Below are 70277 nucleotides of genomic sequence, written 5' to 3'. Positions count from 1 at the left end.
GGAATTCCCTGGCCATCCAGTGGCTGACTCCACCCTTCCAATGAAGGGGGTATGGGTTCGATCTCTGGTCAGGGAAATAAGATCCTGCATGTCACAAGGCATGGCCAAACAAACAGACCACAAAACAAAACAAAACAAAAAGCAAGACAAAAAAAACACTTGTGCAAGGAGGGAGTAGTGGTTGGTTACATTCTAATGTCACAACCAAGATTTGTTAAGAGAGGAAACAGCCAGGAGGTATCTGCATCATCTCAGGCCTCTCAGCTGGATTGACAGGGAAGGCACTGGTGGAGATTTGATGCTCCAGGGAGCCCTTGGCTGGTTCCATCTGCCCAGATTCTCTGTGACCCTCCAAACCCAGGCAGCCTGCAAGGTCTCACATCCCAAGTTGATAGCTTCATACTTATGGGTATTCTCTATCAGGGCCTGGGGGGAATGTCAGATAACACACATAAAACATTTAGCCTCAGGATTGGCTCCTGGTCTTTAAGTACACATGCTACAAATATTTTAGGGAGTTCTTTTGGTCATACACACTTCAGAAAGAATCAGTCAAGCTCTTCCCAAAGCAACAGATAAATGAGAGTAAGTTCTCAAGCTAGCCTAAGCAGAAAAGGGAAATTTAGCATAAGGAAATACAGAACTCAAAGACAGAAATACAGCCAGAGGTGTGTATGACCTCTTGAGGTATAAGAGGGATAAGAAAGTCTCCAGGATCAGGCCATCTCCTCTCTACTGGGCTTCTCTCTCCAGAACTACTTCCCCACTTCGTCTTTCAAGTGGTTAGTGAAACACATCCAAACACTTCCAAGCAGTGGGCATTGTCGTGAGCTACAAACATGGCTCTGGTAGTGGAGGATGGGGAGGGAGGAGGACAATTCCAAGGCAAGTGAAAGTGAAAATGTTAGTCACTCAGTCGTGTCCGACTCTTTGTAACCCCATGGACTGTAGTCCGCCGGGCTCCTCTGTCTGTGGAATCCTTCAGGCAGAAATACTGGAGTGGGGTGCCATTCCCTTCTCCAGGGGCTCTTTCTGACCCAGGGATTGAACCCAGGCCTCCTGCATTGCAGGCAGATTCTTTACTGTCTGAACCACCACGGGAGAGAATGGGGAGGGAGAAGGAAGGACAATTCCCAGGCAAGAAGGTACCTCAATAAATTGAGGTCCATTTCCTGCTGGGAGTGACAGCATAAAGCTGTGAGCACAAGGGAAAGCAGCTGTGGTTTGCAAAAAGATTGCCGTACAGTCATCCCTCAGTAACCAGGGGAGTTCCAGGACCTTTCCCAGATACCAAAATTCAAGGATGCTCAAGTCCTCTATATACAACTTCTGTATAACTTATGCATATTCTTTGAATACTTAAAATCATATCTAGATTACTTATAACACATAATACAGTGTAAATACTAGGGAAATAGCTGTAAACACGATGTGAATGTTCTGTAAATAGTTATAGAAGCATGGCAAATTCAAATTTTGCTTTTTGGAACTTTCTGGAAGTTTTTTTCCCTGAATTTTTCTATCCAGGATTGGTTCAGCTGCAGAAACCCACATATAGAGAGGGCTGACTCTACTCAAAAGTCATATCTCAGTTCTACCCTTTATGGCTTTGGGTCCTGGGGCAGATTGGTCAACCTCTGCTTCCAAGTGTGATCTTGCAGAAATGTAAGGATTCATTTAACACGTGCTTAGTACAGCAGGTGCCCTAGAGTAGGCACCCAGGACATTTAAGGAAAGAATGATGGAGAAAAAAGTCAGTCTTTCACTAAAGACTTGTCCTGACCACTAGGCTTAATCTTTAGGTTTGGCAATCTGGAAATTAAACATACAGTTGAAATTAAATCCTGTGGGAGGCTAAACACTAGAATTACCAAACAAGAAAATTGTTCTAATTCTATAAGAATTATTATTTCTTATGTTCAACCTTAAAAAAAAAATACCATTATCCCGTTTTACTTGTTTCAAAGTCTGAAATCTTGTTTATCTCATTTCGTAGTTTGTCTTCTCCACCAGAATGTGAACCCAGGAGATCAGTGTCCTCATGTGTTTTACATCTGTCTTCTCAGGGCACAGGCTGGAACCTGACACTTAGAAAGTACTGGAGAAATGTTAATCTTATTGGAGTGTGTGGTTCATGGTGGCTGTGATGCCATAGTGATCTGGTTGACAAAATAGGGCCCAGGTGGAATTGGACATGGGAACATTAAAAATCAGTGCAGTTTTGGGACATTTGTAAGTTGGGACAGAACACATCCTCATCAAAACTTTGAAATTACAATTTATATGCACATATATAGAAACATGGGCTTCCCTGGTAGCTCAGCTAGTAAAGAATCCATTTGCAATGCAGGAGACCTGAGTTCGATCCCTGGGTTGGGAAGATCCCCTGGAGGAGGGCATGGCAACCCACTCCAGTATTCTTGCCTGGACAACCCCCATGGACAGAGGAGCCTGGTGGGCTACAGTCTGTGGGGTCACCGCAAAGAGTCAGACACGACTGAGCAACTAAGTACAACACATGTGGAAACATACTATTAGGTCATGTGATCAGTGTTGGATTTGAACTATGGTTAATCTGGAATAGATCAGGCTCAGAATATTGTGGCTAAACCACCGTTGACTCTATCTTATTGCTTTCTCTTATCCGGATTGGTTTTTTCCTACTCAAGATATATAAACCCAGATTCATTGCTATCAATGAATCATCTGTATCCATCAGCTCTTGCTGCATAACAAACAGCCCAAACCCAGTGACTTAAAATAACAACCATTTATTATCACCAGGTATTACTATGGGAGTGGGCTGATCCAGATTCAGTTTGGCTGAGAGACTCTGCTTCAAGTTGAGTGTTCAACAGGACTTAGCTCCTCACCAGGGGTTGGGCCCAGGTCTGAGCCCCAAGACAAAAGCGCAGTAGCTACTCCAAGGGAATTCTCTCCATCTCTATGGTATAAAAGGTCTAGGTCCACTGTCCGAGCTCATTTCAAGCTCCTGCTGGCAACATGTCTGCTACCATCTCACTGGTCTAAGCAAATCAGATTAGCTAAGCCTGAAGTCAAAGGACAGCCACAGACACTCACCAACCACAGCAAGTCCAGCACCAAGCTTCACATCAGTGGGGTGGGAAGGGAATTATTCCCAAGGATGGCTGACTTATTTTTAATAACAATTCAATCTGTCACATCCTCAAATCAGGCTTTCCTCTTATGTTCTCTCAAGTAGTGTATTTCCCCCATCTAAGGTATATATGCATTTATATTTAACATTTCTGAAATCGGGATATGAAGGACAATTAGCACGTACACTTTTTTCCAGCTGTGCTGGGTCTTCATGGCAGTGCTTGAGCTTCCATAGTTCCAGCGCTTGGGCTTAGTTGCCCTGCAGCACCTGGGATCTTAGTTCCCTGACCAGGGATCAAACTTATGCCCCCTGCCCTGGAAAGCAGATTATTAACTGCTGGACCACTAGCGAAGTGTGTGTACTTTTTGATTAGCTATTTCTTGCTTTTTCTTTTGCCTAAAAAGCTGTTATTAAATTGATGGTGCATTTCAAGACTGACACTGTCTTAGAATGGTGGAAATTCAGCGATTTATGATCAACTTCCTGGACATTGGAATCTCAAGTGTGTTCAGCTTCTCCCTCTCCCTGACTCTGGTGCTGAATTGGTTACCACGTCCTGTGGCTCTGGCTCCTCAGTGAATCTCAAGTCCAGGCCCTCTCTTCCCTCCCCATGATCATGTTCCTGGACCTAATATCCTCTTCCCTCAACTGGAGCCATAACCTTCTGCCTGGTCTCCCAGACGCTAGACTCTCCCTGCTCCCACCCACCCGCACGCAGAGGGTTGATGTATCTCTGTGAATTTCAGCTCTGATCCAATAGTGCCTTTGCTCCAACACCCTCTCTGGCTCCCCACTGCCACAAGAATATCCCACTCCCTAGCCTGGCATTTAGGGTCTCATGACTTGGACCCAACCTGGCTTCACAGTTAACTCTCACTCCCACTGCCCCCTGCCTCACAGACTATGCCCCACTCATAGCAGGTGGGTCAGCCCCACGCCGCAGGTGCAAGTCTCTGGGTCCGGCACAAGCTGTTCCCTCTACCAGGAATACCCTCTCCTCCCCTCCCATCCACGCTTGTCGAAATCATCTCCATCTTAAAGTTGTTGTAGTTGTTTAGGTGCTCAGTTGTGTCTGACTCTTTTGGCGACCCCATGGACTCTAGCTTGCCAGGCTCCTCTGTCCATGGGATTTCCCAGGCAAGAATACTGGAGTGGGTAGCTATTCCCTTCTCCAGGGGATCTTCCTGACCCAGGGATCAAGCTCATGTCTCCTGCTTCAGCAGGTGGATTCTTTACCACTGAGCCACCAGGATGCCCTGGGTCAGTCCCACCCTGCAGATGCAAGTCTCTGGGTCTCCACACAAGCTGTTCCCTCTAAATGGAATACCCTCTCCTCCCCTCCCACCCATGCTTGCTGAAATCCATCTCCATCTTAAAGACCTGGATTCAATGCCATCGGCCTCCCCTCCCAACAACCATGAGACTTTCCAAGACAGAGGTTCCTTCCCGTCCAGCCCCGTGCCCTCTCTTCAGAACTCACCTCCACTTCCTCAGATCTCACCTGGAGCTTTCCCTCTATCTCTGTGCTTGCAATGATCCAGTTCCAACTTGACTTGAAGCTTTTTGTGGTCCCTGTCTGCTTCCTGCCCTAGATGGTAAGCTTCCCAAGCCAGAGATCACATCTGTCAAGCTTGCACCCTGGGTGTTGACATATAGCAGTTGCTTGATACATGTTTGCCAAACTAAATTCATTTTTCAGCTTTCTAATTGCCCCCATGTTGCAGAAAAAGCACACACACAGGGAGTGTCAGCATGCAGACCACACAGGTCACAGGGGCCTGCATACTTCAGATGATCAGTTTATCTGATCAATCATTATAGCCCTTTCAGAGTTTTAGAAAATGCTCACATCTTTCAGAGAGAAACCTTCAGAGCTATCGTTGCTTTTGGACCTCCTATTTAGGAGAAAATTGGGGCAAACTCGTGTCCTGGGATGACTTCCTTCAGCTTGGTGTTCCTGAAAGAACCAGCCTCATGGAAGGTCAGTTATGAACTGCAAGTGTGAGAATGTGCCCCTCTTTCAATTCTATCTAATCTACAGGAGTTTTTCAGGGAAGTGAGAAAAGGACATGACAAAATAACAACACTTTTGAGCTGGATCCATCTAGTGTAACCCTTCACTTTACAGATGAGGACACAAGGACAATTGAGTTCTAGAGCGGTGACATGGCTCAGTCAAACCACACAGGTGCCCGTGACAACCAGGACTGACTCAAATCCAGGCTTCAAGCCCTTCCCCTCGGTTGTCTACTGAATGTTTGTGCCCCCTAGCCCCCAACACCCCTGCCCCCACCCCCACCCTGAATTCATACGTCAAAGCCCTAACCTCAGATGTGATGGATTTGGTGGGTAGGGCCTCTGGGAGGTGATGAGGTCATGAGGAAGGAGCCCTCTTGAATGGAAGCAGTGCCCTTATGAGATATGGAGAACGTCTGTCCTTCTGCCACGTGAGCATATGGGGAGAAGGTGGGCATCAGAAAGCAAGAGGAGGGTCTTGCTAGAGCCCTGATCTCAGACTTCCAGCCTCCAGAAGTGTGAGCTATTAGGGCAGCAGATGACAATGTTTTCAAGGCAGTCTGAATCAAGATACCCTGTCACCTCCCTCCTGCCCTCTGTCTACCCCACAACCTTTAATCAGCTACCACTTACTGAGCATGGACTAGGCAGACAGACCACACTGACCACTGCTCATTTCAGCTTCATGACTGCCCTGAGAAGTGGGCAGGGTCATTACTGTAGCTCAGATGAGGAGATGGAAACTTAGGGGTAAATAACTTGCCAAAATTCACACAGGCCATGAGTCACCGATTTGGGATCTAAAGCACAGTCTGTCCAATTCTAAACTAATTATTCGATGCTTCAGTTGAATCCCTATTCCCCGCTCAAGCCCGTAATAACCTACAACAAGAGGAGAGAGCTTTCTTTCATGACCTCTTGGGAGTTCTTTGAACCCCATGTGAAGACCTCGGTTCAGTCTGACCTGACTCTCAGCTTTTGAGGGCCTCATACCAACTTCTAACAGATAGATCTGAACTGAGTTTTCAGGGAAGGGAAAGGCTGGGCAGATTGGATGAGAAAGAGGAATGCAAGTTGCTCTTTTTTTTTCCACCAATATTTTGGCTTTATTTTCTGAAAAGGAATAATAAATATGTCTGATCATAGAGTCATGAGGAAGGTGTGGGAGGTGAGATGGGAAAGGGATCTTCAAAGTGCAGCACATACATAAGATTTGGTTAGCAAGGGACATATGTATACCTGTGGCTGATTCATGTTGATGTATGGCAGAGGCCAGCACAATATTATAAAGCAATTATCCTCCAATTAAAAAAAAAAAGACTTGGCTGGGATGGCGGGTGGTTCTTGGTTCACAGGTTCTCCTGTGGGACCCTTAGCTCTGACCCTACCCAGAGCCTCCCTTTCTTACTGCTATGGACTGAACTGTGTCCCCCCTGATCCCAGCAAATTCATGTGTGGAAGCCCAATCCCCATTACAATCATATTTGGAGATTGTATTGGTGCTTTGGAGAGGAGAGTAGGTCATGAGGCTGGAGCCCTCAAAAAGGGATTAGTGCCCTTAGAAGATGAGATGTGAAGGACCTCCCTGGTGGCCCAGTGGCTGAGACTCCGAGCTCCCAATGCAGGGGGCCTGGGTTCCATCCCAGGTCAGGGAACCAAGAGTGTGCAAGCCACAACAAAAGATCTTACGGGCGGCAACTAAGACCCCACACAGCCAAATAGATAAATAAACAAATAAATATTAAACAAGATGAGACATGAGACCCCTCTCTGCCACATGAGGATATATGTGGCAAGGAGGCAGCTGTCTGCAAATCAGGAAACATGTCCTCATCAGACACCAAATCGGCCAGCGCCTTGATACTGGACTTCCCAGCTTTCCATCCCTCCCTCCTCTGACAAATCCTTCAACTTATTCAAGTGACCTTTCCAGAACTTAAATCTGGTCAGATCCTCTTGCTTCCTGTTGAAAAGTTTTCCACTGATTTTCGATTGTTCTGTGCCACCTGCATGTGGCAGAAAAGAACTGGTGGTTCAGGGAGAATGGGTCATTCCTCAGGCATGGAAATAAGGAACACAGACTCAAAGGACGTCTGAGCTGGAAGGGAGGCGGCCAGGATAGCAGTCCTATGTGGACCGTGCGGACGGTCAACGGGCTCAGCTCCGGTGACTCCGCTGAAGGCTGAGAGGGCGAGGCTCCCCCCGCCCCAGTGTGTGAAGAGAGTGTCTCACGCACAGCAGACAGAGCCCCAAGTCCCTGTGTCCCTCGCTCCTTGCCCAGCCACCAGCAGAATCAGGAATTGAGTGGGAAGAAGTGAGGGAGCCCCAGGTCACAGGATCAGGTCCAAGGGACTCACAAGACAAGAGGCTTTGGAAAGCCTGTACCTGTGCCTGGTGGCTGGGAGGTGGACTTTTAAACAACACCTTGATTGAGATACCATTCATGTGTCACATGATCCATTCATCTAAAGTATATAGTTCAAGAGGATTTTGTATAGTCAAAGAATTGGGCAACCATCGTCACATCAATTTTAGACCATTTTCATCATGCCCCACAGAAACTGTGTACTCATTAGCAGTCATTCCCCATTTGCCCTCAATCCCCTAGCCCTAGGCAACCACTTTTTCACTTACTGTCTCTGTGAAGTTGCTGATTGTGCCAACATTTCATATAAATGTAACCACACAATATGTGTTCTTCTTATGTCTGGCTTCTTGCCCTTAGCATAATGCTTTCAAAGGTTCATCCGTATTGTAGCATATATCAGTATTTCCTTTCATCGATGAATAATATTCCAGTGTGTGCATATATCCCATTTTCTCTATTCATTTCTGGAATGTGGATTTTTTAGGATACAAATCCCTTTGGAACTTGATGAATCCAACACTGATGGGATTTTCTTCTCAGAGAAGGGCTAACCACTCTAAGGACATTGCATGTCATTTTATACAATCAAGGACAGCATAGCTATGACCCATTTCCGAGGGCTGGGCATTTTCTCAGAGTCACAGTCATTGACCCCTTCTTTAGCTGAATTCCAGGCAGCACTGGAACACACGGGAAAGAACTTTCCAGGAAAGAGGGCCAGAGCACATGGAGCCTGGGGCAGCGTCCTCAGGCCAACTGCAGGCTTTTGTCTAAAGTGTTACCCTCAGGACCAACGCAAATCCTGGCTAGGTTAACTGTGGGGAGCCCTCATGCCTGGGGGCTCTGAAATCTTGTCTAGAAGCCTTAAACAGTCACTCCCATTCCACAGATAAGCAGGTGGACTATCCCAGGAAACTGTTTCAAAAAGAAGGATCCTATGGAAGGAAGCAGAATTTTCTGAGATTATGAAAATACCCACCTCCCCAAGAACTCACTACTTGCTGACCTGTATGTGTGCATGTGTATGTATGTGCTGTGGATGCATGGATGCTGGGGTTAGGGAGCAGGCGCCCTTGTGAGCATCCTTTGCCAGGCCTCATTCTTTCAGGTGAAAGTCGGGTGTTAGTCATTGCATTTGCAGGCTCCCTCTGCCCTGTGCTGCAGAGGCCCTGTTCTGCACAGTCTACGTGCCTTGGATTAGCCCGTGAGGACTCTTCAGGGGACCTATTGCTAGGGCTCCTTTAGGCTTTGTTAAAGTGTTAGTCGCTCAGTAGTGTCTGGACTCTTTGAGACCCCATGGACTGTAGCCCACCAGGCCCCTCTGTCCTTGGAATTCCCCAGGCAAGAATACTGGAGTGGGTAGCCATTCCCTTCTCCAGGGGATCTTCCTGACCCAGGGATCGAACCTGAGTCTCCCGCATGGCAGGCGGATTATTTACCATCTGAGCCACTAGGAAAGCCCAGGTTTTCTAACATGCATTGTCAAAAGACTTCAGGTTCTCAATAAACCCTTAAAAAAAAAAAAAAAAAAAAAAAAAAAAAACCTGCTTTGGGGTATGAACAGGCTATCTGAAGGACCCTAATCAGCTAGGCAAATCATCTGCAATGGAACCTGAATTCATTCATCCACTCAAGCATTCAGGCATTATTAAGAGGCTACTGAGCATCACTGGTTGACCAGTTGTGTGCTGAGTCCCGGGAAGAGGAATGAGACAGCCCCACCGCCCTCCGCCCTTCCAGCAGTTCACATCTACCCTGAAGACAGGGTGGGGGCCTAAGGGGTCAGTTAAAAGCAGGAACATGAAATCTGCCCTAAAACAGGGTCAGGGAAGAAGAGAGGCAGGGGGAGAGACAGGAGAGAGCATTTGCTATGGTGGCCAGGTAAAGATCCGCAGAGCTCCGCAAGTGTTTCACACTCTGCTTGTCTCGGAATTCAGGGGAAAAAAAAGTGCTTTTTTTGTTCGCAAGCCAAGACCGGGAAGAGTAAGCTCGCGAGTGTTTTTAAACGCTGTGTGCCAGGACTGTGGTTTCTCACCGGGAGCCAGCAGGTTTGGTTTAGAGGACGTCCCATAGAGGGCGCCGTTTGCCTGACTTTGAATGGAGTTGCGGGCACAAGTAAACAGGCTCGACGCCGCTCGCCAGAGGGCGAGTGAAGGTCTCTCTGTTCCCGTCTGGGACCCTATATCCACGAGCTTTCCGGAAGAGCCAGGGGAAAAAATTTTTTTTAAAAAAATCTGTTCTCCTGGCTGTTGAAATTCAGCATTCCTGAAATTTAGCAGATGGGCTGGGGGTGCTGACGCCCGAGCATCTCATCTCCCTGATCAAGACGCACACACACGAGCCAGCGCACCTGCGCGCCCCTGGGAGGGAAGACGCCGCGAGAGCTTGGGACCAGAGTGAGGTTCCGGCAGCGGCGCCGCAGGGCGCAGGGTCTGCTGTTCCGGCGGACTCTTCTCCAGCCTGCCTGCACCCCTTCCCATCTGGGTCTAGTCCCCCGTTGCAATTAGCCAAGAGCTCACTTTCCCAGCCAAAACTTTTCGGCGAAGTCTGCGGAACGCTTCTTTCTTCCCCGGCAATGAGCAGCTTTCCCGCTCGCTTCAGCTTAAAGAGCTCTCCTTGAGTCAGAACTTTGGCCAAGTTCTGCACGCTTCTGCCTGAGACTGGAGCGCTCCCTCAACGCGCGCGCGCGCAGAGACACGCAGGGGCCACTCCATCATAGTCTGCCGCGTGGCCGGTCGGTGTGGGCGGCGCCCTCTGAACTGGTTTAGACATAGGCGCCTCCAGTTATTTCTGCAGTTGGGGAGGAAATGACTTCTGGGTGTCCAAGCACTGGTTGGGTGACCTTGGCCCGGTCTCCTCTCCAGGAGCCTTTTTCTATCTATAAAACCTGAATGTTCAAGTCTTAGGGCTGTAACTGGTTCCAAAGTCAGATTTTTGGATGGAATGGCGTTTTATATTTCAGCAAAGCCCTGTGCAAACTCGAGGAAGTGATGATGATAATGAGTATAATAATTGTTTATGGAAGCACCATTTACAATGATTCCTGGTTCCCAAAGCAAATCAATACAGGGTTCACTACTGCAGGTGAATATTTGCTGAAAGAAACATTAAATGCGCCCTTTGAGATTTGTTGGGGAAAGGTGGGAAGCGCGGGATCGGAAAATAAAACGTGCGTACTTCTCAACTGGGTAACTAAAGCAGTCGCTCCAGCCAATGCAGGGCGGCCTTGAGTTAGGTGAGGGCTAGATCTAACGAAAATAAAAAAGACGATAGTAGGAGAAGGGGCTACCAGAAGACCTCGGGTGTATGGAAGCTCACAGTGCGGGGAAGGGAGTGACAGCCACTTTCCCACCTTTCTCTGACCAGGGACTCCGCAAGCAATTCTGGTTTATTTGATGCTTAGAGTCTTAAATGCCTGCCTTCCAGCTTTCTTGTGCAATTTGGAGAGTTGATTTTAAAGTCCATGGGGCAGAGTAACCTTCCGTGCAGCTCAGAAGTCCAGCAGGGTTCTCCAGGGACTTGACGGCAGTCGGGACGTGCTGCGGTGCTGTGCCAAGCCCGCCGCAGAGGAAGGTGCGCCGTTGCGCCGACAGATCGCACTGCCTCCACTGAAGCGTTAGGCGGCTCCAAACGCTGGCGGGAGAGGCTTCCCGGGAGAAAGTGCGTTTTCGGGGCAACGGGCTCAGAGTGGATCGTCAACGTTTGAGACCCAGCGGCCAGACGAGAGGAATGTCCTGCAGAGCGTAGCCGTCGGTGCCCATCGCCCCACCGAGTGACGCGCGGGCGTCAGCCTGTTTTTCGCGCACACCCGGTGCGTAGAGACGCACAACCGCTCCTGCTCTCGGGGGAAGGCTCTCTCCTCGGTTTCCCAAGGCCAAAGGCCAAGGCCACGCGGATTCCTGAGACCGCGGACGCGGTGCAAGGACTTTTAGTCCAGGCCCCTTCCTGTCGACGAGACGGTGGGTGGGGAACCTAAATCTCCTCTTCTTGGCTGCGCCTTTGGCATGCTTTAGGGAAAATGCTGGACCCCCAAAGCGTAGGCAAGTGCTGAGTTCACCGCAGATCGGAGGTCGCGTCCAGCCTCCTGGGCTGGCGCTGCTTGGCTCTCCAGCTGCGTGGGGGCGGCGGGCCCCTGCCAAGCCCCTGGGGGGCGGAGAAGAGGCAGCTGCGAGCGCGGATAACCCCGAGGTGACCCGGGCGGGCCCGGCCCGCCCCTTCCCCCTCCCGCAGGCCAGGCGGCTGGAAGCTGGTCCCCGAGCTGCAGGGGGGAGAGGGAGGCGCGGGCTCCGGGCGCCGCGGCTGTCAGTGCGCTCCGACCCGGGGCGCCGCCGGCTCCGCGTCCCTCGCTCGCCTCCTGCGCTCGTCGGAGCGCTCCGAGTGCCTCTTTAGCAGGAGCCAATATCCTTTTGTGCTAATAGGCTTGTCCTCATTTGCTGCCTAATTGGACTATATAAAGCCAATAACAGGCGGGCTCTTATAGCCCGAAGCCAAAGCGCCAAAATCCGAGGCTAAGCGAGGAGGGGGCGGTGGCGCAGGCGGCTGCGGGGCCCGGGCTCGGGCTGCGCCTTCGCCTGCCTAATCCCATTTGCCATTGTACGCGCCCAATCGCCGTATACTCCCCGCATTTAACTTGGATGACATTTTGATTTCATCATTAGCATCCGGCGCCGGATTGACGCAGCCCCAAGCCGGGGACTGGTCTTGCCGCCTCCTCCCCGGGAGCCGCCGCCGCCGCCGAGCCGCCTCGCTCCCTCTGTGCCGCGGCAGGGCCGCTCCCCGCCCCTCGGCACCCCTCCCCCATGCGAGCCCGCCCCGGCCGGGCCCTCACCCCGCCCTCCTGCCGCTGGATTTGCGCCCGGGGCGGCCCCCGACTTTGCGCCCCGTAGTTGAGTTCCGTTTATGGTCTGATTTCCGGCGCCCGTCCGCTCTCCCAGCCGCCCGCCTGTCCCGCTCCCTCCCTCCCGGGGACTCGGAGGAGAGGGGACCATGCCGGAGCCCGGGCCGGACGCCCCCGGCACCGCTAGCGCGCAGCCCCCACCGCCGCCGCCCCCGCCTCCCGCGCCCAAGGAGTCCCCGTTCTCCATCAAGAACCTACTCAACGGAGACCACCATCGGCCGCCCCCTAAGCCGCAGCCGCCCCCACGGACGCTCTTCGCTCCGGCCTCAGCCGCCGCCGCCGCGGCAGCCGCCGCGGCCGCTGCGGCCAAGGGAGCCTTGGAGGGAGCCGCGGGCTTCGCGCTCTCGCAGGTGGGCGACCTGGCTTTCCCCCGCTTTGAGATCCCGGCGCAGAGGTTTGCCCTGCCCGCGCACTACCTGGAGCGCTCCCCGGCCTGGTGGTACCCCTACACCCTGACCCCCGCCGGCGGCCACCTCCCGCGACCTGAAGGTACCGACCTATCTTTGAACTTTCGTTGTCTTTCCCCACGAGCCTTTCCGCACTGCGTCCCATCGCAGCCCCGGGACCACCACCCTCCCCCGCCCCATCCTCCCCGACCTGCAACCCACAAACGCGCTTGTTTGGCCAACTTCCTCCGTCCCCTAACTTGGAGCTCCTGCCCGTGCGCTCTGTTGCGCTGCCCGGGAATCCAATCCCACTTGGTGAGGAAAGAAGTGAAGTTGGATCCCGGGCATGGCGCTTCCCGGGAAAAAGGGATCTCGGGCACGAATGGGGAGGTGGCGTCAGGTGGCTGGGACAAGGGGAACTTGGCCTGGATGAAGGGAGTGACCCGGGGGGGGGGTGCCTAAGCTGGAGGCGAATCTGCCTGCGGGCCCCTGGTGGGAGAACTGAGGAAAAGAAAGAAACCGGCCCTGCCGCCTTGTCGCTCCAGCCTGTCCCCGGGAGAAGGTCGGATGTCGGGGCGCGGCGCCTCTCTTCTGGCCCAGCCGGGAAGGAGGCTCGCGGGAATGGTGAGGCCTCGAGGCCTGGGGCCCGGAAGCCGTTGCGGTGTGAGCCTGCGGCCCCCCAGGCGCCAGGCCTCGCTGAAGGTCGTGTCCGTGTGCGTGTGTGTGTCTGTGCGTCCGTCTGTCTGTCTCTCCCCAGCCTCGGAGAAGGCCCTGCTGCGAGACTCCTCCCCCGCCTCGGGTACCGACCGCGACTCCCCCGAGCCGCTGCTGAAGGCCGACCCCGACCACAAGGAGCTGGACTCCAAGAGCACGGACGAGATCATTCTGGAGGAGAGCGATTCGGAGGAAGGCAAGAAGGAGGGCGAGGCGGCGCCGGGCGCGGCCGGGGCAAGCGTGGGGGCGGCGGCGGCGGCGGCGACGCCCGGCACTGAGGACTGGAAGAAGGGCGCAGAGAGCCCGGAGAAGAAGCCCGCGTGCCGCAAGAAGAAGACGCGCACGGTCTTCTCGCGCAGCCAGGTCTTCCAGCTCGAGTCCACCTTTGACATGAAGCGCTACCTGAGCAGCTCGGAGCGCGCCGGCCTGGCCGCGTCCCTGCACCTCACCGAGACGCAGGTCAAGATCTGGTTCCAGAATCGCCGCAACAAGTGGAAGCGGCAGCTGGCGGCCGAGCTGGAGGCGGCCAACCTGAGCCACGCCGCGGCGCAGCGCATCGTGCGCGTGCCCATCCTCTACCACGAGAACTCGGCCGCCGAGGGCGCAGCGGCCGCGGCCGCGGGGGCCCCGGTGCCGGTCAGCCAGCCGCTGCTCACCTTCCCGCACCCCGTGTACTACTCGCACCCGGTGGTCTCGTCCGTGCCGCTGCTCCGGCCCGTCTGAGGCCCGAGAGGGGAGGAGGAGGGAGCGCCCGGCCCCCTTCCCAAACCCCGGAGGAGACTGGGCCGGGCAGAGGGCGCCGAGACGTCCAGCGGCCTTCGGGAGCCGGGGCTCCGGCGCGCGGCCCCGGCCTCCCCTCCCCCAGTCGGTAGCGTTTTTTTTTTTTGTAAGTATTTGCAATGCATTTTCGTGCAATTCACCCCTAATGGATTTGAGGCGCTTCCCCTCTTACTTTTGGTTTCGGTTTATATTAAGAGAAAGCAAGAGACAACATTTCCAGGTCAAATATTTCGGCTGGAAGCTTTTGTAAAATGTGCGATCCTCTCACCCCCCACCCCACTCCCAGATTCTCATTGCGCTGTGACTTTTTGGGTTTATTTTTATACAAGGAAAGTAAACGCAAAGCCTGAACCCCCAGTTTATTCATTTTCTAAAGAACTATTTTCAGAAGTCGAGGGAGAGAGAGAGAGAATTCACATTGTACTTTTATTCTGGATCTCTGGGTGTGGCTGTTCCCCTTTACTCCCAATCAATTATTCCCCAATTTTCAGAATCTGAGCAGCTTCTCATAAGAACCCAGACTCAGGCCACTTTTCTCTCTCCTCTCTCCGGCAGAGGTCTGTCGCAGTTCACCTCTTCATTGGTCCCTTTTTGTGATGGATGAATTCTCTAAGTGTTTAAAGGGAAAGGACAAGATAGCCCACAATCGGACTTCTGATTTTTGAAACACCTCCACATCTGGCCTGGTGTGAATGATCTTATTTATTAGTAGCCTCTGTTTGGGAAATTTCATTTGTTGGTAAATTATTATTAATATTCCTATTGTTACTTTGTTCCCTGTTTTGAGAGAGTGATTTCAATATTAAAAAACAAACAAACCTATTTTTTATCCTCTCCCCCTATCTTTTTGTTCTGCAGTAACTGTTGTACTTTTGACCTGTGCAATATTGTACAAAATTTCCTGAGAGCCCTGCTTCTTCCTCTGCGGAGAGAAGCTGACGTTTTCAATGTCTAATCCCAGTCAATCGTTTATGAGGAGGAAATTAAGGAGAAAAGGGGGAAGGAAGGAAACAAGGATAGGTAGGGATGCTCAAAGAAGTAAGATAGGCATACTGGAGCGCTTTAAGTGAAGGACAATCAATTTAGGAGAATTTTAACTTATTTGATAAATGTACAGATTTCTTGTAAAGTTCACCCTCAACTCCTCAGGGCTCCTGGCTCTGCCGCCCAATCTTTTTCCTTTCTGTCGGCTACACCTGTTGTTCCGCGGTAGTTTGTCCCTGCCACCCTTCACCCTCCCCCCTGCCCGGATTCAGGCCCTTTTTAAGAAAAAAGGGGGGGGGGGAATCACAAAATATTGTTACACTTCATGTTGTCGTGAAATGGAATTAATTAAAAAGAAAAGCGAAGCATTTCCTGTGGCCAGAGTGTGTAACTTTGGACGGTTTCCCCCAGAGCAGGTGTCTCCAAACTCTTTTCTGCCTCGCTCTCTGGCTGCCTCTGCAGACTGGCCGAGTCCGACCTCGACGTACACCCCTCTAATCGGGGGGCGGCGGAGACAGAGGCGGCTTTGTTCAGAGACCAGAGCTGCGCTCTCCGCCCCCCCGGTGCCGTCTGCCTCTTGAAACGCCGGTGCGAGCAAGGGAAGAATGCGAGGCGGAAGGGGTGAGGACCTAGTCTTATCTAGTTCGAGAAATCGAGCGCAGCGACAGCAGCGAGCTGAGACCTCTGGTTATTTCCGATCGCAGGGCAGCCGCCTCGAATTCCGTTCCCAGGCCGCGGGGTCCTTTAGGAGCCGCGAGCTTCTGGGCAGAACATCCCTGGGCATCGTGGGCCCGAGTGGAGTTGGCTCCGGCTTCCTCCGGGATGCGGGCTGGGGAGGGAAGAAGGGGGTGAACTTGGAGCTTAGCCGGGGGAGCCAGAGGCCGATCGCGACGCCCTCCTGGGCGCGGCCAGGCCGCGAGAGGGCGACCCTAGGGAGGCGAGCCAGCCCTAGAGACCGCGGCTCGCGACTCCGGTATAGAGAGGCCTCCCCAGGCCTGGAGGCACTGTGGCTCCCGGGGCGGTTCGGATGTGGACACGGCCATGGTCTGTCCAGTGCCGGGGAGCAGAGGCCACCCGACTGCGGCGGCGGCGGCGACCGAGAGGACTGTCTCCTCGTGGCCAGATCCTTTTCTGTGCACCGCGCCAACGCCTCGCGGGCGCACGCTTTCTTTGGGTCCCCCACCCCGATCTCGGCCGCTACGGGGAAGCGCAGCGCTGGCGGTTCCCGGGCTCTCGCCGGGCCCCGGCCTCTACGCTCCGCGTAGACCGCCTGCCGAACCCCGCGCTCCCGGAGCCGCTCGCGAGCGCGGGTCCTGAGGGCGGAGGCAGGGGCTCGCTCCGGAGCCTCTCGCCTGTGCGGCGCGGCAGCCTGCCTTAGGGCTTGGGGTCCGCACGCCCGGCTCCTGGCTGGGCGCGTTTGAAGCTGGGGAGCCAAGAAGGGGGAGATGAGGAACCCGGAGACGGCGAAGACTCGGGCGAGCACACCAAGGGCGCGGCCGCTGGGGAGCGCCTGCACGCGCCCCCATGCCTTCTCCCAGAGCTTTACAGTTGCTCAAGCCCAGTCCACAGGATTGATTATACTGTGGCTGAAACGTAGAGTATCGTTTTCTATTGACGGGAAACTGCCTCCAAATAAACTGGCATGCGTATTTATGGCAAGATTTAGCCTGGACCTCAGTGGAAGACAGATCTGCCTTTATTTCCCTCTGGTTTGGGATAAAAACGAGGGCATGTGTCACAAGTGAAAAATAAACAGAAATTCAGGGGCCAAATATGTTATTCCATGTGTTACCTGCAAACACAGTGATGCCTTTTACTGTTGGCAATACTAACTGCGGGACAGGCCAATAACAGCTCATTAAAAATAATGTTGCAATAGCAAACACATTCTTAGATTTTACAGCCAGAACACGATGTTATCAACCGCCAAAATACTTCTTTATTTGTGTTTGGATTCTAGAAAACGGTTCTTGACTGACCCGGTCTTTACAAAGTCGAGAAATAGCTGGTTCTCCACCGGCACAGTTGATTCTTTGTCCTGGCCTCCCTTTCCCTCCCTTTGAGGACCCCCCCTCCGTTGCCCTAGGCAGGGGAGTCCCAGGAGCCAAGGTGCATGCCCTGGGGGAGGAACGTGGCTGGACTGTGGCCCGGGACTGGCCGAGATGTGAGCCTAGAAGCCTGCCCAGGCAGAAAACCTCCAACTCGCTACTTTTGGGTGGGGGGGTCTCAGTATTTCTCAGGACGCAAGAGACAGCACGGAGGCTGCTCCCTGAGCATGAAGCATTCTAGGCTCTACTGCAAGCCTGTGTAGAGGCCAAGACAGCACTTGGTGAGACTGAACTGGCCTGGGGTCATCTGCCCCCTGCCCCCCACCCCCAGACAGAATGCTTCTGTAGGTGCTGCCTCGGGAAATTGCCAGGAGCTGCCAGAACCGCTCAGCAGAAGGGGTTATGTGGGGGCGAGTGAGGGTACCTCCAGCTCAACTCCTCCAAGACTTCTGTCCTGGGAAGCCAGAGCTGCTGGTATGCCCTAACCTAGGACACTGAGCCAACACCCCTTACTATCCCTTTGGATGGTGGAATCCAGCCTTCTCTCTGATCCTAACTTCAGATCCTTCCCCCCATGGGAACCCCCAATTAAGTCAGTGCAATGGCATCAGCCTCCTGGCTTAATAGTTTCTGCACCATCCAAACACACACACACAAACAACATACAGGATACACTCACACTCATAGGTGATTTAAAACACTCACCCCACCCCACCCCACTTTAGTTAGAGCTCCTGACAGACCCCATATGCAGGGGTTCCCAGGAAGCAACCTGTATATGTGTTGAGCATCACATCTGCATTATGATCCCACAGCATCACAACAGCAGACTCAGTCAGGCACATGTTGTTCTGGGTGCCTGGGCAGCTGGTTTTCTCTGATGGCCCCAGGCTAAGGCAAGCTGGGAAGAGCCTTGGGGAGAAGATTGGGTAGGGAGCGAGGTGGCGCTGAAACCTCTGCTGCACGAAGCTTGAAATCTTCCGAGCAGAGATGCCTCCTGTTCCCTCCTCACCAGCCACCTGGGACAAACTGTGGACGCCGCCAACATCCCACTGCAGACCCCCATATGCTTATAGGCCAGGACCTCACTCGGAGCCGGGGGTCCCACTGTGTCCGGCTCTGAGCACCGGCGAGCATCTCGGAGCCCTGGGAGACTAGTGAGCAAGCTCTCGAGCTGTTTCTGTTGGCAACACAGATGTATTTCTTTTATTTGGTAGTAAATAGAGCAGGTGTGTGTACATCAAATAAGGCCAAGACAGATATAAACTGCCCCCGCCCCCGCCACTGGACGCTCATTCTGAACCAGGACGTCCCTTGGCAGGCCCTGGCACGCCAGAAGCCCAGAGCGCGCGCTGGAGGGTAGAGCGGGGAGAAAGAGGAGGAGGCACGCAGGTCGGTGGGATTTGCTTTCTCTTCTGCAAGCGCACGCTGGGGCAGCCTGGGCCCGGGCGAGGGGAGTGGGGGTCAGAGCAGCGGTGGCCCTGAGGGCTCCGCAACTTTCGACCCTCGGGGGCTTTGACGAGAGCTGGTGTTGTTGAGCTGCCTGGGCCTGGGCCAAGCGTTCCTGCTTCTACCGCGCGGGGTACCTGAACTTCCCTGGAGAGGCCCTGCGGGGGCTGGAGACTTATCTGAGAACCGCCCTGCCCGCCTCCCGGGCCCCATGTCGCCCCACCCCTCGCGCTTGTCCACGCCCCGGGCCCTGAGACCCATTCCGGAGGTTTCTTCCCCTTAGCGATCCGAGCGTGGACCGCCAAGCGGCCAAAGACCTTGCTAGTGGTCACGGCGGCGGGGTCGGAGTGTAAAAGCCGTGAGTCCCTTGGAAACCCTCACTTGGGGGTCCAAAGCACAGCTGGGGAAGCCCCTGGAATGTCGCCCTCCAGGGCACTTGCACCTGGCCGGGCAGAGGCACTTCTCCGCCCCTCCTCCCGGCTTCCCGCCCATTCTCTGCTCGCCCACCCCCGCCCAGCCTGCTGCCAGTCTCTGCCTTTTGGGTGCGAGCGATCCGTTCGCCTGGGCGCGCGCATCTCGCAGTGTGCACGGCCACGTGGGCAGTGCGCCTGTCTGGGCGCGCGGGACGAATGGTGACCTTCGGCCTACGAACATTTGGGAGGGTGCTGTAGGCGAATGGCGGAAGAGAGAAGAGGGCCACAAAGATAACCGCAGTGCTGTACTCTGGAGCCCCGCCTGGAGCCCCGGACCCGGATCTTGAGATCTGGGATGCGCCAGTTCCCGAACCTGGCGCCTGTTGCGGAAGTACCCTGGAGGTTTATTGGGGGTTGGGGGGAGCGCTTTCTAGGTAATCCGGTCTCAGACAGCAGCGCAGCGGGTGTCCACTTTTCCGCTAGGGATCTTTCCCCACCCTTCTGCCTCCAGGATCCCGTTGCACTTCCACCGTGTGTCCGGGCAGTTTCGGAGACCAGCGACAAGAGATAGTTGGAGGCAGCGGGCCTTCTCAGTTTCCAGGAGATGCCCACTTGTTGTACTCGCCCAGCTCCCTTCCTTGGCTGCTGCTCCAGGCGATGCCTCTTCGCAGCGAAAACTGCCCCCCAAATCTCTGTCGCCGGATTCCTAAAGGATCCCTTCCGGTTGCAGTGGACCGAGAGGAAAAAGAGTTGAGGGAGAGGTGAGAGCGAAGAGAGCGAGAACGCGCCGAGAGCGCGTGGCTCCCATCATTTAGACTGGAACTGCGAGGTGGAGTCACCTGGCGTGCCTCACCCGAGCGCTAAAGTCTTAAAGAAAAAGAAAGAATCCCCTTCTCTCGTGAGCTTCGCCGCCCTCGCCCCCCTTGGTGATGGAGTGCACGCATCAGATTTTCATCAAAGTTCTATTAAGTGAAACATAGGTTGCAGGGCACCCTTTGATTGAAACAGTTTAAATTTTAATTGTGTTTTTAATTTGACATATAGTTGCAGAAAGGAATGACACTGCGTCGCCAAGGGGCGGTCGATTTTCTTAATTTCTCCCGGAGGAATTGATGAGTCTATCAGGCCACTAGATTGGAAACCCATTAAAGCTCTCTGGTTAGGCTGTTAATTGGAACTTGATGGATGTGGGGAGGGGGGTGTTGGGACTCGGCTATGCTGATCCAATCTTCATGACTTTCTGTTTTCCAATAAATTACACAATTCATTTTCCAGCCGCAGATTACATAAATTGTACACCTCTGGGGCTCTCTTTTTCAAATAGGGAGCCCTTTTCCCCAAAAGCCTATTGCAAGATGTCATTTGCACCAAAGAACGAACAGCAGAGGCCCTTGAATGAAAATCGAAACATAATCAACGTTTATACTTAGAAAATTTATTGAGATCATTTTCTCTGGTATTTCCTTATTTTAAAGTTTCGACGCGCCATATATCATAATCCACTCGCACAAAGGAGGGGGGGGGCAGACTGTGTTTAATATTTATCGAAGCTTGATTCCAAGATCAAACTTGTTTATGACTTCATCTGTCATTTCGGAGGGAGCCTTCTTCCACTATTACCCGGCTCAGCCAGCCTATTTCCCGACTGCCGCAGAGCAGAGAGGATCAATTTTTATTAGGCTTCTCGGCAAGTTTGCTCTGGGCCGCTTTAATATTGAGCAGCAGCATAATCTCGAGACCTAAACTTTAAGCGTCCTTTCAGTCTCGGAAAGTTTATCATTCCTTGGAACTCGGTTATGCCTAATTCCCAGGAAACGGGAAGGGGAGGGGGGAGCGATCCCAAGGATGACGAGGGGCCTGACTCCCGGGGTAGCGATGTTAATCTGGTTGAACTAAGGAGGGGCGGAGCTACCCCAAGACTAGGAGGGTGGGGCGGGAGGTGGGACCGAGTGGAAGGATTACCACGCTCTAGGGCAGAGAGACAGGGTGTCTGTGGGTGGTTGTTCCTGAAGCTGAAGGTTCCTGGCCGTGTGATTTGCAGCTGCGCTCAGCCCAGGAGAGGGCGTCTGGGTCTCTGCCTTCGCCATGAATTCTCGGGGATCCCCCGCCCCAAGTGCTAAGAGAGGGCGGGGAGATCCTGTCCTGGGCCTCTGGCCCCTGCAGTGGGACTGCTGTCCGTAACCGAGGGGTAGCGGGAGACCCCGCCCGTGACCAGTTGAAAGGAGAGGAGGCGTGGAGGACCCGTTTGCCCGGTCTCCCCCCAAAGCCTCTCTGCTGCAGCCTTCCCGCCTTCGGCCTGCGCCACCACCACCATCATTTCCCGGGCTCGGGGCAGTGTGTCTGGCGCTGCAGCGCACGTTTGCGGACGAATGCTTGCCACGGCGGAAGCGTCATGCCGACGCAAGCCTGAGGTTTACGGTGTTCGCGTCCGAAGAGGTGCCTGGGCGGAGGAGGAGGAGGCTGCGCAGGAGCGCGCGCCTGTGCAGACCAGACCGTCGAAGCGATCGCGAGGAGCGTAGCGAGCAGGCGGAGAACCTGGCCAGAAGGCTCCTTCTGGCTTCCCTCCCAAATTAGCCCGCGGAAGCGGGTGGTGGCGGCGGCTGTGGGTCGCGAGGCTGCACGGTTTCTTAAGAGTCCTCAAACCAGTCTGCACGCCCGCCCCCGACCCCCCGAAGCTTGCCGGGTCTGGGAGTTGCTTCTCCGAGGCTCATCCCAGAGGCCCCGCCTCTGCCACACCTGGCCACTGCCTTGGCAGAGGCCAGCTCCACCCAAACACCCGTCCGGGCGGGCTTGAGATAGCCGGGGTCCTCACAGTCTACCCCGCAGCCACTCCCAAGCTCAGCATCAATGCTTGCCCCAGCCCCTCGCCCCTTCCCCAGGGCCGCGTACAGGCAGTGGGACAACCTCGGGCTTCCATCTTGCTTACTCTACTTGGGCTGGTCACTTTTTTTTCTCCTGGGCCTCAGTTTCCCCGCCTGTACACTGGGGCTAAGGATCGGCACCACAGGTTTGCTCTGAGGATTCAAGTGAAGAATGACCAGATGCGCTCTGGATAGTCCAGGTTGCCGGCGTCGAGTATTTGCTAGCTCAGAAGGGTTCAACGAAAGCCCTCCTTCTACCCCCAAGGATGTTTCTTCCCCAGGCTCCCGCTCGCCGCGTCGGCCTATTTCCCGCGGGGTGGGCGCAGCCCGGCCGGGAGACCCACGCGGAGAGGTCGCACGCTGGTGTGAGTCGGCTGATGGTTTCCAGGATGCTCCCTTCTACCCCGCAACCGTGCGGGGGCGCGCGGGCCGGGCTGTGACGTGGCCCGGGAGCTCGCGCCGCGGCCGCGCAGAGGAGGACGCGCAAATTGTATTTCAGCACCGGGTCCTTCCGGGTTAATGAGCTGACACCATGATTAAAGCTGACCATTTGTAATGTGTCTCGACCCCGCCGCCGAGCCCTGAAGAGGTTAATGCGGTGACGGAGGCCGGCACCTGCCCCTCGCCGGCCTCCCTCCCGGGCCGTGGCGCACAGCCTCCGGCCCCCGCCCCCTCGCCTGCCCCTGCCCCCGCTGCGCCGCCGACTCCTAATCAATTAGCCCATTAACGAGCCCTTGGAGGAGTTAAGTAGGAAGAGGTTCTGCTACGGGTAGGGCTGCAGTCGGTAACTCACCGCGGCTAATGATATTATAAGCGTTTTACTCAATAACCCGGGCGCGGCGCGGGCGAGGAGGAACTGCACCGTCATGGGGGCAGCGTCTGGACATTTGTGGGGACTGATTCAGAGTCTCCCCTCTCCCTTGGCTGCATTTGGGGGGGGGCACCGTAGGGTCAGGGCTCCTGGGATCATTTGGGCGAGCCGTACCGGAGGCTGCAGACCCCGGGCTGAGGTCGCCTGAGCGCCTTGGAGTCTTGCCTCACCTTGGGTTCCTCAAGGCTTGTGTAGACAACTATGCCCCCGAAACGTTTTGCCTGCGTCGCATGGGTTCCGCCTCTGGTACCAGTTGATCTGGGAATTAAAAAAGCAGGAGTCAGGGCTTTGAGGGGGGCGTGCAAACACCTTAGGGAACTACGGGTAACTAAGCGCCTACCGCAAGCTGTGCTCAGAATTAGGCACTTTGACCTCATTTAGCTTCTTCGAGGCGATCGTTGCTTTCCCCTAATTTAAAAAATGAGAAAACCAAGGCTCAGAAAGTAAGAATCCTGTTCAAGGTCACCTCCCCATTTGAATACCCTTTGCCTAATCCTAAAACTATAGTCCTCACCTCTTTCTCCCCTTTCCTGGGGCAAATCGCTATTTTTGCAGCAATTCCCTGACCTCCAATATTTACCTAAAAACGAGAGTCAGGGAAGACATTGCCGAGCTTTGGGCTGTTTACAGAGGTTTACAGGGTACCTTTCATTCCTACCTAGGCCATTCTCAAAACAGGTGAAGGGAAGGGGATATTAATGGGGCCGTATCACCTATGAAGCCAGTGAGGCTCTGATTGGGACTTCGACTTGTCCAAGTTCACCTAGCGTGTAAATGGTGGTGCTGGGACTTGAACCTGGATCTCCCGAAACAAGATCTAGGGCCTCCCCACCCCCCATAACGATTATGCAGTCCTGCTGGGCCTGTGACAAGGTTGGGGTCTGTAGGGAGGAAGGGCCAAAGTTGTCTGCTCCCAGGCCTCCTAGTTAAGCTGCTAGGAAGAGCATCAGTTCCCATGTGCACGCTCCTAAATCCCACGACCCTCAGCCTCCCCCCGCGGGGCGCAGAGGCCTGTCAGCCCTACCTGCCTTCCCAGCAGAGAAGGGATGAGGGTCATGGGGAGATGGGGAGGGTCATGGCGAGCCTGTGAGCCCCTTTGAGGGTGCGAGGACCTGTCGCCTAAAGGAGGCGTGGGGCCACTCCTGTTCTGAGCCCCGGGCTGCCCCTGTCTCTTGAGAGAGCCGGGGTCTGAGCCATCAGAGATGCCACAGAGGCTAGGAACCTGGCTGTCATCCATCCTGCTTTCGGTCCAGGCTGGTTGGACACAGCAGATGCCCGCTGGACTCTTCGCGAGCTCGTGGGAGGACAGCGGCTGTGAGAGCCGGGCCTGTGCTTTTTGAAATTTTCCGGGGCCGCTCGGCGGCGCTGCGATTGGCCGCGTCCGAGTAACCTCTATGCAAATGAGGCCGCGCCACCACCGCGCCGCCGGGGACCCGGCGAGCTGGCGGGCAAGGAAGGGGCATTCGCGCCGGGGCTGGGCGGGCGCACCTGAAGCCGGGCGGGCAGGGACCCCTGCGCAGCTGTCGGGTGCCCCCGTTTCCCCAGCGCAGAGGGGACGCCTCGCCAGCTTCGCCGCCCCCTCCCCCAGCTCCCCTCCCCGCCCCTCCCCCCCCCCGCCTGCCTGCCTGCACCACCTTCCACCCAGATCATCTCTAAAGGGAGTTCTTGGTTTCCTCCGATTTCTTATGAACCCAGGATGGGCAGCAAGGAAGATGCGGGCAAAGGGTGTCCGGCGGCCGGCGGCGTCTCCAGCTTCACCATTCAGTCCATCCTGGGCGGGGGCCCCTCGGAGGCGCCGAGAGAGCCGGCCGCCTGGCCGGCCAGGAAGCGCAGCCTGTCCGTGTCCTCGGAGGAGGAGGAGCCGGACGACGGCTGGAAGGCACCCGCCTGCTTCTGCCCAGACCCGCACGGCCCCAAGGAGCCCGGCTCCAAGCACCACCCCCCCATCCCCTTTCCTTGCCTGGGTAAGGATCGCAAGCCGCCGGGTCGGCCTGGAGCAAGCTCTAGGGGAGGGAAACTGTACCGGGGCTCTCGCGTCGGGCCCCCCGCCCCCGGCCAGAGCCGCGGCCGCTCGGGGTCCGGGGCCGAGGGTGGGGACGGGGAGAGGCGAGCTCCTCGCTGACTCCTCCGCCCCGCGGGCGCTCGGGAAGAAACCTGGAACACGGATGCCGCGCGGCGCGGTTTGGGGGAAGGTTGGGTTGAAGGGAGTGTTTGTGGGTTTGGCACAGGGCCGGCCGCTCTCAAGGCTCTGCCCGCAATATCCCCTTTGCACATCGGATACTTTCTGCACACGAGGTCTGGAACTCGGATCTGAGCGGTCCGTCCGTCCGTCTCTACCGCAGTCGCCTTCTGCTTCCTTTTCTTCTCTCTCTTCCCCTCTCTCGACCTCTGCCTCTCTTTCTCCCCTCCTCCTCCTCGGAATGATTAGCACTCCAAGATGATTGACAATGGTGCCTTTCAGAGATGGTTCCTCTTTACAACATCTGACCAAGGGGAGCCCCGTGTCAGTCCTTGGCGTGATTTCCGAAGAAACGGCCTGTGAAACGATGCCACCCTATAAAGCTCAGGGAACTCTTCCAGCTCAGTTACTACAAGGCAAAATCATCTTTTACAAAGATGCTAATGTTCCCCCCTCCAGACTTCCTCCCCCTGTTGCCACAGGTCCTTTCAGGAAGCTGGGAGCACAGAGATCCCAGGCTCCAAGTAGCTGGGTCCCTCTCCTGTTGCTTTTCAAAAGCCGGGTGCCGCTTTCTGGGTTTCAGCGAGAGGGCTAGAAGAGTAGGAGCTGAGATCCAGGAAGATGGGAACCAAGGCTGCAGGCGCCAGCCAAGCCCCTGGTCCTAGCAGGAGCTGGGGGTCCCTGAGGCGCCCCAACTCCATGGCCCTCTTGTCTGTTCTCACTCCCCAGGTACCCCCAAGGGCAGCGGAGGCGCGGGGCCGGCGAGCTCGGAGCGCAAGCCTTTCCTTTCTTCTTCGCACCCGGACTTTAAGGAAGAGAAAGACAGGCTCTTGGCCGCGGGCTCACCGTCGCCGGGGCCCGAGCGGCCGCGGGACAGCGGCGGCGCCGAGCGGCAGGCGGGCGCGGCCAAGAAGAAGACGCGCACGGTCTTCTCGCGGAGCCAGGTGTACCAGCTCGAGTCCACCTTCGACATGAAGCGCTACCTGAGCAGTTCGGAGCGCGCCTGCCTCGCCTCCAGCCTGCAGCTCACCGAGACCCAGGTCAAGACTTGGTTCCAGAACCGCCGCAACAAGTGGAAGCGGCAGCTCTCTGCCGAACTGGAGGCGGCCAACATGGCGCACGCGTCGGCGCAGACTCTGGTGGGCATGCCGCTGGTGTTCCGGGACAGCTCGCTGCTGCGCGTGCCGGTGCCGCGCTCGCTCGCCTTCCCCGCGCCGCTCTACTACCCGGGCAGCAACCTCTCGGCCTTACCTCTCTACAACCTCTACAACAAGCTCGACTACTGAGAGCGGCCCGCCGGCCCCGCGCCGCGCGCCCTCCCGCCCGCTCCCCGCCAGGCGGGCGCGGGCTGCCCCCACCCCCCCACTCCGGAGCAGGCGGCGCGTTCCCAGAAATATTACTAAATACACCATGTGTATTCATTATCTCTTATTTATGGCTTCTGCCCTACTTTGGTTTGATTGTTTCTGGTATTTATCGGCATCCCTCCAGCCAGATCATTTGCTCTCTACCCGCCCCCCCAAACAAACCAATACATTTTGAAAACCATTTTGGAGGCGACATTCTAGGGTGGTGGTCGGACAGGGAGTTTCGGTCAGATTGACATTGGCCGGTAGGCCAAAAAAAAAAAAAAATCAGGAAAAAACCCCCACCAAACCAGATACATTCTTCTCCCCGTATATATACCTGTATATATGCACACGCACACACGGCCGGCCAAGCCAGTCCTTGGGGGCTTTGAACAATGATCTCAATGCCTCTTTCCATTTCCCTTGTCCCGAGAATGGATAGGGGCGAAAGGGGGATAAATTTCAGATCTGTAAATATTTTTAAAAAGAAAAAATAAAACATTTTAAGCATCGTTGCTAACTTTGGTGCAATTGATTGGCCGGCGTGCTAACGCGCAGGTTTTTGTCGCTTTTCCACGGACAGTGCAGGAGTGCGTCAGAGGAGGTCTGGCTCGCCCCACCTGGAAGGTGGGGCGGAGGTCAGAGGTTAAAGGTCGGGCGCCGCCGAGATGGCACGTGGTTGGAGGCGCACCCCATTCCACTAGCCTGTGCCCTAGTCTCCGCGCGGTCGGAGACTCAGCCCGGCCGGGATCCAGCTCCCGGGGCGCCGAGAGGGATAGATGCGGGACTGCAGTTGCCAAAGCAGTTGCCTCCTGGAACGAGCTTCTTTCTAGTCCTGGGAGCGGCTTGGTGTTGGCGGCAGCACGGGGCCGTGCGACGTGGTCCAGTCAGTGACAGGAGCCTCCTCTCCGAGGGCACAGGGCAGGTGGGGCGGCCCTGCCTCGATCAGCTGTCCAGCCCGGTTTGCTCGTCCCCCAACCTGGCGCGACAAGACTTACAGCCGCTCGCAGTTCCCAAGCCGGTGGCAGGGTTGCGCGCCCGGCGCGGCGCAGGAACACAGCACAGAGAGGCGGCCCTTCGGCCGAGGAGGGATGAGGCCCGAGACCGGGCAAAGAAAGCTCAGAAGGCAAAGGCTCCGCCCCACACTTTTTGTTGTTGTTCGTGGTTTTGCATGGAGCGTGGCTAAGTGGCCCGGTGTCGGGCAGGCACGTGGCAGCTGGCACTGAATGGAACCTTGATGCGCTGTCTGCGCGCCCACGGACTTCAGCGCCCCAACACCTGCCGCCGCACCCTGGCTTGGGAGGGCGCGGCATCAAGAGGACAGAGGCGCGCGAGTGTCATGCAAATCCCAGGCTTGCAGTGTGAGACCGCAGCCACCTGTTCCTTGTACAACGTCGGAAAAAAAAAAAAGAAATAGCCTGAGCTTTCAGGAGGCTGACGGTTCAGTGTCACGTGAGGCGAGCTCCCGGGTTTTCCGGCCCGAGCTACTCCTTAGCCGCTGCTAAGGTGCTGGGAGTCAGCAGCGCGGAGGCCTGATCTCATCCTCTAGAAGGAAAACCTCGACTTGATGGACCGGTCTCTTGGAGTCAAGAGACATGGAAATTATCTGCAGTTTGTGAAAGTATGCAGGATATCTGTAATCCGTCCTTGTGATCCACAGTATCATGTCTAAAATACCTGAAGCTTTATTCATATTTGAGGTTTCTATTTTTTCTTCTCACGTTAAATTTCATGAAATTTACAAACTATTTCAAGATGACACCTGAAGGATGCTACCCAAGAACCCATGTGCCAAAGTTGTTAGGTCAATTGCATTTATTTCATTCCAGCTGAGTTCAATAAATATTTACTGTATCCTAGTAAATAGGGCTGGGAACTATGCTAGATATCCTCCAGTCAGAGAGAGAAAACTAACACTGCATCTTTCTTCTGATACTTTTGGTACACATACTTCAATGATAACCGGCTTTAAAATTTTCTTTTCCTCTCAAGTTGCTCTTTGAATATTCTATGCAAAATTAAGGCAAATAGCCTTCAAGGAACTACTTGTAAAGAAATGTTTCATCCATATCATTTTGGTCAGCACTTCCATAGATTGTTTTTTAAAGAGATGATGGTTTTAACAGCATTATCACTATATCTTTCTTGGGCTTACTTCTTTTATAGGAAGTGGTTTTGTGTAGACAGTTAATGGCAAAGTAGTTTTTGCCCTTAGGATTTTAGGGATGACCCATTTCGTTTGTCATATAGTGGGAACTTCACTTTTTTACTAATCCAGAAATTAGGAGTCAAAGGTGATCCAACAGTGTGATTAGTTTCTAGGAATTCCTCTTTCTTATAGGTAACTAAGTACACACACACACAGACACTCACACATGCACACACAGCTTTGCATTTGGATTTAAGATGTTGTTCAAGACTCCATTGTGGCCAGATTTCCGATCTCAAGACTATCAATTCATTTGAATAATCAGCAAAATCATCAGCCTCCTTTCAGCCTCTAAACTGGATTTAAAAGATTGACGTTTCTTAAAACTCAAATCGAGTCCGGCTGCAACTGCCTGTCCAGAGGGACCTGAATCATACACACACTGGATAATGAAATACACTTAGATTTTATTAGTGGATAATTCATGCTCAGAATCTTGAGCACTAGTAGAATTAAATAAACAACTGGGAGAGGGAACCAAATAAAATTATTTGGAGATAAAATTATTTAGCCAAAATTAGAATGGAGGTAAGGCACTGCACTTTAAAATTCTTAACCGAGCCATCAAGTTGTTGAAAGAGGAGAGAGAGAAAACCAAGTATAAGGACTGGTGAGGATGCTGGGAAAGACTGAACGCGGGAGGAGAAGGGGACGTCAGAGGATAAGATGGTTGGATGGCATCACCAACTCAGTGGACATGAGTTTGAGCAAGCTCTGGGAGTTGGTGATGGACAGGGAAGCCTGTCCTGCTGCAGTCCATGGGGTTGCAAAGAGTTGGACACGATTTGAGCAGCTGAACTGAGAGAGGGGAAGAATCTGTACTTTTGGCAGGAATATCATCAATACACTGGGCAGAAGAGTGGTGGTTATATGTTTACTGTATCACGATTCATAAAAAGAAGTGCACCTGAGTCAGTGTATATGAATGCATAAGGACCTACAGCACCTTTTCTCTATTAAGTTGCCTTAGAAATTAAACACTTTAACCTCAACAATTTTCTCCTACTTCATACAAGATTGTATAATAAAGTAAGATTTTTTCCCGCACAACACAAAAGGCAGTGAAAAAGATGGTATAGCATGGATTGAATTGAAAAATTTTAGCATGCTTTTGATATTCAATACTAGCTGAGTCACAGATTCTAGTTATTAAGTATTGCTTTTCTTTCATGGAGATCAAAGTATTTCTCCTTACAGAAGCAACCTTCTTGATTCTCCTATTTCTGGAGGATTCTAGAAACAGAAAATAGAGCAAACAGAGCCTATAAGTCTAGGGTGTTGTTGGGGTGTGAGAGAGTGGAATAGAGAGAAGCTTGTAGCTGTCATTTTAAGGTCTTACTTGGACATATGTCTGTAAGAGGCTTTTGAGCTTTAACACACTTAAGAGTAATTATCTGTTTCCCAGTCTGTCCAACCTTCTGGAAAAACAGTTCCTCCAGAGCAAGAACTGATCCGATTAATGTTTTCCCTCAGCCTTCTCACTAGGCCTGGCACGAACTGGGTGCTCAATAAATGTCTGCAGAAAGATGGAATGAAGAGATAAAGCAGAGTATAAATAAGGATGAGTTTCTCTGAAGTCAGAAGATCTTCGACAATAGGAAATGTGACCGCCTGCCTCATAGGTGGAAAGTCCAGGAAAATGAGAAAAAAGTGGGGCAAAACATTCGTTAGAGCAAATATTTTCTTCTCCACTCTAATTTTGGTTAACTTTCCTGGATATGCACGTCCAGTGGAAGGGAGACTAATTCAGTCCTATAAAAATACAGACCAAAATGGGGTTCTTGTGTCCGAGACATGGGGAAGGCTCCAAGAGTCAAATGGAAAGGGCATTTTTCCCGCCTACTATTTAGAAGACAGGACAAGCGTTGGCCACAGGACTACATTTCCCAGCATGCCCCATAAGAACAGGAGCGGGCGTGAGCTCCGCCTTGGCGCGATGCTCTTTGGGAGTTGTAGTTTTCACGCGTCCAGCACCGGCGGGGCGCCTGAGCCTGGTGGCGGAAAGCAGTCACGTGATCGGAAAGGCTGCCGTTTGCCTTTGTGCCGGAACAGGTTGACTGGGTCGCCCGAGCCCGGGGCCTCGGGACGGACCAATCGACTGCCTTAGAAGGAGACGTTGGCGTTTGAAATCAGCCAATGACAGTCTTTGTCTGGAGCTTTGTCTCCGCCTACTTTGCCCGACGCGCGAGAGCGGCGAGGGAAGCGAGGCGGCGGCGAGCGGCGGCGGGCGCGGCGGCTGAGTTGCTTCTGGAGGGATCCCGAGGTAGCCGGGCGAGGTGGCCGGGCGCAGGCACGGGCTCTCCGGGGATGCTCCCGGGGTTCCCGAGCCGGCGGAGCAGTCCGCTGGGAACCGGGTTTACTTCCACGGCTTTTCTATTTATTTTAGGAGTACACGGGGCTGTAGGCCCCGGGGGCGGGGGCGGGGGCGGGGAGGGGCCGGCGTGCAGAAGCCCCGCGGCTGGGGAGAGTGTGAACCTGGCGGGCGAGGCTGGAGTCAGGGGTATGGCGGCGCGGGCCCGGCCGGCAGGGAAGCTCAGGAGGAGCGGCGGGGAAGGGGGCGATGAGGCCCGACCGGCGAGGGCGCGGCGGCCCCGCGCAGGCGCAGAGGCCGCGTCGCCGGCCTTTCCCTCGGTCCCGCCCCCCAGGGACACCCCCTATCTACTCCCCGGCCCTTCTGCGAGTCGAGCCCCGCGACCCCGGCCCCTTGGGGGACCCTCCCCCACCCCCACCTGCTGCCTGGCCCTACTGCGAGTCAAGCCTCGCGACCCCGGCCCCTTGGGGAGACTCTCACCAGGCGCTTGTTCCCTAGATGACCGGTTCTAACGAGTTCAAGCTGAACCAGCCCCCCGAGGATGGCATCTCCTCTGTGAAGTTCAGCCCCAACACGTCGCAGTTCCTGCTAGTCTCCTCTTGGGACACGTCCGTGCGCCTCTACGATGTGCCGGCCAACTCCATGCGACTCAAGTACCAGCACACCGGCGCCGTCCTGGACTGCGCCTTCTACGTAGGTGTTCTCCGTTTCCGCTCCTGCATCCTTTTGAGTTTTCTGGTGTCCCTCGTGATCAGCGTCCCTTTGCAGTGTTGGGCGAAGGCTCTTGTCGGTAGAGTTATTTGGACAGCGCCCCTCTTTCCCCTCCTCCCCCACCTCCACCCCAACACTTAACCTTGAGGTTCCGGTGCTGCTTTGTTTTGCTTTTTGGCCCTGGGGACTTGACAGACGTCAGGAACTGGGTCTTCCCTTAAGCTTCTGATGAAGTTAACACTGTGAACTTTTCTGGACAGAATGTACTTGAAACTCGGGGCAAGAATGTAAAATTTGGCCGTCTTACTTATTAAAAGGTTTGCTTGCTAGTAAATGGGAATACGTATTGGCTCTCAGCCAGTGTGGTGAACAGTTCTTCCTTAATTTGCTTGCTCAGTAGTTTGGTTGACTACTTTAGTTTGCTCAGTTTTTTGTATGGTTTTTTGTTCGTTTACAATGAGTGAGCCCAGTGTACTTCATTCTGAGCATAAACTGAGGAGTTGGCTGGTAGATAGAGGAATTTTTCCACACTTTTTTTTTCCCATTTAAAAATTATTAAATTTTTAATAATTTAAAAATTATTTTAATTTTAATTATTTAAAGAGGGTCAACTTTACAAGTTATGGAAGGATGCAATTTAAAACCACAGTTAGATACTATTTACTCCTAAACTCATTGCAATATAAGAAATTATAAGTAATGCTGAGCAGGATGTGGTAAGGCAAGTGCTTTATATGGATGGAAAAGTAAATGGAGAGGATGTTTCTAGAATGGAATTTGCCAGGGAGAAGCAAGAATCTTATTAATGTCCATACCCTGCTGCTGCTACTAATGTCCATACCCTAGTTTTCCTTAATCTTACTCCTAGAAAACTCTACTAAAAATGCTTATCATGTAGTTGTTTATTGAAATAAAAATGTGAGGAAAATTGACAGTGAGGACATAAAAAAGTTGGAAGTTTAACTATAGTATGGATTATTATGAAATCACTACTGATAATATTTCTGTGCATTAATTGATGACATGGACTATATTTCTGAAACTAAAAAGTATCCACAGTTAGATTTCAAATTTTATTTTTAAATTATCTCTATTTTTATAAGAAAAAGATTAGAAGAGAGATGGTAGAGTGTTAGCAGTAGTTATCTCTAGGTGATTGGGCCACAGGAAACATTTTCCTTCTTAGTATTTTCTAGATTCCGTAACCTGTTACATGTGCACGCTCAGTCGTGTCCGACTCTTTGCTACTCGTGGACTGCCAGCTCTCCAGATTTCTTTGTCCTTGGAATTTTCCAGGCAAGAATACTGGAGTGGGTTGCCATTTCCTACTCCAAGGTTAAATACTTTTTAAAGCTCTGTAAGTTTTAAATGACTTGAAACTTGTATTTTGTAGGATCCAACACATGCCTGGAGTGGAGGATTAGACCATCAATTGAAAATGCATGATTTGAACACCGATCAAGGTAACAGCCACATTTTTACCGCATTTTACTGGTAACATGTGCTTACTTACAAATGTTTATTTAAGAAGAGTAGTTCCTGAATTGCTTAGATAAAAGTAAAAGTGGCTTGAATTTAGGACTTTTTTGTTTAAATGATAACCATTAAGTTAGAATCACAAAATATCATGTATGTATTTTAACAGTGTAACTCTTGGTGAACTCCATCTGCAGTGTCTGCATGAAGTGGCACTTACCTGTTTGACCTTTGCCCTGCCCCCAGGAGGGGGCCGGACCCTGCAGTGTCTGCCTGCAGTACAATTTTTCCGGGATAGTGCTGATGTTTCAGAGTCCTCTTTTCAGAAACTAGTGTAGTTCAGACTGAAGAAAGACTGGGTTTTAAAAATCTAACATTATAAAGCAGCCAGTTCTGTCCAGGTACCATAGTAACCCTGCTTGTAATTGTTTAGCATAGAACATTCTTCACTTGCATTTATTGAGTGGAAGACAAGGTAACACGTTTTCTTTTAGTTGATTTCTAAGAGATGAAATGAATTACTCACATTTTTATGATGATTTTGGAGTAGAATAGAGATTGGAATGGAGCTCAAATACACAGAGCTCTCTAGTGAAGGTTTTTTGTTTATGTTGTATATGCATGTGTTAGACATAGATGTACCTGAAAAACATAGCAAGGCACAGAGATACGACTCAATGAGGATGAGTTGGACAGTGAGAGAATGGATGGAAGGTGGGCGCTGTATTTTATCCAGAAAGAAAAGAAGGATCCAATCAGAAGAGGCTTTTATGTGAAAGCTGTTTTGTCATGTAACTCAAAACTGCGGATGTTTGGTTTTGTTTGCTAGCAGTTTTTTCTACATAGGAAGTTAGCTTGCAGGTTTAGGTTCTCTTTCTTTGAAAACCCAAGAAAACCAAAAAGCAAACAAAGATTTTTGATGCTGGAGACCATAATTAAGGGAATTAGCTGCTTATTCTCAGGAGGTCTTTGCTGAACTTTATGAGATACTTTTTCTTGTTTAAATGGAGTGTTTTTAAACAGGTAGTTTTCCTCTTTTGAGGATCAGAACCACATACTCTTTGTATTTGTTGTTACCTTAGCATGTGGTATAGATTCTGGCACATAGTAGACAGTAGATGTTAGTTGAATGAATGAATGAGATAATGTGAAAAGTTGAAAGGGAAGAAATTGTGTATTAGAAATTTGATGAGCTTCCCTGGTGGGCTAGTGGCTAAGACGCTGTGCTCCTAATGCAAGGGGCCTGTGTTCAATACCTGGTCAGGAAACTAGATCTCACATGCCACAACTAAGAGTTTGAATGCCACAACTAAGACCTGGCATAGCCAAATAAATATTAAAAAAGAAAGAAATATAACCACCGTGAAAACCAAGTGGTTATTAATCGTGAGCCTCCCTGCCTTCCTCATCCCTAGCTTTCAGATAATCCTGTTACTACTTAAATCAGTTTGTTTGAAACATCAGCTTAATGTGATAAGTTTTATCCAGATCCCTTGGACCAGAGTTCTCAGGTATATCTTGAACACTTACCATGTATTAGAACATGAACTAGATACAGTCAGAACTATAGAGTTGAAACAAGGTTCCTGATTTGAAGGAATCTAGAATCAAGTGAGGAAAATAACTGATACGCTATCATTTTAATGTAGTCTGAAACTCAAGGTAGCTTTTCGTATTACTGTGCCAGTGAATCAAGCTATGCACTGTAAGATGGACAGGGGTGAATGGATGACTTTGTAGTCCTGGAGAAGTTTTTCTGTGTGTAGATACTTCTGTTGAGTGGGTGGAAGTGGATTCATTACAGTAGAATGAATGTTTCCTTTTATTGTTCACCTGAGGAATCTTTAGTAAAGCTAGGTGTTGGTTGTTGGTTTATTTTTTTTCCTACAGAAAATCTTGTTGGAACTCATGATGCCCCTATCAGATGTGTTGAATACTGTCCCGAAGTGAATGTGATGGTTACTGGAAGCTGGGATCAGACGGTTAAATTGTGGGATCCCAGAACCCCTTGTAATGCTGGGACCTTCTCTCAGCCTGAAAAGGTAGGCTTTTTATGTTCATGACAAGAATTCTGGTTCTTGGGGTGATTTGACTTGATAAATGATGAAGATGATGTTGATTTTAGAGGTTAAGAGTTGATGAGTCTATTTTTACAAACCCAACTAAATATGTAAAGGAAAACTAATCTTCATAATTTCGTCAGCTTTTTCCTGACAGTTGTCATATTTGTGCTGGATAGCACTAGTGGTAAACCCATTTCCATGTATTGTAATGCTTTAGATCCTAGGGCTGAGAAGCAACTTTTCAGAGGTCATTTAGCAAAGACTGAAGTTGAATTTGACTTCCCCAAGCAGGAAGTGGGATGGAGCACCACTCATTTTCACTTATGGCCTGAGCTTTCTCTTTAGCTGACTGTGAGAGGGTGAAATGGGGTATCATTTAAAGTTTAGTGAAAAAGATGTCCTTTATTCCCTGGCTTTTATAATTTATTTATTTTTAATACTGACAGATGTAGTTGAAGGAGGTAGTGAAGGAAGCTTCTTAAAACTGAAATGTTGTGTATTATTCTAACCTTTTGATCTGTACAATGAAAGTGTAATTGAGCATTCTTGCTGTATCCTCATCAGACTTTATCAGGTGGTAGTTAATTTTAAAGATTGATTGTTTTAGCAGTTTAAAGGTATCCTTCACTTGAGTCTATTTCCTCAGTGTAAATATACTATTCAGTTCCTGTTAGCTGTCGTTATATACTGTATTGCATCCAAAGAGCCATTATTTTTGTCACATCACAGTTGAATCTACTCCTGGCAAGACCTTTGTTCAGAATAAAATAATTGCATTGTTTCTAGTTTTGATTTATGGTTGTATGTAACATGTTAAGAGCTGTGATAAATTGCTGACAGAATATCATATAATGGACAGCCACACTGAATCAAGCTGCTTATTGGTTCAGCAAGGTTCATTATGTCACTTTTTTTAATACGGTCTTTGATAAATGTATATACCTAGTCAGTAGCATGACAGTGTTTTTACTTGATTTACGATCAGTGGGGATAGAAAGCACTGTTAGAAGCTTGTGTGTCACCTGGATAGTAAAGATTTAAGATAAAAGTCCCATTCTGATTGTACTGTTATAAATTGATCTTTTTCTGGATTCTTTGTTTTTTTGAATTCGGCATTTCATGTGTCTTACGCTAATTTCTGTTTTTCTGCAAATGTTTTTTGAATAAACAGCAGTAAGTCTTACTGTATCTCTTATTGAAATACACTTGTATTAAATCTACTGTTCTGAGTATTTTAAATTCTGTGTTTTTCCCTTGGTCAAATTAGTTGTTGAATTTTAAGGCTAGATTGTAGAAATTATCAGGTTATTATGTTCTTAAGTCCAATCCCCCCACCTCCACCCACCACCCTCCCGGGGAGGGGAAGGGGCATGCTTATGTGGTTAATATGTTAGTGATAACTAACCATAAGCTTTAATTACTGAATGTTAAGGAGATGTCTTACCATGTAATGAGGCCTCTTCATTTTTTATAGTGATTCTTCAGGTTTTAAAATATTAAATTAGATTAAATTAGTTGCTTATTAATTGAAAGTGATGATCAGAGCACAATTATATACCTGAAGTCTAGATTTTTAAAAAAATGATTTAACATGATCATGAAAATACTGTTTTCATGAATTTGCTATCTCTATTTGGTCTCCAGATAATGTATTTGAAAGTAAGTCACCTTAAAGCCTTATTTGCAGGACATTTTGTTATTTATTTTACTATTGAAGAAAAGGAATTTTGAGGGGGAAAAAAAACCAGTTGCTTTTAGGGGATAAATGCTTTTAAAATTTTCTGTAAACATAACTCTGTCTTGAGTGTTTAGTGTGACATCAAGGCGTAAAAATTTGCTTTGTCATATGCCAGACCACTGACCTTACCTTTTAATTTTGAGTTCGTATGCCACCAAAAGCCAGTAAGCAGGTTAACTCTCTCACTCTTCCTGGAAAGGCCTATTTATTAAGTGTGACAGGTGGTAAAATCAGAGAGTTACAACATGAAATCTCTGTCCAAAAGGTGGTCATAGAAAAATAACTTTGAAAATGATTGTCTTATGAAAAGCCAGAAGCCCATTGAAAGGTATCTTGAGTTGTTTTTATGATTTTATTGCTATTGTCTCCTTTTTGAGTATCTTTTACACTTTTGTATTATGACTAAATGAAACAAGAGAGCTATAAGATTATCTAATAATTTAGTTTGTTTTAGTAAGAAAGAGAATCGTCTTCAGAGATACTTTTGGAGAGTTAATTAGAATGTGCATTATTATGATATGTGGTTAAGTATTAATATCCTGGGTGTATTATTTTGTGCCAGTTACTTGGTTTGTGTAACTGAAGTATTTAAAATTTTGGTACCTGTGTTTGTGAATCTGTCAGCTAACTTTTTTTAAATGGTTTTATGACCTGTGGACTTCATTTTGGAGCAGAATGCCATTTGCAGGCATGTAGGTGATTTTTAGCACGTTTCGGTCTGTCTTGAAAGGTGTACACCCTGTCGGTGTCGGGAGACCGGCTGATCGTGGGCACGGCAGGCCGCAGGGTGCTGGTGTGGGACCTGCGGAACATGGGCTACGTGCAGCAGCGCCGCGAGTCCAGCCTCAAGTACCAGACGCGCTGCATCCGCGCGTTCCCCAACAAGCAGGTACTGACCTTGCCTCCCCCGCCCGCTGTGGGAGCTTGAAAATAGTAGAGTCCTTAATAATAAGGATTCGGTCACTCCGTTTTACGCATTGCTTTCTTTCTCTTTTTTTTTTTTTTTGAGTGGTGATTGGAATTTCTGCTAGGTGTATTTTCGACAGCCTTTTGTTAAAAAGTAATGTGTTAACTCAATTTTAGAGAAGGCTTTGATGTTCACAGAGGGTAAGTAATCTGCCAGTGGTTTTCTGATTCCTTGGTGCTGCTTCCCCAGGAAACTTGACAGGTATACAGTAATGGAAGAGAGTTTTGCAGGTATTTTAATTTACAAACCAGCAAATTCAAATTTAAATCTGAAAATGTAGAGTTATGGAATTTGCTGTTTTCTCTTTTTCCCGTTCCTTCTTTTTTTTCTCTTTTGTACCCTAATACTAAGAGAGCTTTTTAGCCAGTCAGAGCAGAACCTACATTTTTTTTTTTTTTTTAAAGGAATGCCTCTGAGGTTAGAGAGGAGCTGTGCCTCATATAATGACTAACTCTTGAGGAACAGTGTGGGTCACCTTCCATCATCATTACTAGATCAGGTGACACTTTATTAGTGTGCCCCTACCCCTAGTCTTGAAAGTTCGAAGGGAAGTTGGTGATGGAGTCGTTTGCTCTGGGAATTTTATAAGAGGAAAGTCATTAAAAACAGCAGATATCTTTGGAATCTTACAGCTGTCCTTTAGTGGTTGTGGAGCTTGAAAGAATTAGGTCTGTTATTCTATTCTCTTAGCTCTTTATTTCAAAAGGCTAGTACCTCAAATGGTGATCACAGTTCTTCTCAGGATATTGTAAATTTCCATTGGAATTGAAGTTATGAAAAACCTTAAATGCATGGTTAAAATATGCTTGCATTTATGAATATTGTGATGTCATATATCCAGAATTTTCTGAGTTTATCTGTAGTTTATAATGGAAGCTTTTTAACTAAAAGTAACATTTTACTGATTCTTTTTTGGTTACAAGTGTTAATAGTTTTTTAGGAATAAATCCTTTTCATATCTTGAAAAATTAAAGAAGTAAAATATAGATTTCATATTATCTTTCTCTCTTATCTTCTCTGACATACAGTTTCACGGCAGGGTGAGGAGAGGTTTGAAATTATAGAGCACTTTTGAACCTTGCTGAAAATCTGTGTTGTTTGGGTATAAACTTGACTTGCTGTAGTTAAATGCAAGAGGCAGGATGATAGAGATGAAAGGCTGGTTTCCCAGTTGGTCTGGATTTTTGATACACCCTCAGTGAAGAAGATACAGTTCTTCTTAGAGCTGTTAGAAGTGAGGAGGCATCAAGCCAAAAAAAATACATTCCAGGTGATGGAATGAATTTGAGTCCCCTTCTGGACAGGACAACAAATAAATTATATTGAAATAATTTAAAAATTCCTGTTGAGGTTTGACAAAATACCTAGACATTTTTGATTGTAGTGTGCAGAGTACTGGTAAAGAAAGTAAGTGATGGTGGCCTTTTTTGTTTGTTTTTTAATAGAACAGGTAATAAGTGTTTTTAAACTTCTGGAGTGATCTTAACTATGTTAGTACTGCTTAAACATTTGTTTAAAACACAGCCATATTCTCTTCATTTTAAAAATAATTATCTTTCTTTAATGTGGGTTGAATTTGGGAGTATATGCCTTGTTTTGGAATCTGTATTCACTAGTTTTGTCTTCTGATTCCCTCTTGTCAGGGTTATGTATTAAGTTCTATTGAAGGTCGAGTGGCAGTTGAGTACTTGGACCCAAGCCCCGAGGTACAGAAGAAGAAGTATGCCTTCAAGTGTCACAGACTAAAGGAAAACAATATTGAGCAGATTTACCCCGTCAACGCCATTTCCTTTCACAACATCCACAATACCTTTGCCACAGGTAGAGTATGGAATGTTCACTTCTATCTGCTTCTAATATAATTTAGCTGTTAATTGAACACTGAATATTTGTACTTGGGCAGGTTTTTTTTTTTTTTTTGGTCATTCTGTGTGGCATGTGGGATCCTAGTTCCCTGACCAAGGATTGAACCTGTGCTCCCTGCATTGGAAGCGTGGCATATTAGCCACTGGACCACCTGGGAAGTGGGCAAAGTTCTTAAAAATTGTGCTTGGTTTTTTATGATATTTAAAGGGGAAAAAAATTAGTATAATACTCCATGGGAAAAATGTAACTTCTGTGATCTTAAAGATTGTCAAGCTAATGGCTATTTTTGTATCTGCTTTTAAAAACTATTTTGAAATCACTTGCAGGTGGTTCTGATGGATTTGTAAATATTTGGGATCCATTTAACAAAAAGCGACTGTGCCAGTTCCATCGGTACCCCACCAGCATCGCCTCACTAGCCTTCAGTAATGATGGGACCACGCTTGCAATAGCATCATCGTATATGTATGAAATGGATGACACGGAACATCCTGAAGATGGTATCTTCATTCGCCAAGTGACAGATGCAGAAACAAAACCCAAGTGAGTATGCTTCACCTGTATTTGAGCCTTTTCTTGCATTCAACCCAGGATTTATTAATTTTTCTAAATTCATGAATAGCATTGTTGATGCCTGCTCGATATTACAGCTGACTCTAGGGCTGAAGTTGATTTTATCTTGTTCTCCCAAGCTTTCAATATCCGTAGGTTGATAGACGTCTGATGGATAAAATTGTGCCTAGTTGTTTTGTAGAGAAGAATGTCAAACTCTCATTCTTCTTGAATAGGCACTATTATTTGAATCTCTGGAGTTATTACTAGCTCATTGCTTCAAAATTAAGTTGAGGAATTCAAGAATAATTTATTTTAGCAAATTCTATTTAAGATATTTAAGAATTTGAACTGCCAAAAATCTTTCCTCTCCACAGAGGTTGTTTCTGTAATATTTACACAGAATGGAATGACCTTCAGGTCTTACTGGAAATTCAGAGTAATATGGCCTTGCCTGAAATAGTAGATTTCCTTAGTTTTGAAATTTCTGTAGATGTCTTTGGCTCTTGGGTGTAACTGTTGACAGGGAGGAACCATTTACATTTTCTTGGTACGTAGGGCAGAGCTTTTTACTTAGTTACCTGTACCAGACTTGAGGGAAATCTGATACCTTGGGCACTTGTTTGACCGTAAAATACCAGCCCCCAAGAGTCTTCGTCCTGCTCCTTGTCCCTGTCTCCTCAGGCCCTGGAAGGAAGTCCTCAGTAAATATTTATGGAATAGCTGACTTCAGGATTCCTGTACTCTTCTGAATTAGAATGGCATAGAGGGCCCTTGCTAAATTGCTTGAGTCCCTGAGAGAGGGCAGAGGATGAAATGTTCAGTACCGTATGTGCCTTCACAGGTTTACCTTTAGAGAAGACTTAGCGTGTGAAGCCTGTTGGATAAAGGGCTGGGTGTGCGTTTGATCTCTCACTTTTGTATCTCTTGTCCTGGCCGGCCATTTTGATCTCATGCTGTTCTTTTTTCTTTTGAACTTGTAGGTCACCATGTACTTGACAAGATTTCATTTACTTAAGTGCCATGTTGATGATAATAAAACAATTCGTACTCCCCAATGGTGGATATATTACTATTAACAAAGAAGCCAGGGAACATTTTTTTAATTTTAATATCATAAGAACCTGAAAATATTGGAAAAGAGATTTTTTTATTGTTTGTTGTTTTCTTTTTTTAACACTTTCTTTAGCACATGAGATGGTTTGATGGTTTTTCTGCATTTAAAGGTATTTGGGCAAACAGAAGGGGAGGGCAGCAACAGCACTTCTGAGAATCAGTTTTGACCTTGATTTTTGTTTCCACTGCGGAAATAAATGTTTGTAAATAAATGTAGGTAATAAAGCCCCCTTTGCATTCTTTCTGGGCCTTAAATGGTAGAGAAGAAGGCTCTTGAGTCATTTGTTTCTCTTGCTGGTTATAGTTGCTAATTCTAAAGCTGCTTCAGACTGCCTCATGAGGAGGTTAATCTACAATTAAACAATATTTCCTCTCGGCCGTCCATTATTTTCTGAAGCAGATGGGTCATCATTTCCTGGGCTGTGAAACAAAGCGAGGTTAAGGTTAGACTCTGGGGAATCAGCTCGTTTTCAATCTTATTAGGGTGCAGGAGGAAAACTAATAAGAAAACCTCCTAACATCATTTTGTGACTGTAAACAATTATTTATTAGCAAACAATTGATCCCAGAAGGGCAAATTGTTTGAGTCAGTAATGAGCTGAGAAAAGACAGAGCATATCTGTGTATTTGGAAAAATAATTGTAACGTAATTGCAGTACATTTAGACAGGCATCTATTTGGACCTGTTTCTATCTCTAAATGAATTTTTGGAAACATTAATGAGGTTTACATATTTCTCTGACATTTATATAGTTCTCATGTCCATTTCAGTTGCCCAGCCGCTGGTGATTAAGGTTAAAAAGAAAAAAATTATAGTGAGAATGAGATTCATTTCAATGTAATGCCCTGAAGCAGAACATGAACTTAGCTTGGCCTGTTCTAGGTAGTTCCAAATCGTATTTTTGTTGTCACACTTTTTGTTTTTTTTTTATTTATATTGTTTGCAAATGTATGTATCTGAATGGTACTTGGACCTTTACTGAAATTTGTTTTATCCATGATGTATTTTTTAAAATTTCTTTTGCTACAGAAAGAGGTCTTTTATTTGTAAGTATTTTAGTGAAAACTTAGTGTAAGTCTGAACCCATCTTTTGAAATGTATTTTCTTCATTGCAGGTCCACCTAACCATCTCGTGAAAGTGGTTTCTCTATGGAAAGCTTTGTTTTGCTTCCTACCAATACATGATTGTCCCTTAAGGGATGCGTTTTAGTCATTGTGGACACGTTATTTAGTATGTGAATTTTTCTGTTCTCTTGTTGGTGTGCCCTTTCCTCCTGACTGTAGGATGAGGAGTCTTTGTGTCGTTGTGCAGTAGTCTGAAGAATTGTTTTTCCCTCAGCAAGCCCAGTTGCTGTGTATGAGCAGCTTGAGCTCTTTCTGTAAAATAACCTAAACCTGTTATTTCCATGCTGTCTAATAAATCAGAGATTCAAAACCCTTAAATGTTGGATGTTTTTAAATGTTGGTAATTAATGTAATTTACTTCATAAAAAGCCTTCTGTAAAGCAAACCTCCCTTCATCAGGGGTCCTGGTGGGGATGACATTGTACCTTTCGGTCCACACTGCCTTGTTTAATTATGTCTATTCTGATGTACTTTGGGGATTCAGTCTTGAATAAAGTGATCTGTTGGAGTTCTGCCATTTCCCTTGTGTGCTCTCGCTGGATCAGCAGGGCCCTCGAGCCAGCTGTGTGGCTTCGCGGGACGGGCACAGCTGCAGGCAGCTGCCGGGCCCCTTCTGGCCCAACTTTCCCCGGGAGTGCCAGGGCCGCCGGGCCCCTGCAGCTCCAGCCCCACTGCTGGTGCTGTCAGTGGGCGCACTCGCAGCCAAACGACAGACCCGTCTGTGCGTATCCATCAAATGCTAAATCAAAGGGAAGCCCTTGGGATGGTAAATAATGTAATAGCCGGAGACTAACTGATGGTATTGGTTCTTTAGTGTGATTATGTGCTTTTTAAAGTCATAACCACTTGGTTGAGGACAGAGCATAAATTTAAAACATGGTTTAACTGAAAGAGAATTAATACAGTTTCATAAAAGGTGACTAAATTAAAGCAGTGAGGGGGCCCTGGTTTTGAGGGCATGGTGTGGCCGAGCTGTTTTTGTAGTCTATGTGGATGTCCTCTTGTGTCTGCAACCTAACGTGTCTCACCCTGAATGTGTCTCCTGCCGCCTCTGCGGACCTCTTCACCAGCTCTTCTCACAGTTGGCCTGTCTGTCACTGTGGCTGCCTTCCCCTCAAATGGCCTATGTGCAGCACCTTAGCGTTTTCTTTGGGTTCCCCTACCCAAATTCTCTTCTGTTTTCAAGTGTGTCTTTGTTTTTTTGTCTATCTTTTCTTTCTTAAAGAAAAGGATCCTTAAAGGGTTCCTGCTGGCCATCTGGGGGTGTGCTGCAGGCTCCAGCCTCTACCCTAAATGCTCCGTTTTCTTGAGCAGTAACTTTAAGCAGCACATTTGAACCATGATCCAAAACACACAGAGGTCAGTAGAGTGTGTACAGACAGCAGACAGCGGTGAAAAGCATCAGTTGTCTTCTGTACGTCTGACACACCAGTTCCCTTCCTGCCTGCCTGCCTTTTTTCCCCTTCTTTTTTTAGGAAATGCTGGTTATGGCCCTCTGAATGGATTTTATGACTAATGCCTTGCCACCTCTAATTTGAAAAACCACTGTATGCCACACAAAACCTGTTCTTTTTATCGTGCTATGCTTGAGACCCTCCAGTGCCCCCTGTTGCCCTTCATTCACTTCGCAATAAATACTGTATGCTTCTTCCAAGGCCTGCAGTTCACCAGGAAGGGACCGCAGACTGTCATGGTGCTCTTAGAAGAATGGGGGTGGAGCTGACCTTCACTGGGGAATTCTGGGGGCAGATGGGAGTGTTCTGGTGGCTTCAGTGTCTGGTTCTGAGCTCCGCCATGCAAAAACTTAAAGGTACGTTAGTTGTGGGGGGTACTGCTTTGTTCTGAGGGAAACCCACGAGACAGCCTGCATCTTGAAGCCTTTGAACCTGACTTTGAATCTTGACTTTGCTGCTTAATTCATTGCACCGTTGGCCATGTTAATTTCTGAGTAGCAGTTTCCTCATCTGTTCAATGAAGGTAATAACTCATGAGGTTACAAATGAATATGTAAAATGTTCATTAGGGCACGCCTGACACAGCCATTGCTTTCTTGGGATGAAAAATATTCAATCCATTGCTCTCAGTTACTAGCTAACCTTTCAGTTTATTTTTCATAAATGAACACTCAGATATCTGTGGAATTTCAAGTTCTTAAGTTTGTCAGTATAGTTTTCTTTTAAAAAACATTTATGAACTATTTCCAACATTCAGAAAAACTCAAAAGAGTAACACACCTATAAACCCATCTTCCGGATTTTTAAAAAAGATTTATTTTTAATTGGAGCATAATTGCTTTACAATTTTGTGTTGGTTTTTGCCATACATCAACATGAATCAGCCGTAGGTATACATATGTCCCCTCCCTCTTGAACCTTCCTCCCACCTCCCACTCCATCCCTTTTCTCGATTGTCATCATCCGGATTTTAAAATGTTAACATTTTGTCATTTACTTCTCTGTTTTAGTATTTTTTAGAATTTTTATTGGAGTATAGTTGCTTTACAGTGTGAAGTTTCTTGCTGTATGTGTAAGCTCGTGAGTTATACTTTATATACACTTTGTTAGTGAGTCAGTCATCTGTAGTACATGCATCCCTCTTTTGGGTTTCCTTCCCATTTATGTCACCACCGAGTGCTGCGTGGAATTCTCTGTGCTATAAGTAAGTTCTCTTAGTTATCTGTTTTATATACAGTGTGTATACACCGTGTTTATACACAGTCTCCCAATTCATCTCACCTCTTTGTGTGTGTGTGCGCGTGCACGCGCTTGTATTCAGTTGGCCCCATGGACTTCAGCCCACAAGGCTCCTCTGTCCATGGAATTTTCCAGGCAAGAACACTGACGTGGCTTGCCATTTCCTTCTCCAGGGGATCATCCCGACCCAGGTGTCAAACCTGTCTTGCGTTTCCTGCATTGGCAGGCAGATTCTTGACCACTAGCGCCACCTGGGGAGCCCCCATAAGTTTATACTCTACGTCTGTGACTCTGCAAATAAATCCTACCATTTTTCTAGATTCCACATATAAGTGATATTGTACAATATTTGTTTTTCTTCCCTTTGTTTCAAAGTAAAACGTTGCACATATTTGAAGCCTCATTTGTAACCCCTCTCTCACAAACTTCCCATTTTCCATTCTTAAATGTTATACTTATTTATACCTTTATGCTCATGAAGCATCCACATACAGGCAAACATTGGTGGTATTGTGGGTTCAGTTCCAGACCACTGCAATAAAGTGAGCAATAAAGGATTCACATGAGTATTTTGGTTTCCCAGTGGATGTACAAGTTATGTTTATTCTCTAGTCTGTTAAGTGTGCAATAGCATTATGTCTAAAAATACAGCATATGTACCTTAGTTAAATATTGCTAAAAATGCTAACCATAATTTGAGCCTTCAGTGAGTTGTAGTTTTTTGCAAGAGTATCATCAAAGATTACTGATCATAGATCACCATAATAAACATGGTAGTAATGAAAAAGTTTTGAAATACTATGAGAATTACAAAATGCAAATACTGTTGGAAAAAATGGCACTGATAGGATTGGCATAAGTCTTCAATTTGTTAAAAAAAACCCAATATCTGTGAAGTGGAATAAAGTAAAGCATGATAAAGCAAGGTCTACCTGTAAATGTTTTTAAAAATTTGCAGAAATAGTAATACTGTTTCTATTTCTATCCTGGAATGAACCCACCCCACTTCTGACATCAGATGGTATTAATAAGATGAGAGGGAAAGGGTCAAGGCTACAGCAGAATCATCTGTAGGGAAACGGTTAAGTCTTACTGGGGACAGTGGAGTGGCCGGGCTGACTGCCTCCCTTTCTATTTTTTTTTTTTTTTGGTTTGGTCGTGCTACAGTGTCATGTGGGATCTTAGTTTCCTGACCAGGGATTGAACCTGAGCCTCCAGCTGTGGAAATGTGGCATTTTAACCTCTGGACCGCCAGGGAAGTCCCTGTTGAGTAACCCCCTTTCTTGAACTGTAAGATCAGTTACTATTAGAAGAGGAATGCCTCTTCTCTGATGTATTGGGTCTTCAAGGGTGAAAGCTGCATCATCTTAACAGAAGTTCATTCCTCAGGAAAATAGGTGAATGTGTTAACAGAACCCAATGGATTAGGTACATTAAAAATAAAACATCCTTGGTGTCATCCAGAAAATAAACCATAGGACTCGTTGCATGGTTCTTCTCTCCTGTGACTTCCCCTCCTCAGTCTTTGAAACATCTCTGGATAGCCCATCTTTCACTTGGTAAAGTACTGATTTAAACTATTAGGACTAGTTACAGCGGTTTCCTTTAAAAATGGCACCTGGCTACATTGCTGTGTAACTAGCGATAAGAGAAATGAGAGCTGCCAAGCCTGGTGACCACGAATACCAATTGGACCATTGGATACAAAGGCACTTTTCCCTCGTTCAGTGGTATGTTGCAACAAGGCTTTCATTTTTGAAGGATACCCACAGAACTTGTGGAGTTGTCATGGGCATTGGCTTCTTAGTCGGGAAGATATTTTGTGTCATGATAGAAATCTGGAGGTCAAAACTGGACTGGACTGTGATTTATAAAGAACTAATTGGAGGAACACGCATGAATTAGCCTGCTTGTTTACTATAACTCAGAATTTGGCAGCCAGCTTTCAGAACTTATTGTAAATGGAAAGCAGTTGGTGCTATTTTGTTTTGCTTTGTTTGAATACACCACTGGTGGTATGACTTTTCCCATCACCTGACTTGAGTAGGGAAATGGAAAAAGAAATGCGTTCCTTTTACTGAGCAGGGTGTCAGGCTGAAGTAATTGAAGGCTCGTTTCCAATGGTTTATTTCATTAACTAATTTCCCAAGAAATATTTGTTCACCTCTGACCATCCTAGCTAACTTTGTGCAGTTAACGCAAACCTGAAGAAGCCATACAAATTGTACCCACTGGTTTCAGAAGCATCTAGGTTTGCTTTTCCAATGTGGTAACGAAGTACCTTTCATCTCTTTATAGGGCTCTGTTATAGGCTATTGCAGTAATTTAAAACCTATGTACCTAGACTCCTGACCTTGTTATAACATCACTTTATAATTCTCAAAATACTTGGCTCTTGAAGATTTTCTTAGCACCAGCCATGTATTCTTAAAGAGCCCAGATGATTTGTCTTTGGTATTACATTACCTGTATCTCCTTAGCCGGTCAGACCTAACAGTCTTACTGTATTGCCAGATAGAAACCCTTCCGTTTTTTTTTTTTTTCTTTTTTCCGGTATTTTATAGCTTAACCAGGCTGTCGCTTGTTAGCATTCTCCATATAAAGAAATGCCCCTTTTGGGAACAGTGGCAATGTTCACCTTCAAGCTTCGGACGTAGAAGCAGCCCTCCAGCTGGGTTCACTGTTGGTTCATCAAGATTGCTGGTGACACTGGAGAAGCACAGCTTTCCTTGGGCGTCTAACATGAAGGTGGTCACGCACTGGAGGGCAAGGGTGTTACCGTGAGGCTCTCAACGTGCTTGTTGCTCTTAGCTGCTGATGTTCATCCAGCGAGCGTGGACCTGAGTTCCCGGCGCAGGTCTGGAGCGGGCGCTGTGTGCTGAGAGCTTGGTTCTGCCTTGCTTACCTTACTTATGTTAATAGAGTGTGCTAGGTTAAATGTTGGGCTCCCCCTTTGCTTTTCAATGAGATCTACCATTTGTGCCATTTCAAAACATCCTGTGCTTATGCCTGCCAGTCGTTATCCAGAGGATTTTTATTTTTTTGACTCAAATCTGAAGCTATTGGAGAGTGAAAAAAATCTCATTTATATGGACTTCACTATCAGAATTTGTGACAAATTGACTTAGGAGAAAAAGCAAATAAGATCAGAGGGGATATATTTAACTCTTGAAGGGAGACTCCTTTATGGAGATTGGCACATTGTTAATAGTAATATTTGATCTGTACATTGAATAGGATTTCTGCCTGGAAACACTGGAATAACCATCTGCATTACTGAGGTTGAGCACATTTACTATTTTTTTTTTTTTTAACAGAGGAATAATTATAAGTACTTTTTACTAAGAACTTGCTATATATATGTACTATGATAAATGTCTCATATGCATTAAAATCAGCCAATCCTTACAAAAAATAGTGAAACAATTTGGCGACAAACCTGTGGATACATACAGAGAAACTAGCCTCTTGGATTACTTGGGAAACAGTAAGACTAAGCTGAAACTTAAATTGGGTTATCAAGGCAAAATTTTAATTTGGCTGAGTCAAAATTTCAGAAAAGGTTTCTTACTCATTATTGATCCAAAATGAATACAGCCTAGAAGAGAGGGTTATTCCTAATTCCTCTTGGTCAGTGTTTAGACTTGTGTTACCAAGATCCTGGTTGGTGTCATCTTTTTAATTTAGTTTCTCCTTGGTTGGAGTTTCTTAGTGGAGTGGATAAGAAGAATAAAGATTAGAGAAAGTTATTTTTAATACTTTGTTGCTTTGAGCAGCTAATTGTAGATTTTCAATAAAAGGGACAAAAGTTCCTGTGAAAGATTCTATTTTTTGGCAGCTCGGGAGGAGAACCTGGCAGGGGAGGGAAGTGGACGTGTTGGAAAGATGGCATCTGTGCCGGAGGCTAAGCCTGTAATGTGTGTGGTTGGAATTGTCATCACTTTTGGGAGAAGGGGATTCGTCTTTGTTTTTATTGGCCCTCCAGAAATATGGATAAAGGTTAGGAACTGGAAACTGAAGAGACCAGTTTGAAACAGGCCTTCTCTGACATGTGTCAGAACTTGCTGAACAATGCGTATTCCAACTCCTTGGGCATCCAGGGAACTGAGATCTGAAAAGCTTCATAGGCCTGACCTCCTAACTGAATGCTGAGGACCTCATAGAAAACATGGTGTCACGCTGTTCCACTGTACTTGTCCATCACTGCCAATTGCTTGCTGAAACACATATTGGGGGTCTCTCACAACAGCTTCATAAGCCTCAGGGATCAGAAGCCTGTGCCAGGCCGAATGTAGTGACGGCACAGTCTTCCAGGTCTTCTGCTGGCTGCTGCTCATGGCTCATCATGCAGATCTACAGTTCAGACCGTGCAGGCCTTCATTCTCCCCCCACCCCTTGGCTCCTCTCTCACTTCCCTCTTCCTCTTTCCCTCTCCTTTCCTTCAATCAATAGGCAGATTATGAAAGCCTTTCGTGCAAAAGTTGACTTAGGAAAATAAGGCCATCGGTGGATTTTGGAAATAGATGCTAAAGACATCATTGTGCTATTTGGTTCTGGTGATGGAGGTGGCAATGCATAAATCAAACCAAGCTTTGGCTCTGGGGTGGCATGCATTATGTTGTAATAATTGGGGTCCTTTGGGGGTACAATGAAATAGCACATTTTACTTCCAGTCATTAAAAACACATGCGTTGTGCCAGGCAGTAGTGTAGAATGTGCCCCTGTCCTCACTTCTAGGCCCAGCTCACGTTTAAGCAGAACATACCTCTGGAACGTCAGAAGACAGTGTTTGGGGGCACCAACGGATTGTGGAACATGCACCTTAGTAAGCTGATCATCATTTGGATGGTGTTTAGACTTTCTGAGTCTAGTCATTTTGAAGAGGAATATGCTAGGAAAATATTGTGAGCTTATTTGTTCTTGAAGCAAAATTTCTACCCTGAAATACAACTTCTTGGGAAAAGTGTGGAGCCGGGGTAACCGCTTTGGGCTTGACGTCAGGAGACCGAGGTCTGGGCTGGTTGGCTGGATGTCCGGGATCTGTGCGGCACTTGAGTCTCTGGCTCTTCCTGAAAGGCTCGCTCGGGTTCGTTCCCATGCTGACCTGGCCTGACCCGATGTCTCTTTGCCTTCAAAAGGCAAAGGTTCTTAGCTTCTGCAACTGTGGACTCGTATTTCTTAACTCTTTCAGCAGATGAATTTTGAAATAAAAACAGATGTTTTACCTCTCCCTACTTAAAGTCCTTCAATAACTTTATCATCATCCCTGTTGAGGGACACTGGATCAATTTGTTTTCCATTATTTCCTTCAGTAGTGTTCCCTCTCACAACAAACAAATGAGAGTGATGATATTTTACCGATGAGGAAACCAAATCCTCAAGAGGTTAAGTAACATCCTCCAGGTCACACTGCCAGTACCTGTCGGATCAGGATTCATCCCCAGCCTAACTTGAAACTCTCTACACCATTTTGTTTCTCTGGGCCTATATAGTTGAGTATGACATGTATTATTTTCCTGTCATTTATTCATTCTTTAAATATTTTCTCATACTAAGATCTAGCTTATTTGCTAGGTAATGAGTTCACTCAGGGCCAGGACTGTGTCTAGATTTTCATTTTTCCCTACGGTGTCTGGACCAGAGTAAGTGTTCAACAGATACACGTATGCTACATGAATGACAGCCAGAAGAGGGAGTATAGCTCATGGTTACAAGGGTTTGCTTGACCCACCTAAGTTTACAGTTTCTTCCACAGGGCTTCCCTCATGGCTCCATTGGTAAACAATTTGCCTGCAATGCAGGAGACCCTGGTTCGATTCCTGGGTCGGGAAGATCCACTGGAGAAAGGCTGGTGAAGGGATAGGCTACCCACTCCAGTATTCTTGGGCTTCCCTGGTGGCTCAGCTGGTAAGGAATCTGCCTGTAATGTGGGAGACCTGGGTTCGATCCCTGGGTTGGGAAGAACCCCTGGAGAAGGGAAAGGCTACCCACTCCAGTATTCTGGCCTGGAGAATTCCATGGACTCTATAGTCCATGGGGTTGCAAAGAGTCAGACGTGACTGAGCGACTTTGACTTCACTTCACTTCCACAGGGTATGAGTTCTTTAAACCCAGATGTAACCCTTGATGGAAGTGTTTCTTACTGTGTTTGAGGATTTAATGATGGAAGCCATGGGCACTCCCTTTGCCGCCGTTTGAAGGAGAAGCGTGAAGAATATTGAAGTTGATCCATTGGGAAGTCATGCCCAATTATCCCCAACTATTTCCCCAATTTATCTTCAACTGTATTCTTCCCTCCTCCCTGCTTTTTTCTTCTCTTTCTCTCGCACACGCAAAATCCTTTTGATGTCTTACTCTGCAAAGCCTTTTCCCATGTCCTGCAAGGCACCTTCCTACAGTCCCTACATCACATTAGTCTCACCTCTTCCTATATTCCCCAGAGCATACTTCTCTGTACTTCAGCTACAGCACTTATCAAAGCCCCAGTTATTCCTTTCTTCAGAATAAATCTTTTTCATGAGTAGTTTCTTTTTTTTTTTTAATTTATTTTTTTTGGCTGAACCTCATGGTATGCATTATCATATTTCCCCAACCAGGGACTGAACCCACGCCCCCTGCTGTGGAGGCGTGGAGTCCTAACCACTGGACCACCAGTAGAATGCAGTAAATATGGAACTAAAATGAAATTTGTCCAGAGATTCTCCCCAGGTGCCATGGTCCATGTATTAGGTGCTGTGAGGGCCTTTAGAAGTAACATAGCATAGTCCCTAACCTCAAGGGGTTTGAAAAAATGAAGAAGATATTTTCAAAATGAATGAGTGAGATGAATGCCCTTGTCTTAGCAGAGGCCAGAGAAGAATGGATCTAGATCTTATAAACTGGCTACAGTAATTTTTGCCAGATCATAACTTGAGCTGGATATATTCTTTAGGTTTTCACCCCATATTCAAAGCCATGTAAATTTCTTTTCTTTTGGGTGTTCCTATGTCAGTGTACTTTTAAAAATACCTGGTGGTGACGTTTCTTGGGAGATCATGCTTGAAGACCTTGAGTTACCTTCTGACCATATTTCAATCAAGGCTTTAATCACATCCTCAGCCGTTTGAATTATTTAGCATCTTTTTGAGATTACATTTTTTATTCCTAATTATATGACAAAGATATATACCGTGAAATATTTATCATGTAATTATGATTAAAATGTACAGTCTCCCCAAAAGATGTGAATAATAATGTTAAGTATTCTATATTTAATTAAGGGAGCCTGGTAGATTGTGCTCGGTTGCCTTGGTTAAACTGAGAACTACACTTCCCAGCATCCCCTTCCCTGCCTGTTTCCGGGTTAGAGTTGGCCCAAAGAGGAACAGACAGGGATCTGGAGAGCCATTACTCTCCAGGGTTTTGTTGGCTGTCAGGTGAAGGATGGATGGCAGCACAGGTCTAATGGGTTCCTTGCTCTCTTCTGCATCCAACATTTCTTTCTGACTCTTGGCTCTGAGGCCCACCTGGAGACTGAGGCTCACCACCAGATTGCGGCGGTTGGTCTGCAGACGGACAGGATCTCACCTACACAGAGGCTTTTCCCCAGCTTCCCCGTGAAGTCCTTTCAGTGGCCGGACATGCCTGCCTTCTCTGATAGATTGCTTGGTGACTGCTGATCCTCCAGAACCCTGCTTCCAGAACTTCACGCCCCCTCCTTGGCTCTTCCCACAACTGTGCCCATTCAGATTCCTGTAATAAGCCCTGTTCTGTGAACCGCCCCCGCCCCCCCTCATGATGTCTCTGCTCCCCTGGCTGAACCTGACTGACGCGAGTAGGAGAATTAGAAGCAAGTGAGAAGTTTTTTTTCAAAAGAGATTTTTATTCTTTCAGAGCCTTTTGCTTTTAACATTGTTGTTAAGGGCAAATGTTTAGAGGTGAATGAAGGTGCTAAAACCTTTCTGACTCGCTTCTGTGGTCTCTAGGGCCTAATGGGATGTCTTTGTCATGTGAAGATGACCCTGCTGACCCACTAAGCATTTGTGAAGGTGGGTTTGTGCTGATCCAGACAAACGCAGATTTGTGAAAGCTCCTAAAAGAGGACTGACCTGTTTATTTCTGTCCTTCATCCCTTCCTCCCAGTCTCTCAATCTGTCTCTCTATCACCCTTATGCTTTTAGGACCAGTGGATGGTATTTTTTTGTTTTTAGGGGTTCAAGTTTTAACTAGACTAGGAATGCAACAGATTTTACTTAACCTTACTCAGGAACATGCCTTAATACTGCTAAGATCACTGACCACCAAAGTATTCCCTTGAGGGTCATTTTTTGTTTCCCTAAACTTTTCATTCATCTACCACTTCCCCACCCATTCATCAGTCCATTCCTCCATCTATCCATTTGCCCATCCATTCATCCATCCATCCATCCACCTACCTCCTTATCCTAACACTTCCAAATGACCTGATTTGGACACAGTGTTGTGTTCAGAAGGGTGGGCTGTGTAGCAGACCTGTTGGGTTCAAGTACATTTGCTGTAACTAGCTAACAATGGAATTTGGGGTTGTTATTTGACTTCTGAGTCTCATGTCCTCAGCCTCTTCCTTGGAAATAATAATGTGGTGCCCATTTTATAGGGTTAGTTCAGTTCAGTTGCTCAGTTGTGTCTGACTCTTTGTGACCCCATGGACTGCAGCACGCCAGGCCTCCCTGTCCATCACCAGCTCCTGAAGTTTACTCAAACTCATGTCCATTGAGTCGGTGATGCCATCCAGTCATCTCATCCTCTGTCATCCCCTTCTCCTTCTGCCTTCAATCTTTCTCAGCATCAGTGTCTTTCAAATGAGACAGCTCTTCACATCAGCTGGCCAAAGTATTGGAATTTCAGCTTCAACATCAGTCCTTCCAATGAACACTCAGGACTCCAACACCACAGTTCAAAAGCATCAATTCTTCTGTGCTCAGCTTTCTTTATAGTCCAACTCTCACATCCATACATGACTACTGGAAAAACCATAGCCTTGACTAGATGGACCTTTGTTGGCAAAGTAATGTCTCTGCTTTTTAATATGCTGTCTAGATTGGTCATAACTCTCCTGCCAAGGAGTAAGCATCTTTTAATTTCATGGCTGCAATCACCATCTGCCGTGACTTTGGAGCCCAAAAATGTAAAGTCTGCCACTGTTTCCACTGTTTCCCCATCTATTTGCCATGAAGTGATGGGACCGGATGCCATGATCTTAGTTTTCTGAATGTTGAGTTTTAAGCCAACTTTTTCACTCTCCTCTTTCACTGTCATCAAGAAGCTCTTTAGTTCTTCTTCACTTTCTGCCATAAGGGTGGTGTCTTCTGCATATCTGAGGTTATTGATATTTCTCCCGGCAATCTTGATTCCAGCTTGTGCTTCATCCAGCCCAGCATTTCTCATGATGTCCTCTGCGTATATGTTAAATAAGCAGGATGATGATATACAGCCTTGATGTACTCCTTTTCCTATTTGGAACCAGTCTGTTGTTCCATGTCCAGTTCTAACTGTTGCTTCCTGACCTGCATACAGCTTTCTCGAGAGGCAGGTCAGGTGGTCTGGCATTCCCATCTCTTTCAGAATTTTCCACAGTTTATTATGATCCACACAGTCAAAGACTTTGGCATAGTCAATAAAGCAGAAATAGATGTTTATCTGGAACTCTCTTGCTTTTTTCATGATCCAGTGGATGTTGGCAATTTGATCTCTGGTTCCTCTGCCTTTTCTAAATCCAGCTTGAACATGTGGAAGTTCATGGTTCACATATTCCTGAAGCCTGGCTTGGAGAATTTTAAGCATTACTTTACTAGTGTGTGAGATGAGTGCAATCGTGTGGTAGTTTGAGCGTTCTTTGGCATTGCATTTCTTAGGAATTGGAATGAAAACTGACCCTTTCCAGTCCTGTGGCCAGTTTATAGGGTAGATATAAGGATTAGATGAGATAATGAGTATAAAGTGATTAGCACTAGTTTATGGCCTATTTCCTGTATAAAATATTAATTGTTACTATTGAGACAACTTTCTTTATCAATCCTTTATTTAACCCCAACTTTATTGAGACATAATTGATGTATGATTGTTGTTGTAATTAATCAAAGGTGAATTTTTGTCTTTCTCTTCAAGAAGCTTTTGGTTTCCAGAGCTGGTCAGGCACGTAAGCCAAATGATGTGGTCTGAGGCTGAGAGGAAGAGATAAGAATTAGATATTTTTCTCTGAAGCCTAGAGATATTGAAAGTGTAGTGAATGAACATTACGTGGATACATAACAAATGTAAATATATTACATAATCATAATAATAATCATTATTAAAAAGAAAAAAGTCTCTCAAATTACCACTCCCCAACATATCTTCTGCACAATTACACTTTCAGTTCTGGATCAAAGCCCTGTGAGATGGACCCAAAGCCAGAGGACTGTGTGTACAACCCCAGTTCACACTTCCACAGCACATTTAAATGGACTTCATGCTTGACTCGAGGGCAGCTGATTTTCTGGTTGGACAGCTGACTTTCTGGTTGGGCCTGGGGTAGTGACCTTGGACAGTTATTGTCTTGCAGAAGAAAGATGAGTTGGATCAAGTGGAATTCACTTGTACTATATGAAAGAGACTGAGGTGATGGTGGTGGGTGGATGGACGGTCCTGTACATTTAGGGATGGGGAAAGCCACTTCTGGTCCATGTGTAAGAAAGTAAGTTGAGGAGGGAACAGAGGTGTGCACTGAGGGGCAGGGACTGTGGGACCCCAGAGAAATAGAGATCTTGCTTCCAGGGAGACATTTGGTCTGGGGATATTTTTTGCAGTGTTATGTGGGCTGTGTCTTCTTTTGCATTTCTTGGAGTCTCTGGGATGTGGTTCTACAGGTTCATTTGTTCTCCTTTGTAGTGACTTTGTCCAGTTGTATCAAGTTTATACTCACCTTATAAAGTAAATTGGGAAACTTCCTTAATTTTTCTAGTCTCTGAAATGATTTAAAACAATGATTATATATTCCTTGAAAGTTTGGTAAAACTTGCCTAGAAAAATCATCTGCACCTTGTGGGTTTTAAGTGTTAGGGGTGGTAGACAGTCTTCATTAGCAATTCAATGTGGTTTATTTCGGCTATTTCTTTTGAGTCAGTTTTGGTAATTTTTAACATATGTATTTTAGAAACCTATTTATTTCATGTAAATTTTCATGTTTATTGTTCATAGTATTCTCTTATGATTTTAAAAAAATCTTTACTGTTTATTATTCCTGATATTGATTATTTGTGACTTTTATTAATCAGTTTTGTTCTTTGGTTCTGTTTCATGCTTCTTTAGTGGAACACAAAACTCACTAATTCTCAGTCTTATTTAGAAATAAGTGTATATAAATCCCTATATTTACTTTTAGGTACAGTCTTCATTGTATCTCACTAGTTTTGATATGAATTATTTCATACATGTTTGGTTCCACATACTTAATAATTTTCACTGGGTTTTCCACTTTTATCTCTGAATTATTGAGATGTACATTTAAAATTCCAAACATGTGGGCTGTTTTTTAATTGATTTATAGCTTAATGACAGCATTGTCAGGAAGAGTGGTCTAAATGATACCAATTTTTATTATTTGTTCAGTTTCCCATTGTGACACAGATAAATTTTGATGTATCTACAAAAATTTTTCTCTATTTGTCAGGTGCATGGTTCAATTTTTATACTTATTACATTACTAATTTTGTTGTTCAGATCTGTTATACTCTTATTAAATTTTGAACTATATTATCTGTCAGTCTTCTGATGTGTTAAGATCTCCTGCTATGTTGATTTGTCAGTTTCTGCTTGTAATTTTGATTTTTCTTCATGTATTTTTTTTCTTTTGGCTTTATGCATGTTTATATATTTTATGAATTATAATATCTTAAGGCTATGTTATCAGATATATACAAGTTTATTATGAAGTATGTCTCTTCATCCCTGTGAATACCTTTTGCTTTAAGTATTATCTAATGTATTATTACTCTGTGAGCTTTATTTTAGATAACATTTGCATGTTAGGTACATTTACATATATGTATATTTTCAGTCTTTCTTATGAATTTCATTTATGTCTGTTTTAAGTGTCTTATAGCTGGATTAAAAATGCAAATGCAGTCTCATAATTTGTTGTTCAACTGCTCAGTTGTGTCTGACTCTTTGTGACCCCATGGACTGCTGCACGCCAGGCTTCCCGGTTCTTCACCATCTCCCAGAGTTTGCTCAAATTCATGTCAGTTGAGTCGGTGATGCCATCCAACTGTCTCATCCTCTGTTATCCCTTTCTCCTCCTGCCTTTTCCCAGCATCAGCGTCTTTTCCAATGAGTCACCTCTTTGCATCAGGTAGCCAAATTCTTGGAGTTTCAGCTTCAGCATCAGTTCTTCCAGTGAATATTCAGGGTTCATTTCCTTTAGGATTGACTGGTTTGATCTCCTTGCTGTCCAACAGACTCTTAAGAGTCTTCTCCAACACCACAGTTTGAAGGTATCAGTTTTTAAAAAGAAATTAATAATATCAATCTTTTAATTGATGAGTTTAATCCATTTTGATTTTTTTGTGATCACTGATACATATGAATTTATTTCTACAGTTTCTACTGTCTTATTTATTTGCACATTTTTGTTTACTATGCTTTTGTTTTCTCTTTCCTCTTTCTCTGCTCTCTGTTGTATTGATAGTTTTTCGTATTCCTCTGTATTCCCCTACCTCACTTCTTGTTTGGAAATTATATGTTGGTGTGCTTAGCAGCTCAGTCATGTCCAACTCTTTGTGAGCCCATGAACTGTAGCCTGCCAGGCTCCTCTGTCCATGGCATTCTCCAGGCAAGAATAATGAAGTGGGTAGCCATTTCCTTCTCCAGGGGGTCTTCCTGACCCAGGGATTGAACCTGAGTCTCCTGCATTGCAGGAGGAGTCTTTACCATCTGAGCCACCAGGGAAGCCCATAAGTTGGTAGTTGATCTTAAAATTTTAACACTCATAATTAACTATAAAATTTTCTATCACACTCTATAATTATTCAATAGTTCTAGCATCTTCCCATCATCTACAATGGCCTCTCACATATTACCCATTCACTGAGCACTTCACTTCACTATCTTATAATTGATGTTTATAGTTTTACCCAATTTTAAATTATCAAAGTTATTTTTATAATCTAGCAGTTAATTAAATGTATTAACATATATTATGTATATATCTTTGCCCATAGTTGCTTTTTCCCTTTTGTTAATTTTTATTCTTGCTGAAATATATCCTTTTGTAGTTTTATTTTTCCTTAGTAATCTGAAAATATGTATGTATTCTAGATAATGTTTTTATTTTATCCTCACTCTTGAAGGATAGTTTAGCTGGATATAAAATTCTAAGTTGAAAGTCACTTTTCCCTCAGCATCTTCTAAAAACATTTTTGTCATCTGTATTTCCATTGACAGGTCTGTTGTGAGTCTAACTATTGTTCCTTTACAGAACATCTGTCTTGTTTCCCCCTCTGTTACTCAGGGTTCTCCAGAGAAACAGAACCAATTGTGTGTGTGTGTGTGTGTGTGTGTGTGTGTGTGTGTGTGTGTGTGTATGTGTATGGGTGTATATGTGTTTTGATGACTTGGCTCTTGCGGTTTTGATGGTTTGGTGAGCCCAAAATCTGATAGAGCAGGCTGCAAACTGGAGACTGAGCAAAGAGTTACAGTTCAAATCCAAAGGCAGCTTGCTGTTGAACTAGAAAGAACTGGTGTTGCACATTAAATCTGGAGGCAGTGTGTGGCACAACCTCTCCTGCGTGGAGGAGGTCAAACTTCTGTTCTATTCAGGTCTTCTGCTCGTTAGATGAGGCCTACCCACATTATGAAGAGCAATCTGCATTTCTCAAAGTCTACTGATTTAAACATAAATTTTATCCCAAAACACCCTCACAGAAATATCCAGAATAATGTTTGACCAAGAATCTGGGCATCATGGCTCAGCCAAGTTGCACATAAAATTCACCACCACACTCTGCAAACTATTGTTTCTTTATCCTTTATATTCTGTAGTTTTCATTGTGATGTTCCTAGGTGTGGATTTTATTTGTATTGCTGCTTGATACTCAAAATGTAGGAATGTGTATTTCTTATTTTGGAGTTTGAATCTGTCTCTTTTTCTCCTCTTATAGTTTAGCTGGCATTGCTGTGGTGTCTGGACAGAGGGATGATCAAAATGTGAGCTTACTGTGCTATCTTGACCAGTTAGTGCATGTGGTTTAAACTTTTTTTTTTTTTAGTTTTAAAAATGTCATAAGATAGATGACCTAACTGGAAACAATTAGAAAAACAAAAATAGCAGTTAAAATATTGAGAATCTGCTTGTATTGTCTACAATGAAAAGAAATGTCTATTTGCAAGGGGTTGTTTTTGCAAATCTTAAGCCAAGTGGGTCCTCTCTCAGAATTTATTCTACCGGCACTACTATTATAATCGCCAAGTCAGGAAGAGGAGCCACTCATCTTGGCTGGCTGATGGCAGGATGGTTTTGTTCATGTCATTTCATGTTTTGGTGTGAAATGAAGATTGTGCCATCCTGACTTACCTCATTGGAAATAACAGCTGTGAAAGCACTTTGACAAACATTTGAAGAGCTAAAGCCACAGTGAGTGGGGTTATTATTAATACCGTTTGTTAATAATTCTCATGGGGGAGGGTTGCATGGCCTGTGGAAATGGTTTTAGAAGCAGGGGCAATCTATGTTCTTATCAATTGTATGATCTCAGTGGGTAGATCAGTTAGTCTGACTCATCTTTAGGAGAAACAGATAGTAGCGGTCACTCCTCAGCCCTTTTACTTCATTCTGTTAGCTTAGGATCAGAGGTCAACGTTCCTTTGTCTCATCTGGAAACCTCAGCAGGGCCAAGTTCCATCTTGGAGTTAAATGGTGGACTTGAGAAGCCCAGGCACTTTGCCCTTTATCAACCCCCAAAGTGGTTTCTCTTTTCAGAACTTTATCTATATGAAGTCATTCTCATCCCTGAGAAAACCAACTAACTGCCTCTCATTATTATTATTTTTAAAATGTTCAGATCCTCTGATCATTTTCTTTATTTATTCACTTTTGGCTGCACTGGGTCTTTGTTGCTTTGCACAGGGTTTCTTTAGTTGCAGCGAGCAGGGGCTACTCTTCGTTGTGGTGCATGGGCTTCTCATTGCAGTGGCTCTTCTTGTTGCAGAGCACAAGCTCTAGGCGCATGGGCTTCAGTAGATGCAGCTCAAATGCTCAGTAGCTGTGGTGCACAGACCCTGTTGCTCCAAGACTTATAGAATCTTCCTGGGATTGAACCCATATCCCCTTCATTGGCAGGCGGATTCTTATCCATTGTGCCACCAAGGATTCTGCCTTTCATTATTTTTTGATTCCTTGGCTACAGGGCTCTAGGACTTCAAAGAGTTTCGGAGGGACATGTCCACAGGGTCCAAGGAGGCAGATCGGGCTCAGCCATTCCCTACCCAGCACCCACCCCTTCTTGCCTGCCACTTCCATGTCTCCCCAGGGCAGGGGCTTGTGATGAGCATGTTCACAATGCTGGTTCTCTGTCCTTTTCTCTTCTTACTGTCATTCACGAGGGCTGCGCCAGGAGGGAATGCATGTGGACCATGGAATCTCCAAAAGGACAGAGGATTCTGACATGGTGCTTAAGTAGGAGCACCATTCCTGCCCAGCTAAGAGGTGACTGTAATTTGTATGTAAGAACTTGGACTTGGCCACAGGGAACCTGAGTGGGGAGCTCCATGGCCTTGGGCAGATTTTAGCTTCCTTACTGGCAAAATGGAAAGGGAATTGTAGTTGTCAATGCCCCAAAGTCCACAGCAGAAGGAATGGTATGTTTTATTGCTCTGGTTGTGCCTATCTCAGGAAAGGGGCTGATTCTCACTCTGGGGCGGCTCCTTGATGGGTCCTGGGGTGGGGTCCTCAGCATGATACTGCAGTATCCCTGACTCTGGTTTAAAGTGGCTTCTCTAGTTCTTTATTTGACTGTTTTCTAAGAATCTCAATTCCTTTCTGAATTCAACTTGCTCTAAAGTCAGGAAATTCTATACTGTTAAATCTATTTGTAGGGCAGCAATAGAGATCCTTCTCTGGTGGCTCAGATGGTAAAGAATTTGCCTGCAATGCAGGAGACCTGGGTTTGATCCCTGTGCTGGGAAGATCCCCTGGAGAAGGCAATGGCTACCCACTCCAGCATTCTTGCCTGGATAATTCCATGGATAGAGGAGCCTGGTGGGCTACAATCCATGGGGTCACAAAGAGTAGAACACGACTGAGTGATGAACACAAAACAGCACACAGATAGATTCACAGACATAGGGAACAGACTTGTGGACACAGTGATGGAAGGAGACGGTGGGATGAATTGAGAGAGTAGCTTTGAAACAGATACATTACCATATGTAAAATGGATAGAGAGTGGGAATTTGCTATATGATGCAGGGAGATCAACCTGGTGCTCTGTGGCAACCTAGAAGTGGGGTGTGGGAAGGAGGTTCGAGAGGCAGGGAACATGTGTATACCTTTGACTGATTCATGCTGAAGTATGGCAGAAAAAAACACAACATTGTAAAGCAATTATCCTTCAATGAAAAAGAATAAATTTTAAAGAAGAGAAGGTATTGTAAACTGGAAAAAACAATAAAGTCAAGTAACTCAGATGAAGCCTCCAGGATCAGTACATGTTCTTCTTCTGGTTCCCTGTATGAATAAAGGTTATTGTTGCAAGAAGTTGGCATGGTTAGGGACTTCCCTGATGGTCCAGTGAAGGACTGGATTCCACACTCCCAATGCAGGGGGCCCAAGTTCTATCCCTGGTCAGGTGACTAAGATCTCACATACTATAAGTAGAAGCCTCCATGCCACAATGAAGGTCTCATGTGTCGCAACTAAGACCCAGCACCGCCAAAATTAATAAATAAACAGTAAAACCAAACAAAGCAAAACAGCATTGGGGTGGTCACATTAAATCTACCGCTTTGATGCTAACGAACATTAAAAGTGAAGGGCATAGGGAGAGGGGATCTCATGCAAATCCAGGAGGCTTTTGAATGGCTGGAAAAATCATTGCATTAAGCCACAATAGACTTCAATCTACAGGTATGTTATAGTTTTATGTTTTTAAGAGAACATTGAATAGCTGTAACTGCTTTTGTATTGGAGCAGGAAGGCTGGACCCAAACCTGAAAATCTTTCATCTCTTCTCCCTAATACATCCTCACAAGTACATCACAGTCTTGAGGAAGTACAATTAAAAAGGGGGTAATCCTTTTTTCAAGTCCTCAGCTTTAATTTTCGTGATTACGGTAGATTATGAGTCATTCTGAGTCTCCGTCTCCAGGAGAGACAGCGCCTTCTCTTCAGTCCCTTTCAACAGTTGTTTATGGCAGTTTCAGCCTCTTTCTGCCTCTCGGAGGCTCTTTATTTTTAAAGCAAGGCAGACAAGGCCTAAAATTATTCCATTAAAGAGGGGCAATTTTTGTAATGGGACTTAGAGTGCTTTGCAGAAGTGCAGGCAAGTTTCTTCAATATCCTGAGCATTATTCGCTCATTTAGTTAAATGATGTTTCTAATTCCCTGGTAATTACGTGTAATGAGGCACTTTTTCTCTTCTTGATGAGACTTTAGCCTAATATGAGATGGCGTATTTTTTTCTTTTTTTTTTTTTCCATGGGGATAATTACCCCTTCCCAGGAAAAGCAGGGTTTGTTGCACAGAATATAGCAAATTATTTTATTTCCTGCCATCTTGACTGCCAGTAAATTATAAAATTAAGTTTCAGTGGCGCATTAGCACCATTTTGGAAAAAGCTCGAGACTATTTTTCTTTTTCTTTTCTTTCTTTTTTTCTTTTTTTTTAAAAATTCATGTACTGCTGTCCTCTGGGACTGTAGAGGCTATTATTCACAGAATAGATGTTTTTCTGCCAATTCCTAGTATTCAGATGTATTGAAGCAGCAACATAGGTTTAATTTTTCTGGCTGATATCCAATGTAGAATGTTCTTGTAAGCGTCTTTGTGTTCACATAATTATCATCACGAAGTTAAGTAATACGTCCCCTCTTTGCTCTCCCCTCACTCCTCCTTTGGATGTCAAATTACCATTTTTTTGTGTAGTGCTTCAATTAGATGCAAAGTAACTAAATTTGAATCACATGAAGGTGGCGACACCAACCATTAAAGGCAAGAAATTCAGAGTTAATATAGTCACTGTACTTAACTCTTCTTGTTGTTAAAAAGCAAATTTGAAGAGGGAAGAATATGAAGGGAACATCAGTAATTAAGGACAATGTCATGTTGAACTTTGGTTTCCCATATTCAATCATTTTTACTGACTTTAAGACAAGTGTGTGTGCGTGCATGTGTGTGTCCATGTGTGTGTGTGCGTGTGTGTGTCCATGCATGTGTGTGCGCGTGCATGTGTGTCCATGCATGTGTGTGTGTGTCCATGCATGTGTGTGTGTGTCCATGCATGTGTGTGTGCATGTATGTGTCTGTGTGTCTGTCTGCTTCTGCTTTTTTTGGTCTTTGTTTCTGGAGAAGAAAACATTTCTTAGGAAGAAGCAGCAGAATGGGATGGGAAGAGAAAAAGAGAGCCAAGGACTGGGAGTCAGGAGTTGAGTTTTAGGGTGGGCTCTGCACCTAACCGGGCTTCCCTGTTGGCTCAGATGGTAAAGAATCTGCCTGCAGTGCGGGAGGCCCAGGTTCGATCCTTGGGTCGGGAAGATCCCCTGGAGAAGGGAATGGCAACCCACTCCAGTGTTCTTGCCTAGAGAATCCTATGGACAGAGCAGCCTGGCGGGCTACGGTCCACGGGGTCACAAAGAGTCAGTCATGACTGAATGACTTGCACTTTCTGCCCCTAACTGGCTGCCCCTAACTGGCCTTGACTGCCTCTTCAGGTCTCAGTTCCCTCCTCTGGAGAATGCATGGGTTCCAGCAGATAAGCTAGTGTTTAGGAACCTGAAAGTTCTTCATTTCAATTAGTGAAAGGCTCATGTATGGGGATTGCTCCAAAGCAACCTAGACTTGTGTGTGTGTGTATTTTATGCCTCTTCTCTGCTCCACCACTTTCTGGTTCCCATGGGTCCAGTTGCCCCAGGGCCCTGGCTTGCCAATGGCCTGGAGGGTCCTGTCTGGTGTCCACTAAGTTCCTGCTTGGTGTGTGTCCACTCGAGACAAGTGTTTTACATCAACCAGGATGCTTCAGCCCAGAGGTGTTTCCCTTTGGTGAGAACATGTCTCTGCAACTTCTCGTTGGTGTCCCAGTATTTTCTCTTTATTGAGGATGACTGAAGACTCTTTATTTGTCCTTTTTGGATAAATGGAATGCACCTGTTTGACATGGGCTGACCTCTTTGTTTGGGGAATGTTCACTAAATTGATGTCTTTCTCACATGTGTATCAGCCTGCAATAAAAACCTCCCATCTGGAGTTTTAATTTTAAGAAAGTGCTATTTGGGGTACTTCTCTTTAAGGGTATTTGTGTGGCTTACCTCACTTTCCCCTTGGGATCACCCCAGTTTCATGTTTCTGATGGGCTGTGTTTGTCTCCCGTGCACTGGATGACTCCATGCTTAGCTGGGGGCCTGGCGCAGGTCAGCACCTGTGTCCTATGGGACGAGGAACCTCTGTGTCACAGTGAGAAGTGCATTCAACACTGGGGTGCGTAGGGTCCCCACAAAATGTATGTCCACCTAGAACCCGTGAAGGTGACCTTTCTTGGAACTAGGGTCTCTGCACATACAATCGTCACTGTTGTTATTTTGATTTCACGTTGATCAGCTAACCCCCAGGCTTTGAAAAGGACACAGAAACACAAAATCAGTGTTGTAATCTCAGGTTACAACTCTGGAGCTTTTATTGAAAGCATAAAATTTTATTTATAAGAGTGAACAACGGTAGAGGATACCTACGTGGTATGGGGTAACTGGCCTCTGGCACTGGGGAAGCTTCCAGTAGATCGGCAAACTCTGAGTTCCTGTTCACCAGAGTGACCACCGACTACTTGCTGAGATATCTTCTCCAAGGTACAGGTGGCTGAGGTTGGAGGCTGAGGGAGCGCGTAGAAAGGCAGAGGGCTGAAAAGTTCCTCTTGGCATTGGAATTCACACAGATTTGAATATTCAGTCCTAAGGGCTATAAATAATGTGAGTTTTCATTGACGGGAAAGCAGTGCTACATTTAGTACAATAATTAGTTATTTGATTACTTTTGCTTTAGCCTGAAGTAGAGGACAATTGACAAATGTGAATACCTCAGAGACTGATGGCGTGCAGTAAACTAACTTTATTTATGACAAAATGCAATTTTATTAATATGAATTGACAGTAATTAATTTGCTAGTGTTGTTAATAATTGCATGTAATTTATGAAATATTCATGCTAGACCAGAATAAAATAATGCACAGGTCCTCTGGCTTATTTGTTTAAAAGTCTGAATATTTCAAAAAGCCTTTCGAATTCAATGTGTTCATGTTACAGTGGCCTGAAATCCCACAAAATAACAAGTATTTTAGTTGCACTGTGCCTTTACAGTCCTTATTTTAGCCATTCTTAACTTGACTTCTAGGCACTTCCAGGGATACTATGCCTGTACTTCAGGGCCCCATGACACCCCTGAAATTAAATAGGAGGGTGTAGTTTTTACAAGGGCTTCCCTGGAGGCTCAATGGTAAAGAATCTGACTGCTAATGCAGGAGTCACAGGTTCAACCCCTGGGTCAGGAAGATCCCCTGGAGACAGAAATGGCAATCCATTCCAGTATTGTTGCCTGGAAAATCCCATGACAGAGGAGCCTGGTGGGCTATAGACCAGGGGTTTGGAAAGAGTCAGACACGACTTAATGACTAAAAAACAACAACAAATTTTTATGAGCCTCCTCCAAAAGATTAAGTACTTACTACATCATCAATCTTCATTAAAGTTCCCCAAATAGTTCTTTTGTCCCCATTTCACAGATAGGGAAACTGAGGCTGAAGAAGCCTTAACTCTTGGTAGCCACACAAGGTCAAGTGGCAGAGGCAAGCCTCAGCTGAGGTTCTCTGGCTCCTTCTTCCAGGACCAACAGAGTAAAATCTAATTTTGCTTTTATTCCATTTTTTTTTTTTTTTTTTTCTGAATGAAAGTATGGGCTGTTTCCCCCTCCTAATTCAGTTTGGCCCTCTTGTTCCTAGAAAAGGATTGTAATTAGAGAGAATCACAATTGAATTGAGCTAATGCGATCAGCGACATGGGGCTGGAGTCTGTGACCCGGCTCTGTCCAGGCCTTTACTCACTGTCTCGCTTCACAGAACCCCTCCCACTCTGGGGGCTGCAGCCCAGGGACCCCAGGGCAGCTGTATTTAGGGGCCGGGAGAGGCAGCTGTTGGGCTCTGGAACATGCGCCCAGAAAGTCCTAGCTCAGTTCTAACACCGCGGACTGACTTCACCGGCCTGTAGCCTGTTCCCATGTGCAGAAGGGCCCCGTGTCTGGTTTCCTATTGTTGCCATCTGAAGATTCTGTCTCACTTTTGAACAAGGGGACCCCACGTTTTCATTTTGCACTGGCCTCAAAAATTATGTAGCTGGTTCCGTGCTCCCTCTGGAACCCTGAGGCCAGTCGTTTCGCCCCTCTGAAGCTCCATCTGAGAAAGTGAGATATGATGCTTTACTCCACAAGGTCCTCGAGGAGTTAAGTGAGAGCGTGCCCATGAATGCAGCCCAAGACCAGTGCCAGCATCTGTATTAGAGATCATCTCCCAGCATCAGCATCTTCTAGCCCTCCCTGACCAGAGCTGCTTCCAGAAGGAAGGCAGAGGGGGGTCTGAGTCCAGTCCAGGGCTCCTCCTGGGCACCTACCCCTACCCCGTCCCAGATCAGAGCCATCAAAACCTGACAAAGACCTCAGTCCATAGATAATTCAGGGTGATAAGTTTGCCCTGAATTCTTGGCTGTGGTCCTCGAGCTCAGCGCTGAAGATAGACTAATGGGGGAGGGTCGTTTAGGGTTCAAAAGACCACCTATAGTTTACCTGTTTTCATTCTGCAGACGTGCCCGACTCATTTTGAGAAGAAAAGAAAAATGTTTTCTGCATGAAGTTGTCACCTCACAGTTTGGTTTTCTATACCTGTGACCTTGGACACATTTTCCTCTCTGAACTCAGTCTTCTCATTTGTAAAATAATAATAATTTCAGTTACCTCCTGGGGCCGTGGAGGGGGGGGCATTGGACAAGAAAACTCAGGTGGAACTCTTGGTACAGTGGTTGGCCAGAAGGACACACTCACTAAGAGTTAGCTTTTCTTTGCCTTCGTTTTCTGATCATTATTAATTGATAACATTCGTGTGGCTAGCAGACCTCAGCCCTCTTTGACAGGGTGGATGAAGGGTTCGATTGAGGGCAGAGGAGTCACTCTAGACCTGCCAAGCCCCCTGGCTGCCCCACTCCCCCCAGTTTCTCGCTCTGTTCATCCCCCATCAATAGCCTGGGGCCAGCTTGTCACCTCTGCTGTCTCCAACCCCCCAAACCTGGGGAGAGATTTCAAGTGGGAGCCGGGCTAGTGTACTGCAGCCTCCTTCTTCCTTGAGCCTTGCGTTTAACTCCCCGGACATCATTGTTATGATCTCCCTGAACTAGGATTGTGATCTAAGTGTCTGTGCCCAGAATCCACATGAAGGTGAGCTCCTTATGGACACAGAACCCTTGATTTCATTCTGCCCTGGAACTGGTTCTTAGGGTACTTGTGTTGAATAAAGAATGAAACTGAACTGTGAAAGGAAAGGACCTTCTACTTCTAGACAGCAATTTTTTTAAAAAACCATTTTAATCATTTTTAAGTGTATAATTCAGTGGCATTAAGCAGAGCCGTGATGTTGGGCCACCACCACCGCCATGATCCACGTCCAGTACTTTCCCAGCATCCGGCGCTGAGACTCTGAACTCATTAAACAATAAGTCCCCATGCCCCCTGCCGCCAGCTCCCCTGTCCCTGGCCACCACTACCCACGCTTCTGTCTCTATGAATTTGTCTATTCTGGGTGCCTTGTCAAAGGGGAGCCACACAGTTGTCTTCTTGTGTCCAGCTTTCACTTAGCATGTTTCCAAGTTTCATCCATGCTATAGCATGCATCAGAATTTCATTCCTTCTTAAGGCTGAAAAATAGTCCATGGCATGGATAGACTGAGTTCGGTTTGTCCACTCATCAATCAATGGGCAGATGCGGCTGGTTGGGTTTTGCCCAGCTCTGGCTAACTGTGAATAGTGCTGCTGTGAACAGGAACTTTGAATCCCTGCCTTCTGTTCTTCCGGATCTATACCTAGGAATGGAATTACTGGATCATATGATCATTCTATGTTTTCTTTTTTTTTTTTTTTTAAAGAACTGCCAAACTGTTTTCCATGCAGCTGCACCTTTTCACAAACCCCCGGCCATGTTTGAGGACTCAGTGTCTCTACATCTTTGCCAATACTTCTTATTTGAGGTAGTACTTTTAACCACGTGGCAAACCATCTCCTGTTCTTCCTGTAAATACACAGGCATCTTGGCTGAAAGCAGACTTCCGTCCTAAGTGGGGAAGAACTGGTGAAGGGAAGGCGGGAGTCTGGGAGAGATGGTCATGAGCGTTCGCTCGGGGACACTGAGGACCGCCCGCCCTTTAGTAATGGACTGTGCGATCTCTGCGGCTGGGCCACTGAGCGCTCCCGGTCCTCTCTGCCTTTCCAGGGACAAGTGCTTTAGGGGAATGGAGGACGTAAGACGGGGAAGGTGGTGGGCGGGGCTGCCCCGCTTGGTTAATTCTGACCAAAGAATGCAGAGTGAAAGTGTGTCTCTGCCTGACTCCTTGCAACAAGTAACGAACGTTCTCTTTTGGGCAGAGGTGTGGGCGGGGTGGGGTGGCTGGGCCCACTCACGGGCAGGATGAGTCTGCCAAGCGCAATGTGCCAAGAAGCCAGGCGTTTCAGATCGTAACTTGAATTGTTTAGCGAGCCACAAGCCTCATGAGGTCGCTGAGCCATCCAACGCCCCCTGCTCCGCCCTTCCAATGGGGCCCCAGGGAGACTGCTCTGTGGGGACCTTATCCTGTGATTCTAGGCACACAGCAGCTCAGCCCACCAGGCCCTCTCGCTGCAGCTGAAGGTGAATAGCCTGGAGGTGGGGATGAGGCTTCCTGGGTTCTCTGGGCTGAGAACTCCTGGATCTGCTAGAGATCCTGACCTGTCCCTGCAGAGACCGAGGCCTGGGGAGGGGGCTTGGGTCCGCTGGTGTAGCTGGCCAGCTTCCCCGGTGGAGGGCTGAGGACAGCAGGAGCCTCTATGCCCTGGGGGTCCACCTGCAGGGCAGAACCTGCACGCAGACACGCTGACCTGCGGTGGGACCGACAGGGACAGAGGCTGGGTCCTTAACTGAAGGCCAGTGGGGAGAGAGAGAGTGCTGGCCATTGGCCAGCACTTCCCGAACACTCCAGGCTCGGCACCAGTGGAGGGGTGACGGGCACAGGACCACCATCTTCTCTTCCTGGGCAGCCAGTGGTGTCTGCAGTTTGCTGAGTGCTTACTGTGTGTGTGGCATCGTGCCACGTACTTGGCAGGCCCCTCGCCCCATGGTGGGGATTCCTAGATCCCCTTTGCAGCATGACTTGGGCGGTGAGTATGATATTTCTCAGTTGCCTGGCTTTGGGAAAGTCAAGTGACCTTTCTGAGCCTCAGTTTTCTCACCTGAGAAGTGGGGATAATAGTCTCCATGGGGAGAATAAATGTGAAAACCCTCTCTGTAAAGGAGAAAACCTGTTTTAGATGTTGACGCTCTAAGGGGTGCAAAATCAGTGTTTCATAAAGTCTCAAAGATGTTAGGAGATACATTAATGAACAAGGAGAACTTAGAATGTCTTACATGTTCAGGTGCAAATATTGAAGGAGTCCCATGCAAATAATTATAAGCCATGCCAGCAGAGTGACCACTGCCCAGCTAGTGGGAACTGAACAGGGATCCCCACTCTGGTCTTTCAGAGACCAA

At 47.1% G+C, this 70277-nt stretch overlaps 3 protein-coding genes across 4 annotated transcripts; all 3 read left to right on the top strand.

Moving 5' to 3' along the window:
* Positions 1-12491: 12491 nt before the first annotated feature.
* Positions 12492-15609, top strand: HMX3 (H6 family homeobox 3). Its single transcript, XM_043477312.1, has 2 exons — positions 12492-12891; positions 13546-15609. The coding sequence occupies exons 1-2, from the start codon at positions 12492-12494 to the stop codon at positions 14223-14225; spliced, it is 1080 nt and encodes a 359-aa protein (XP_043333247.1). The 3' UTR covers positions 14226-15609.
* Positions 15610-18617: 3008 nt separating this feature from the next.
* HMX2 (H6 family homeobox 2) lies at positions 18618-26945 on the top strand. The gene is made up of 3 exons (XM_043477313.1): positions 18618-18706; positions 24604-24872; positions 25817-26945. The coding sequence occupies exons 2-3, from the start codon at positions 24605-24607 to the stop codon at positions 26371-26373; spliced, it is 825 nt and encodes a 274-aa protein (XP_043333248.1). The 5' UTR covers positions 18618-18706; position 24604; the 3' UTR covers positions 26374-26945.
* Positions 26946-30692: 3747 nt separating this feature from the next.
* Positions 30693-43088, top strand: BUB3 (BUB3 mitotic checkpoint protein). 2 transcript variants are annotated; one of them, XM_043476058.1, is made up of 8 exons: positions 30693-30908; positions 31455-31649; positions 33061-33130; positions 35034-35185; positions 37675-37833; positions 39555-39732; positions 40104-40320; positions 42562-43088. In XM_043476058.1, the coding sequence occupies exons 2-8, from the start codon at positions 31455-31457 to the stop codon at positions 42569-42571; spliced, it is 981 nt and encodes a 326-aa protein (XP_043331993.1). In that variant the 5' UTR covers positions 30693-30908; the 3' UTR covers positions 42572-43088. The 2 variants fall into 2 exon arrangements, with proteins under 2 accessions (XP_043331993.1, XP_043331992.1); XM_043476057.1 differs by having other exon boundaries at positions 41313-43088.
* The last annotated feature ends 27189 nt before the right edge of the window (positions 43089-70277 follow it).

This window comes from Cervus canadensis, chromosome 8, assembly GCF_019320065.1.
Source record: "Cervus canadensis isolate Bull #8, Minnesota chromosome 8, ASM1932006v1, whole genome shotgun sequence".
Lineage (NCBI taxonomy): Eukaryota > Metazoa > Chordata > Mammalia > Artiodactyla > Cervidae > Cervus > Cervus canadensis.
This window is presented reverse-complemented; position numbering and strand designations above follow the sequence as displayed.

Bases quoted from the DNA above. Each gene is read 5' to 3' on its own strand.
- HMX3 (XM_043477312.1), top strand. From the start codon at position 12,492: ATGCCGGAGCCCGGGCCGGACGCCCCCGGCACCGCTAGCGCGCAGCCC. The intron at 12,892-13,545 runs GTACCGACCTAT...GTCTCTCCCCAG, and splicing joins CCACCTCCCGCGACCTGAAG to CCTCGGAGAAGGCCCTGCTG.
- BUB3 (XM_043476057.1), top strand. From the start codon at position 31,455: ATGACCGGTTCTAACGAGTTCAAGCTGAACCAGCCCCCCGAGGATGGC. The intron at 31,650-33,060 runs GTAGGTGTTCTC...TGTATTTTGTAG, and splicing joins TCCTGGACTGCGCCTTCTAC to GATCCAACACATGCCTGGAG. The intron at 33,131-35,033 runs GTAACAGCCACA...TTTTTCCTACAG, and splicing joins TGATTTGAACACCGATCAAG to AAAATCTTGTTGGAACTCAT.
- HMX2 (XM_043477313.1), top strand. From the start codon at position 24,605: ATGGGCAGCAAGGAAGATGCGGGCAAAGGGTGTCCGGCGGCCGGCGGC. The intron at 24,873-25,816 runs GTAAGGATCGCA...CTCACTCCCCAG, and splicing joins CATCCCCTTTCCTTGCCTGG to GTACCCCCAAGGGCAGCGGA.